At 35.6% G+C, this 72089-nt stretch overlaps 4 protein-coding genes across 4 annotated transcripts; 1 reads left to right on the top strand and 3 right to left on the bottom strand.

The window, feature by feature from the left end:
* The first annotated feature begins 33088 nt into the window (after window positions 1-33088).
* Window positions 33089-37561, top strand: LOC141689331 (uncharacterized). The gene is made up of 4 exons (XM_074493594.1): window positions 33089-33764; window positions 34754-34909; window positions 35061-35744; window positions 36227-37561. The coding sequence occupies exons 1-4, from the start codon at window positions 33420-33422 to the stop codon at window positions 37394-37396; spliced, it is 2355 nt and encodes a 784-aa protein (XP_074349695.1). The 5' UTR covers window positions 33089-33419; the 3' UTR covers window positions 37397-37561.
* Window positions 37562-38839: 1278 nt separating this feature from the next.
* Window positions 38840-40242, bottom strand: LOC141689233 (uncharacterized). The gene has a single exon (XM_074493458.1). It carries the CDS (start codon window positions 40023-40025, stop codon window positions 39003-39005), a length of 1023 nt encoding a protein of 340 aa, XP_074349559.1. The 5' UTR covers window positions 40026-40242; the 3' UTR covers window positions 38840-39002.
* Window positions 40243-44677: 4435 nt separating this feature from the next.
* LOC141692850 (RING-H2 finger protein ATL70-like) lies at window positions 44678-45891 on the bottom strand. Its single transcript, XM_074497798.1, has one exon. It carries the CDS (start codon window positions 45500-45502, stop codon window positions 44990-44992), a length of 513 nt encoding a protein of 170 aa, XP_074353899.1. The 5' UTR covers window positions 45503-45891; the 3' UTR covers window positions 44678-44989.
* A 1322-nt stretch (window positions 45892-47213) lies between these two features.
* LOC141692190 (uncharacterized) lies at window positions 47214-50423 on the bottom strand. Its single transcript, XM_074496924.1, has 3 exons — window positions 50012-50423; window positions 47834-47941; window positions 47214-47751 (listed from the first exon to the last, which is right to left on the bottom strand). The coding sequence occupies exons 1-3, from the start codon at window positions 50315-50317 to the stop codon at window positions 47434-47436; spliced, it is 732 nt and encodes a 243-aa protein (XP_074353025.1). The 5' UTR covers window positions 50318-50423; the 3' UTR covers window positions 47214-47433.
* Window positions 50424-72089: the final 21666 nt, after the last annotated feature.

The following is a 72089-nucleotide window of genomic DNA, read 5'->3' as shown; positions in this document are numbered from 1 at the left end:
CACAAATAAAGCAAAAATCACCCAATTTTTCATACTTACAAGTCACCATAAACTCGGACTTATCCTTCTTACAGATCTTCTTTTTCCTCTTCAATGGCACCCTCACATCCACCTTGATTTTAAGTCGCATATATTCACGCCAGATGCTTGCATTATTGTTCAAATCATAAGCAACAAACGAACCAAAGAAGTTGCCCAATTGTTTTCCTACAGACTCCGCCATATATCCACTAGGTAAATCAAATATTTGGATCCACATTTCAATCTCCGTGAGTGCTAAATTAGTAGGATCTCCTCCAACCGGGATTACATTGGTAACCCGCATTGCACCATCAAATGACCAGGGACCATTGTTAATCATCCAGTTCATATCATCCTTGTGGTAAAATTGAAATAAAAATAAGCCTGGTGTTAGCGACTTAATAGTAATACCCATGCTGGCTTCCAAATATCAGCCATTTTGGACTTCATTGCACGAACATTCAAACTTTTCTCCGTCAAAAGCCGCCCCACCAGACAGAGTTCAAACCTATTCCCAACTTCCTCGCATTCAACATCCAGGACCAGTTCTTCATTTTCTTAGTTTGTTATGTCAAGATCCGCCATCAGAATATCAATATTGCTGGACGATGCCATTCCACCAATAACTCTCACACTTCGTTTTGAATGGAGAGAAAAATACAGAGACTCTCACACAAACATGGAGAGAAAAAAAAGTATATATCATTGTTTGGTATCCAAGTTGGTACCTTCAACACTGCTCTTATTATTACACTTTAAAATTTTAGATGAGATATTTACTTAACATGATATCAAGACTTAGATTGCCACGAAAATTGAGATTCGGCTCCTTACTGCCCCGTGGTCTACCCTTTGAGCATAAATGAGGGGCAAAACTATGCCCCGAAAATGGACGTTCATGATCTACTCTTCGACTATAAATGGGCTTTCGTGTGAGGTGGAGAGTTAAAATTAAACATGACACAACACTAAAATATAGCATTTGAGTTGACATTTATAGTATATGGCACGAAAGTAAACGAAAACAAAAATAAGCGATCAAGATTATAATGTCGATTTTATGTTTGCCCTTCAAGTACACGACATGAAATATATGACATAATTAAATATTACTCTTTTATAATAAAAATATATGTATATTTATAACAAATATATGCATATTTATTTTTAAAATAATTTTTGATTTTATAACATCTTGGATAAATGTGATCTAAATATATTTTTTTAATGTATTTTGTAAAAAAGTTATGTAAAATCTTATTTTATTTATATATTTTAATTAAAGTTACTATTGAATTTTACACAAAAACACGATATGAATCCATACGAAACGAAAATACACGAACCATAAGCGTGCCAATTTAGTTTTGGCATTCAAATACACGTAATCCAAAAATATACGACAAAAACGATTGTCGGGTCTAGTTAGAACACAAATATAAGATTTTATTTTATAAAGTGTCTTTTTCTAATACATGACTAATTTCCTGATAAGAAAAGGTTTTTTAAAATAAAGAGGAGTGTTAAACATATATGATCGTACCAGGGTTTTACTCTTCACTAGGAGCTAGCTAGTTACTCAAAAATATCTATCTAAAAAGGTTCTCATTTTCATTAAAGATAATAAATGATCATGTAATGTAAAATGATGATTTTCGATTTAGCTAGCTTTTAGATTTCAACAGTCCATCACCACTTCCGTCTGTAACTCATTTCTTATACTTTTCAAGTATTTTTATACTTCCATTTAGTCAGAAGTTTGCAATATAGAGTAGTTTGCTTTGGAGTCTCCTTGGAAGAAAGAAAATACCTAGGCTATAACTAAGGAATTGTCAAAAAGAAAAACATATGGTGGTGAAAGACGCATAGCCTAGTTGCATTTCGTGTAATTATAACAGGAACTGACTATGTCCAAATAAAGTTTGCGATATGAACCATATATAGTTGCATTGCAGGATATTCACGCTCGTGATCGTGAGTAGATGCATGCATGCACGCATAGCCTACAACTTGGGGATCCTAGAGGATGAAAAAAACTCCACAGATATCAAAATCATCAACCTGTAAAGCAATCAACCAAGGCCACAAGCTCGTAATTTGTTGAATTCTAAACATTCATCATCTCGTCTCCCTTCTACGTATAAAACCCATAACTTTTGCTAAGATGCGGCATCTCCTCTCCTTCTGTAAGTTAAAGGGCAAGGGCAAATTGACCATTTTAATAAGAAGATTCGAACCCAACCTTCCGTTGTCAAAGTGCATATCACTATCATTATGTTACATGCCTCACTGAGTCTTTTTTTAAAAAAAATTATTAGATAAACCACATCATTGTTTCGATCATAATCTTTTTTCATTATTTTAACTTTAGAGTAAATAAATTCTTGCTTTATATTATTTATTTAACTCGGTTTTTTTAATTTTCATATTTTAACTTATAATTATATCTCATTATATATATTAAAAGAGGATTATGGATAAATTGAGACATTTAATGGAGGTAAAATTACAATTTTGCCCTTTTACGTTGGAAAATTATAAAAATATCATTTCTCACACAATTTTTATTAAAAATACGTATATTGTCTACTAAACCCTAAACCTCCTACTCAAAAATTTCATGTCACTACCATTGTGCTACATGTATTCTTGAGTTTACATTAAAATTCTTATTAGATGAGCTACATCCTTTTTTTAACAAATTCTTTTTATTACTTTTATTTTTTGAGAATAAAATATTACTCCCTCAGTCCCTTCCAATTGTTTACATTTTTGAGAAAGTGTCCGGCACGCATTTTAAGGTGTATATTAATTAGGATCATGTCTATAAATAAACTTCAAATATTTTTGTTACATGATATAATTTAAATTTTTTAATTAATTAGGATCATGTAGCTTACAATAAATATCTAGTCTCAAAATTTGAGGGATAAGTTAAAATCGAACTCTACAATAAAAAATACACTCGAACCACTTAAGTTATCTAATACCACTCTAATAGTATGTATGAAAAGAAAAGGAAGTAAGACAATTCAATGAAAAGTTAAAATAATCATTTATCGTATTCAAAAATTATTTTTGTATTATGCAAATTCGTTCGAGATAATATTTCAATATATATACAGGTATGTGCCTCGCACGGGCTATTACGCTAGTTAGCATATATACCGTGACTAAGTTATAATTTTTAAAAAGTCTAATTTATTTCTATATTTTACAGTAAATCTCTATACAGTAATAATAATATTGTGGTACCTACAAAAAATATTATTATAGAGATGCTATTCTTTAATTGAGGTTGACATATAAATTTTGAATTTCAAAAATTAATAAAAAAATATGAGAAAACTGGGCTTGAGGTTGACCTCAGATAACTAACCTGATGTTATATTACTTTTCCATATAAATACTGAAAGACATTTTGTTAGGACAAAAACACGCGCTAATATTCACACAAGTATACGCGATCGCAAGTAATATAGAATTAATTCTAGTTCGTTCCCACAGAGACTAGTTTAGGTTAATTTCAATTAATGTACTTATGTAACGATGGTATGGTTATTATTCAATGCTAAGATGATAACAAGTTCAGATTGTTTATAACTACGAGATTATACTAAGTAATATTAACTAAGAGAATTAAGGTTGAATAACTTATATAACAGAAACATGGGATTCAAACTTCATTAAATATTTCATTCAAGAGTCTTTTTGTTCTTAACCTTAGTATGCAATGGTGATGACACTAAGGGGGGTGTATTCAATTGGGATTTTGAAGGATTTTTATGGATTTCAGAAATCCTAGGGTATTCAATTTGGATTTTAAATAATCCTTTAAAATCTGAATGTATTCAACAAGGATTGGAAAAAGTCTTTTAAAATCTGAGTGTATTCAATTTAGATTTTATAAAGTCAATCAAAATTTGGTGGTATTCAATTTGGATTTTAAAAAATTCATCAAAATCTGATGGTATTCAAAAGTTCATAGATTTTCTTTTATTTAAAAAAGTTTTGGATTTTGATGGATTTGTTAGTACATTTTTAATATCTTGAAATCTCTTCAAAATACATGAGATTTTGATGGATTTCTAAAAAACTCCACAAAATCTGTAAGACTCTACAAGATTTTGGATCAACTCCATCAAAATCCATGAAGAATTAAAATCAACGAAAATCTTTTAAAATTCATAGATTATTAACAATCCTTTAAAATCTGAAATGAATACACCCCCCTAAGATAACACGAAACTAGTAAACGCCAACTTTCGTTGTACGAATACCCTACTACCAGACATCCACAAAAGAGATGGAAGCTGAATAGACACCAATTATATTGAGACCCTATATATCTATAGAATTTGACAACATAACGGTTTAATGCACAAGTTATCTATCATGATTACATAGGGCAAATAAGATGGTTTAAATTACCTACGAATCATGCATATCAAATACATGAACTTATGCTAGCATGGCAAGTTCTAAACCCCTATATTCACTTTCGCTTCAATAGAGATTAACTCGCTATCTTATAAGTTCGCGACGCTCATAAGACGAATAAGTACAACCAATACTAGGATATCATACAATCACCACACACTAAGGTATTGAAATAAATTAACTACTGAAATCCATAAGTAAATCCGTTAGAAGCCCACGATAACGATTAGCCCATAACCGAACTCATCATCACCGTGGGTTCCGATGAAAGCATGGTATAATAAACTAGGTCTTTATAAAACTGAATAATAAACAAAGTACGCAATCAAGAGTATTAGGTTCAACAAAATAAGAAAACTAGCATCCAAGATTACAACTTAAAACTAAGAATCACAAGAATAAACTAGATCCTCTTCGCCTTGGTTGTATTTGTGCTCTTCGATCTTCTTGATGTCTTCTCCTTAAGCTCTGTTATTGAAAACGTCTTTAAGTTATCTTTAAATAACATACCAATTAATCTAGAAGCCCAGAAAATAGTATTATAATTAAAACAAGATTCTGAAATCTCGACATGGCGCGGGCGCGCGCTTCACCAGCATGGGCGCGCTGTCAATCTGCTTCTCTGGCGCGGGCGTGCGCTAGCAAAGCGCGGGCGCGCCGGCCTTCTGGAAAAAATTTCTTCTGTTTGTTTTATTCAGCTGGTTCTTGACAGCTTTGCACGAACAATCTTCACAACATCTTCCTAACACCATTTTAGCATCAAAGCAATGCTAAATCACCTCGATCCTCCAACTATGCCTGAAATGCAAAAATACTACAAAACACATCAAAAACACAAATAACTTGAGTACAAAATATCAATTCAATCCTTTATAGGACGTTCTAAGTGGACATAAATACCACTTAACCCATTTTTGTAATAATTGAAACCTGCCCCCTGTATTTACAAAAATAGACCCCCTACTTGTATTATATTTATTTTAACCTCGAGGTTGTTGCCTGATAATGACCTCAGGGCCAGCAAGGGTAAGGCTGTGTACGGTATACCCTCCCTAGACACTGTCGTAGGCGGTATTATTGGGTATGATTGATTGATTAATTGATAGTATTCTTATACAAAGCTTCCCCTGTATGAAGTTGAATTGATAGTTTCTTGTAAGAATTTGTGGTTTGTTTTCCATAGATTATATTCATTTCACTTATGTTCATAATCTCTTATTTCGTGTTCTCATTTCCCAACAAGATAAACTATACGTTCGATTTGTTTATTTTGATTTTTGAGATTATCATTGATTATTTGATTTACATGTTAATTAATCCCTTTTTTATACTCCCTCCATTTTATATTATATGTCCTATTTTGACTATTATATAGTCAAATTGACTATATTTTGACCGATAATTAAGATAATTTATATATTATCTTAAAAAATTGAAAACTACATTTTGAAGATGATTACATATATTTTCTTATTTTTTTATCGTAGTGAACCCGCGGCCGCTACCCTTTGGGTGCGCACTGGGTAAACCCCACGGGCTCACGCAATAGCCTGCAAACCATGTGAACCAAGGTAAACCGTATTTAAGTGACAAACTCCGGCTCATGAGGCATAATCATAAATTTTTCTCCCGTGGGATTCGAACCTGTGAACAAGAGGATAGTTTTCCATTCTTTAACCAACTGAGCCAATCCTTGCGGGCGGATTACATATATTTTCTAATGATACAAGTTTTGAATCTTTTTAATTATAGATTAAATATAATTTATGGTTAAAATATAATAAAGTTGACTACATACTAGTCAAAATAAGATACATAATATGAGATGAAGGGAGTATTTTTCTTTTTTTCTTTTTACAAAGAATTTTGCTACTCAATTAATGAATTTTGAGTTTTGTCTCTCTTTTTACGGAAATAAATTTGTTATCTTCTAATATCCAAAAATTATAATTATGATGAATTTTTCGAATACATTTCGATAAACAAATTTACGTTTATTAAATAAATCACATATACATGTTATGCATGACTAACATAAATTACTTCAAAAAGATTATTTATTCCGACATTAACCTGAGGGATGCTCAACAATAAACAAATTAATTAATATTCATAATTTGATAAAATAAAATCAATTTTATAATATATTTCTTAAATTACAGTTATTTTGTATATATTGTGTAATATTTTTGTTAGAATCTAACAATTTTATATTACATAATTCTCACAAATAGAGTCAAGGACCGTAATCATCATATTTACTCATCGAGATTAAACTGAAAGCGGAAGCGTACCTAAATCCATAAGTCGATGATTGTGACGGTATATGAATCACGAATATGTTCTTTATCATTGTCTTCCTTAACCAAGTACTCATTTGGGTTTCTCAATTGGTAGAAGATAAGCCATGTAACGTACTTGATATATTGGGGACTATAATCTGTTAGATATTATATGCAAAGAAATGTGACAGCCTCAACCCCGGGGTCAGGAGTTGACGTCACTAACAATATCAAACTACAATTATAATACAACCAACTCAATTTATTTCAATATAAACAACCCATTTACAAGATCTTTTCCAGGTTCAAGTGTAATTTAGGTTACACACTTATTACAAACCACACCCGGTCTGACAAAACACACTCAGAGGAGCTCAACACAAGAGGAACTGGAAACTGGCCCTTCCTATAACAGCAGAATCTCCTAGGCCTCTGCAATATGAGAATATGCAAAATATTTTGCAAGAATGAGCGATCAATCGCTCAGCAGTACCACTATATGAATAATAATCAAAAATAGTTTATGATAAACAATTATAGGAACATAAATCATAACTCGTTTATGGAAAATAAGTAAAACAGGTATAAACTAGATATCAATAATTAGCATGCTCTATAAAAATCTCATTAGTTATGCGTTGTATAAATATCAGAGTTCAATTTTTAGCATGCTACTTTCATTTCCAAATCTTCCATTTCATTACAGGAACCATGAAACCATTTATCCCGTTACGGGGACCCAAAACATTTGTTCCGTTACGGTAACCACAAAATCATCTCGCTCAGATATGTATGCATTGGATGATCCCTGGTGAGACAGCTGATTAGGATATCTCCATAGTACGGCTCCATCTAACATTCCATGAAACTTGTTCCGGAACTCAGAGACTAGCTAGGTCCCTGGCACGCTGGACTAAGTGGTTTAAATAGGGTGCGCAACCACTTCGCCTCTTACGCTATCTTCATGGCCGTTACGGGCCCTTGCGCACGCTCATCCAATTATATGATCTACTTTATCCAGTTCTCAAACCATTTACCTATCTCTTTTAAACAGTTTTATCACAACACACCTTCCAAAACATTTTCATTTTATTCAAAATTTAGAGATAGGTATTTTCAGAAGTTACTTTTCCCCCAAAACATCAGTTAACAAAATAATTGAATCACAGGGGATACGTAACTTAAAACATTCTGTTCCAGTACGTAATTTAAATCAACAGTTATTCATATATTACTGAACCATAAAGATATGGTCAGGGGTACTTGCCTTGATACGCTTTAACAACTATTACTGGCTAGCTTTGCACCGACCGGAATGCTCGGGATTTCGATTGGAACCTACAGAACCGAAATACCCTAAATTAGACGTTCGAACATGTTTGACATATCCTCAATAACAATCTACCCGTACGTTAACAAAACCCGACTCGTAACATACGTATTATTGTAATACACGTATCAGTTAGGGTTCATTTTCTCAAAAATCGATTCGGTGTTTGTTTTCAGAAAATATGTATACTCGTCATTTTACGAAATTAGGGTTATTGGTTTTGAGAAAATATTTCACCATGACATATAAACATATTTTATATAGAATATATATATATACTCGCTCGACGTTATGATAATTACTGGGTATGCTCCCGTATTTCCGTAATTTGATTTCCCGGAAATTGGGCAACATTTCCTTTATTTATCGGACTAACCCGTCGAAGCAATTCGACACCAAATCAACAATAACAAACACCACAATCCAATTTCACAAATCCCAACCACCGATTCAAACCAATTATTAATTAGTATTATCTGTATTTATATGTTTTTATTCGTAGGACTCAGATTATATCATCACCGTCCACCGTCAGCTCACGAGGCTCATCGCCGATGGCGGTAAAATTCGCGGGTACCCGATTAATTTGGGTTCCGACACGAACTTCACCGATTAATAATATAATCTCACACGAATTTATTTATATCACTAAACGGTAATCAAATAAACCCTGCAGAGAATAAAATGAATCAATAAATAAAATCAGTCCAAAGTAACCAAGCGAACAACATCACATATTTGAGTACAACACAAATGCAACGCGTAGGAACCAACCGTCGCTTCACCTCGCCGGAATCCGGGAGGCAGCAACAGAAACAAGAAACCCCGACACGCACGCAACACAACATACACACATGCTATACACACGGACACAACACAGTACAAGACTGAAGCAATTAACGGAAAACGGAAATGAAAACAGCCGTCGGAATAACTCACCAAACCGGAGAGAATCGGGGAGGGGAAAAAGGGGAAACATAGAGGGATGGAGACATGAAAAAGGAGAGATTGAGAGATTAGTTGAGAGAGAGAAATCGAGATGAAAGTGAGAGAGGCTGCAGAGAGAGACGCGAGATAGATAGGGTGAGAAATCGAGAAGAGAGAGAGCTATACAGGGGATAAGATGAAAGAAAGTAGTAGTTATCTGATTAATTGCTCCGAAAAAAAATTTTGTATTCGCACTGACATGTACCAATTTAACGAATAATTTACGGGTAGAAATAACCCGAAAATTTACCAGAACAACAAAAAAAATTCTCGGAATAAATAGGATTTAATAAAATAGAATTTCCAAAATTTTTAAATCATTTTTATAACGTACATCGGGCCCGCATTTTGCAAATTAACGAACAAACGTGCGGGTAAATAAAAGCCGAAAAACTTTCCAAATAATTTTAAAATTATCGAAATATTCCAAACTTAATAAAATATAAATTTCATAATTTTTGAAACTTTTCTGTATTAAATACTAATTTTATAATTAAATGCAATCGGAAAATTATTTAAAGATAAATAATCAATAAAATATTGATATCCAAATTTTATAAACTCCTTAAAATAATAAATAAAATTATGAAGTAATAAAATGATTTTAGAGATAATCCAAGTATTGATGAAAATAAATCTGGAATAAAATCACCTTTAAATACAAAAACAAAACAACATAGCTTCACAACTAATTACACAAATGATCCTCGAACACCAATAATCACTTATAACTAATAACAAAAATAATATCCATATGACAAAACCCATACACATATTTTATATTGTTGGATATATTTGAGATGTCATGTCTAATATGTTTCATGTTTAGTTTTTCAGATCTTAACAAATAGGAAATATCAGTTCTTACTGGAATCAGTATTTACTGGAAGTCAGGACTTAATGTCATATCATGACTTAAAGTCATGTCAGAACTTAAGTACGGAAGGACTTACAGTTAAGGAAGGAAGGTGATTAACAGTAGAAGATCGAGACTAATACAGAAGAAGATATGCTAGGAAAGAGTTAGAGAACAAGAAGAATTATATAAGATATCTGATTGATATATTTTAGGAGACAAAATTATATTCCATATTAATTAGAAGTTATCTTGTAACTGTGTAATATATAAACACAGACATAGGTTTACACTATATGTGTTATCATTATCGAGAAGATCATACATTGTAACCTAGCTGCTCTCGTGATATTTGTTCATCACTGAGAGAGAACAGTTCCATTGTAACAAAGTTTATTATATCGAATACATCTGTTTTCTGTTACTTGTGTTCTAAATCGATTTGATTATATTCTACACTGTATTCAACCCCCTTCTACAGTGTTGTGTGACCTAACATATTTATTTAATTATTCATTAGATATGTATTTAAATAAAAAAAAATATATGAGTCGTTATAAGAAAAGTAATACATAGTGGGGTGAATGTGTTTCTTGGATTTTACTTGGCTATCAAAACTGTTTGGATTATGGTTGAACAAAGCAGTTAAGAATTATAGAGATATAATGTTTAACAGTAATCACACAAAACACAATATATCAAAAACTCACTTAATTGTATTAATTAAGTTTGTCTTGCTACAAATCTGTATTCTTAGAATTAAGAACCCAACTACTATCTTATGAGAATACAAGATATTTCTATATCTGTTTGTTATCATTAAACTAGGGACCCGTGCATGTTTTATAGACTAGCAACACGGGTTTAAAAAACTTGCACTAAAATGTACTAAACCAATTTCTAAAGCAATCTTGTCTATTTTCTTTTCCGGTGTTAACAAATATGTGCAGAATCTTGCAGGTCCGTGACCATCCTTTATCCAGTGAATCTTGACTCTTGATCTTGTATTCTTCAATCTACTTTTGTAGTCTTTCCAATTTAGTGAATGAATTATTTGTTGACTGATAATCTTGAATCTTGAACTTGTCTGTATTCTAAATTTGAGATAGTATGTCGAGATCTCTTTTTGTTCTGCAGAGAAGTGATATATCGATAAGTATAATGACTTATCGATATCTTGAGTTCTCTACGGGTATATTTGACTTGTCGAGGTTTCTAGTTCTCTATATGCAGAATGACTTATCGACATCTCCGGTTCTCTACATGGGCTTTTGACTTGTCAACATCTTGAGTTCTCTACATGAAGAATTTGACTTGTCGATATCTCTGAGATCTCTACATATAAAAATAACTTATCGATATCTCTAAGATCTCTACATACATATTTTGAATTATCGATATCTCTGAGATCTCTATATGAGGAATTGACTTGTCGATATCTCTGAGATTTCTACATAAAAATTTTGACTTGTCAATATCTCTGAGATCTCTATATGCAAAAATGACTTATCGATATCTCTTGGGAATTCTCTACAAGTTATTTTGGACTTTTCGACTGACTTCTCTATATTCCTTGATCTGTGACTTGTCGATATCTTGACTTAGAACAATTTTCCTAGAACAACTGTAAGTCATATGTCATAGCCTATTTGTATATTCGAGGATTCAACTCAACTCAAATAAGAATGTAATAAGTAAATAGTGGATCGACCGTCAGAGAGATCTCGCAAAGTAATATCTGTCAAAGGATTCAGAAACAAGGTTCATCTACAGACTTGAGGAATTAATTCACTGGAAGAAGTTCAAGAAGTTGATCATGCCTCAGTGATATAAATCAAGATCGTGGATTTAATCAAGTGACAGAGATCTCGTCAGAGTATCAATTAATTACAAGGATTTAATCTGAAGAAAATCAAAGTGTCAGAGTCAAGACATGAAGAAACGTCACGGAAGTTAGTCACTCATGAACCAGACAGTACATCGAGTGTCAACGTTGAAGTGGTGGAATTGATTCATAATTTTCAGTGATTTTCAGAAGATTTGCAGAAGAATGGTTGCTGCTCAAGACTAGAATTAATTCTCTATTAATTAATTAATTCATCTAATTTAATTAAGAAAATAAATTATATCTGCGAAGAATAATTTATTTATTAATTGAATTAATTGATTAATTAATTCTGAATTAATTTTAGGAATTTTCAGAAGTTTAATTGGATTAAATTCAAATCTTAAATCAGCAAGACAAATGGAAATGAACTAGCATGACAATCTGGATTGTCATACCGATTGTCATGCTAGGCCATTTTCCATTGTCATACCGAAAGTTACTCTAGGAGGATAATTGTCTTGCTAGTTCATTCTGATTGTCATGCTAGTTCATTCAGATTGTCTTGCTAGTTCATTCAATTGTCCTACCGAAAGTCTTGCCAGCTATAGGATTGTCATGCCAATTCAATTCTATTGGTTTGTTGATTAAAAAGAAGCAGAAGACCTTCTTTCAATCATCTATCATTCAAACAGAAGAACAAAGAACAAGAAAAGCAGCCGCCTTGAAATATTACATTTTTCATCTGTTTAATCCAAGATTAAATTTCTAGATTGTAAAGTTAAATCCAATCAACTAGAAATCTTTATCTTGTTCTTGTGTAACAATCTAGCGGATCAAAATCCCTAGAACTTAATCTCAAATCGCGTTTAGCATTTGATTCTAATTATTGCAAAAATAGAAAAAGTTCATGTCGAATTTATTCTAGATTTGTGGTAATTGATTTGAGATTAAGTTCTAGGGATTTTGATCCGCTAGATTGTTACACAAGAACAAGATAAAGATTTCTAGTTGATTGGATTTAACTTTACAATCTAGAAATTATCTGGGGGATATGGCTGTTTGCAAGCTGAGAATGTTATCATTGTAATTTTGTATATTGTGCTAGGCTATTATCAGGAAGCAGTATCCAACATATAGCACCAGTGACGAGACTTGAGAATATTACGACATATCAAGCACCTGCTGCACATTACACTTGGAATTGTACTCTAGTAAGATGTGTACAAGTGTACTCCTGGTTGGTGAGTCAAAAGAGGAAGTCAGTGCACCACAGTTCATGAACTTTGCAGTTGCAGATCTATTGGACTATGCAATCTCTTCTTCACAATCTCACTTCAGGTTGGTATGAACTAGTATACTGCTCAAGCAATCGTCAAGGACATGGTATGGCACTCTAACTGCAGTTACAATTTTATATGAACTAGTAGAGTCGTCATATTTATAACTCTCTTATCACTAAGCACAATTATATTATTTTAGGTGTGCAGTGGTATATTGGTTATGCAACATAACAATTAGTATCTAAAGTACTTGACAAGTATCGGTCAATGATATGTTGTTAACATTATGTTGCAGATATTTGTAAGCTTTTGACATGAATGAGAATTACTTAGACTTTACCCTAAGTGATCAATGTTTTATCAAAAACTCATTCATTTTGAAAAACAAAAATTAAACTTCTTTCTACATTAGTGATTTCTTATTTCATGTAAAATCTTTTGAAATCACTATTGTAAATCATTTTCTCTCTATTACCATATGTTCTATGATACAGGTTCAGTCTCCAATGACTTTCTTTCATTGACAGTCATGAGGTTGAAAACCCACAACGTCTATCCCAGACTGTAAAGACAAACACAAAAACAGAACCAACCAACACTCTCTTACCACTAAATGTAGTATGAATGAGCGTGAGGGAGATAGTGCCTTAGTGCACCACATAAGGAAGGTTCTGTAGTCAACCCAGTAGCTATGTCTCCTACATAGATGAGTAGTATTTAAACCGAGACAACTGCTAGCCCCCATACATCTTCTCAAAAAGATGTAATGGCTGAAAAGGCTCAAAAACAGTTACTAGATTCATTCTCTCAACAGGGTGAGTCTATTGAATTTTGCCTGTCGGCCAAGGTATCCGATGTAGTGTCACCACTTCAAACATAATCAATTCTTGATGCACAAGGAGAGGTTACACACACAAAGGATGAGTTGACGGAAACAAGAGTTTCGACCATTTTAAGGTCAGATTCGATTGTTCAAGGTTCGTTAGTGGACCAATTGCCTTTACAGGTGTTAGGAGAGGATACTGATCCAAAAGCCATATGTCAGTGGTCAGTGTCTACCTCCCCAGGCTTAAATCCCCTGGATGCATCTGCGGATAGTGGATCTGACATAGGTGCAGATCGGCAACTTGTTGACAATGATTCAGATATTACCTGATAAGTCACAAGGAAATGTCTTCACAGACATTAGAAGGGAACTTTGATCTTTATGCTAAATTCTTTGGATCATTGTTTACCTTCCCAGAATTCAAATCTGGAACCCTAAAAGGGAAACTAGCAACTTGTAAATTATGACTCAGATTCATCTGACGAGTTTAACAAGGATGGGGATTTGTGAACTCCCATTGCACCACCTGTGACCTCCTTAAGGATGGCTAAGGTGATTTTCCTTGCAGGTACAGCTGGATTATGGAGCTATGAGAGAAGAGTGATACACTCGTGAGAATGAGTGTAAACACGAGTGGAGAGAAGAGTGAAACACATGTGAGGTACACTAAAACAGGATCACACACTCACAGTGAGGAAGAAAGAGAAACTACTTGTTATTTCTTTTCCAACCAAGTGAAATATGAGAACTCCTTCAGACGACGGCATACATTCCTTCTTTAAGGGGGAGATAGAAGCTTAAGTAATAGTTTGGAGGATTCCTCAACTAAGGGGGAGAAATAGCAGGGAGTAAGAAAAAGATCCTACTTGTACACTACACCACACCACACCATTGTTGTTTGTAACTACGGATCCTATTGTACGGGAGAGGTGGTAAACACAAGGTGATTTCCTAGTAAGGGAAGAAGCTGTTAGGGGAGTACCATTGGTTTTTATCTGCGGATCCTATTGTACGGGAGAGGTGGTAAAACGAAGGTGATCTTCTTTAATCAGTTGATTCTCATAGGGGGAGAAGCAAGAGAGATATGTGCTTCTCAACAGGAAATGTGGTTGTACAAAAGAAGATGAAACTACTTGAAGATATGTTCAGTCTAGAGGAACATCTACTTGGAATCTGGAAAATGTTAAATCTAGTCCAGAACTTTTCTACTATTTACTTTGCATGTATATTTATATCTTTTTCTTATTTGTTAGTTGAGTTATCCTCTAGGTATTTGTGTGTTATTGTCTAACAAACAAATAGGGGGAGATTGTAAGTCATATGTCATAGCCTATTTGTATATTCGAGGATTCAACTCAACTCAAATAAGAATGTAATAAGTAAATAGTGGATCGACCGTCAGAGAGATCTCGCAAAGTAATATCTGTCAAAGGATTCAGAAACAAGGTTCATCTACAGACTTGAGGAATTAATTCACTGGAAGAAGTTCAAGAAGTTGATCATGCCTCAGTGATATAAATCAAGATCGTGGATTTAATCAAGTGACAGAGATCTCGTCAGAGTATCAATTAATTACAAGGATTTAATCTGAAGAAAATCAAAGTGTCAGAGTCAAGACATGAAGAAACGTCACGGAAGTTAGTCACTCATGAACCAGACAGTACATCGAGTGTCAACGTTGAAGTGGTGGAATTGATTCATAATTTTCAGTGATTTTCAGAAGATTTGCAGAAGAATGGTTGCTGCTCAAGACTAGAATTAATTCTCTATTAATTAATTAATTCATCTAATTTAATTAAGAAAATAAATTATATCTGCGAAGAATAATTTATTTATTAATTGAATTAATTGATTAATTAATTCTGAATTAATTTTAGGAATTTTCAGAAGTTTAATTGGATTAAATTCAAATCTTAAATCAGCAAGACAAATGGAAATGAACTAGCATGACAATCTGGATTGTCATACCGATTGTCATGCTAGGCCATTTTCCATTGTCATACCGAAAGTTACTCTAGGAGGATAATTGTCTTGCTAGTTCATTCTGATTGTCATGCTAGTTCATTCAGATTGTCTTGCTAGTTCATTCAATTGTCCTACCGAAAGTCTTGCCAGCTATAGGATTGTCATGCCAATTCAATTCTATTGGTTTGTTGATTAAAAAGAAGCAGAAGACCTTCTTTCAATCATCTATCATTCAAACAGAAGAACAAAGAACAAGAAAAGCAGCCGCCTTGAAATATTACATTTTTCATCTGTTTAATCCAAGATTAAATTTCTAGATTGTAAAGTTAAATCCAATCAACTAGAAATCTTTATCTTGTTCTTGTGTAACAATCTAGCGGATCAAAATCCATAGAACTTAATCTCAAATCGCGTTTAGCATTTGATTCTAATTATTGCAAAAATAGAAAAAGTTCATGTCGAATTTATTCTAGATTTGTGGTAATTGATTTGAGATTAATACCTTGTAATCGATACAGTTGTTGTAACACCTTTCAAGTTTAATAATATTTTTATTTAACTTGAATTTTGTTTCACATTTTTTATTCCGCATTTAATTCGATTATTCGGTACTGTTTGTATTCAACCCCCCCTTCTACAAACACATTGGGACCCAACAACAACATTATTGAACTCCAAGATGCCACACTTTTCTCTGAGGCATGGTCAAGAATTGATCTACTTCCAAAGTTTATTCCTTAGCTTGAAAACTTTCACAGAAACATTCTCCAGTCTAATCTACTAAACATTTTTACAGACTCGAGAAATAAAATTACAAAATACAAATATTGATTATCATACAACTTAATCTTAGGGTTGTCAATATGACTTAGTCTTGTTATATACAGGCATGTCTTGCACAACACTCTCCCCCAATTTGTGAGAAGATTGCTTATCACAAATTCACACCTGATAACAAGACTAACCTTAAGTTAAAATCAATTATAATATGATTGACAAATTGACAAATACACTTTTTATACATTTATCAGTTACACTAGTTCACAGTTATAAAATTAGGTAAATTTCTCATAACCAGGTTCTTTTCTAATGAGGTCCTTGATTTTGACTAGCGCTTCAAGTTTTTTAATAATTTCAGTCCATCTTAGAGCTTCCACTAGTTTGAGCCATTCTTCTAATGAGTAATTATTGAGAAGATGAATCCTGAATCTTGAAAATATGCCAACCTTGATATTCAGAAAGTGTCAATCTTTTGAAACCCTGCTCAACCCCCTTTCCTTGAGTTCATTAGATTTTTGTTCAAACATCTCAATCTCCTTGGGATACTCTCTCTCTCTCTCCCTCTCTCTCTCTCTCTCTCCCTCCTCTCTCAGCCTTTTTCCTAACATGTCTTATGTTACTTTCTCTCAATCTTTCAGCTAATACAACCTTCTTTATTCTTGTACTTGAATCCTTAACCTTCATCAAACTGGTCACCCTCTTCAATTTTGCAGTTGAAAATGTTTCTATTACTTCTCTCTTCAGCAAAATGAATGAGCCATCCTTGTAGTAGATTATGGCTTCTCCTATAGAAATAACCTAAACTTTGACTATCTCCTCAGCTAGTTGTTGGTGATAATCATCATCTTTCATGCTCGTTGAAACTGTTAGAAAGTCATCCTGATTGAAACAGTTCCAGATAGCACCAATCTCGGCATGAATTTCTTCGGTTTTTCTTCCTACAGTTTTGAAGTGAGTTTTGGTTGGAGGTTTAAATGAAGGTGGTTTTGATATTTTCTTGAGAAGTTTGGCTGGCTTTGATAGGTATCATAAGTAGGGAATTTGCAGTTGGCTTGTAAATGTACTTGGGTTTTGAGGTCAGGATAGGTTGAGTGTTTGTTTGGCTAGGTTTAGGGGTTTGAGTTTGTGAGATTTGAATTTCTTGTACATTTTGTTACTTTATTCCTCCTTCTACATCCTTTCTTTTTTTCTTTCCATCATCTTTACTTTTCTTGTCCTCTTTCCCCTTCTTCTTCCCCCCACCTTGCTTCCATATACTTTGCTAGACTGACCTGGATTTGAGCCAGAAGGTTTACGTTCATCTTTCTTCTGCTCATCATCATCCAAGTCATCTTTTGTGTTGATTTGAGCTCTTGGCAACATAGATTCAGCATTCTTCAAATATTTAGCAATTATTTTCAAAGCTTCCACATCCTCAACTGTCTTCTTTTTCTTTGACTTCAAATTTGTCTCTATTATCATCAACAATTTCTTATTCCCCGTGACACAGTGCTTAGGAATCTGAAAATATTTGCACTGTCTTGATACTCACAATATCCCATACTAAAGTCAACACCAATCATCTCTATTAATACCATCTTTGACATTTAACAACAAAGTAAGTATCAGCATAAATCAGAAACTGAATCAAAACTGCATTTCACCTTTTATCCAAAATCAAAATACTTGATAAATCATTTATTATATGATTATCAAAAATGATATAATAATTTAGATTGGAATTTTTCTTCGACGGACGTACTATCACATGTTGATCAGCCCGTGTGATATCACTGGGTCATGATTTGTAGAAACATGTCCCAAAACACGAGTACTCAAATAAAAAGGCAATATATATGCATGTGGCATAGTTTGTATTATAAATATTTCATATAATACATGGCCCTCCGCTGGACCGTCTGCCCTGATCGCTTACGCATTCATCTAATCTTAAAACCTTTTATTGAAAGGGGTCATAATAATCGACACCCGAAATAATTTTATTCCCTTATTCACTTGGGCAGGAATACTCACAGCCAAATCATTTTTCTCAAAATCTAAAACAATTATAAATCCATTAATTTGATAAGTAAAAATACTTAACTATTCTAAACATAGAATAGCAAAAGAGTACTTGCATGATAAACATTTAATTCAGTGATAGGTAAAATATTTATTTATTCTGAACTAAGAATAGAATAGAAACACTTGCATAATCATAAGCAGTTGAATATGTAAAATATCGAACTATTCTGAAATTAGAATAGCGTAGGAAACTTGCATAATAGGATTCAAAATAAATATCACTTGAACAATAAGTGATGATAGGGATACTTGCCTTTGGTGTTTAGCAGTTAGTCACACTCGCAGAAACACAATTATCTCAGTCCGGCATCTCACGACATCGCCGTCTTTCTATTTTGACAACTCACTGATATGATGCTCAGGCAGTGCTGCAACCCAATATTCCATACTATTCAAGTCTACTCTTCATCCATTTTTCTGGTCCTGGTCGTCTTGAAAGACTCGTACCTATAATTATAAAATAACACTTTAATCATCTAAAAGATAATTACTCGACGAACTGCACGTTAAAACCCTATCGTCTACCCATACGATAGCCCGCACATAATTAAAACAACCAAACACAAGACTTATAACCCAGGTATGCACGTAATTCAAATAGCATGTAAACACATAACTCACGTATCACATAATTCATATCACATATGCCTCAGTTCGTCTTTTTGGTAAATACGCGACTCAGAATTAACTTGCAAAACAAGCGACCTTTCGAAATAAAAAGGATTTGGGTGTCGAAAGTATTTTTAATGAAAGTGGGATATTTTTCTGAGTCTATACGCGTTCGTTTCGTATTAGACGGACGAACGGTTTATTTATTATGAATAAAATAAGAATAAAATGGGAACAAATCAATTAATAATAATATTAATTGATTTTTAAATACCAAAATATAATTCTTTTAAAGTTTAAAAGTGATTTTTTAGGAATTATTTGAATTAATTATAAATAATTTACATTTTATTTAACTATTTATAAATAAAATTAATTGATTAAGTAATTTAATCAATTAATTAAACTCATAAATAATTAACTAAAATAAATTATAAATAATTAAACGAAATTGAATTTTCAAAAATAATAAAAGAAAATAATCTTTGGAATTTAAAATAATTCTAAATAATTTTTGAAATTAAAATAATTGATTTTTAGAATTTAAGAAATGAATTTTGAAATGAAATTAAAAAAGAAATTAGTAAAAACGGATTTTGGATTTGAGTTTTGGAGACTAAAGATCAACCGGCGGCTCTTCTGGGGAAAAAGGAAGGAAATCGGTCGGTAGCCGGCCGGAATCTGGGTTCGTCCCAGAAACCGGCGACACCGCCGTTTCTCGGCGAAATCGCGACGAAGCCGTATCCTCCTTTCACCCCGGTTTCGATTCAAAATAACTTCCAAACCTTTCAGGAACACGATTAAAGCAAAATCAATCGAAATCAACGACTATATCGTTGATTCCGTTCAAAAGCCGGCGACCTTCTTGAATTTTCCGGCCCGTAATTCGACTACCATCAATCCTCTACCAAAATAAGCAATCCATATACGAAATTAAAGCTCTAGATCAGTACAATCTAAACCCACTAACCACATCAACAACCAATTGATCATGAACTCAGAAAATCGATTATAAAAACTAAAAAAAAACAATTTGGATTAATCATTCATGAACTAAAACAATATGATTTTATACACAAATCAACTCTACAACTCATTCTAAAGCTAATTATTATCTCAAAAATTATCAACAATCATCAATAATCAAAATCGAAATTCAAGAACAAGAACCAAAGAATCGATTTTATAAAATACTTGATTTGTAAAATTAGTACCACTAGAACGGACTTGAAACAAGGATCAATTTGGTTATTAGAACGTTCAATTTGATTTCCTAGATCAATCAAAATCAATGATCAAAGTTTTGTTCAAGAATCTCACCCCCAAAACTATGTTCTTCAATTTGTTTTTAATGAAAATCCAAATAAGATAAAAGGATTCATAAGCTTTTTATATTAATCATAAATTATAACCCCAAAATTAATTAAGGGTGTTTTTATCTCTTAATTAAAATAATTAAGTCCAAAAATAATAATTATGGAGAATAATTTTAAAAGTAATAAAATACAAAATTTATATCAAAATTTCCCAAAAAATGTGAATAATTCAAAAATACAAAAATACTAAATATTTGAAATACGAATGATTCTATAAAAATAAAAACACGAATTTTGTGGGCTTTGACTTCCCGGTGGGGTCCCGGTCCGTTTATTTTTGAAAAACAGAAACGATTCATAAATTAACGAAAAACCCCGAAAACACATAAAATGAGATAAAACGAGATAAAACGATTACCTCGGTAAAGGCGCAAATAAATACGAGTCCCGATTGCAGATTAATTCATATAAATGCATTTTAAACACGTAACGAGTATCCAAAAAATACTCTGGTCCTTGGGACCACACACAACTCTATCGCATGCTAACTCATGGCGAGACACACTTTTAAATAATTCATTTAACACGTAACCAATTAGCTGTAAAATATTATTTTAACTGTTTTTAAACGTCACTCTTTTACCCGGGTGAACATGGGTAGAATACCAAATAATATTTCTAACACGGATCAACTATTGAGGCGATAAAATATCCACTCGATCCTCAAGACGGGAAAATACACTCAGATCTACCGATATCGATTAAACGATCGACTTTCAGATAAAATTTTAAAATAGTACAAGTGTCTAAATACTTTCACAATACAAAAAGGGATTGACACTAGCTATCAATTAGCACATTAGTCCAATTAAAGACACGAACCCACGAAATATGTATAAAATATCCACCACTTTATTCATTCTAAAACAGAAAAATCACATAAAATATTAAAATATTATTAATAATAATTCTGAAAAATACAGGATATTACACATTATTTTAAGTTATCTGCTTCTGGATCACTTCATGCAAGTCTAAGAGAGATTCTCTCAACTTGGACACATTTTCTTCAACTGGTGAGAGAGAGAGCTTGAAGTTTATCTGAAAACTTGTTGAACTTTGATTTGATATCAATGAATGTAGGCATCAATTCATCAATCCTATCATTTATTAATTTCTCGACTGTAGCTTGATGTTTGTCCAATGTGTTCTCCATAGCTCTTCCAATATGATGAAAGGCCTTCAATTGAGTTTTGTACACTTTGGTCACAGTATCATAAACCTCTTGAGGAGTGAGGACCTTGACATTACTTCCCAAAATGGTGACATATTCCTCTCTAAATTTAGCCAAGGCCTCCTCCATGGTTGTTGTGAAGTCATTTAATAACCATGCATCCACATTACCATCTGCTTCATCTGCAATCTTCTCATGTTGCTCCTCAACATCCTTCTTGTATGAAAGCAGTATGGCCTGATAGTCTTGGTTGGACAGTTCAGTCGTAAAGAGTTGTTGGGTTATGTTTGCTAGGCCTGATATCAACCAAAAGATCATTGATTGTGGTTGGTTGGGCTTGAACATCTTGCAGCCATTGGGAAATTAAGTGTTTAGGATAGTGTGTAGTGGTTGATGTTGATGTTTCGTTTGAGGCGTTTGAAGTGGATATGATAGAAGGGGTAACTGTTCCTATGACAGGGGTCACAGTTTGACTCACATCATGAGATGTGGTTGTAATAGTGGGTTGTTCACTAGTAGAGTGAACCTCCATTTGAATTGGAGGGTATTTGACAAGGTTACTATCATGTACCGTGACCTCAAACCCCGGTCCCTCTTGCAAGGAACTGACACCTGAATGTGCTAAACTTGCCTCCTCAATGACTGAATCATTTACAATCGGACTCCCAGCTTCAATTGATAAAACAATTTCAGCCAGGGTTGTGAGTGGGGCTGTTCCTTCTTGAGAAACCTCCAATGGAATTGGAGAGGATTTGAGTAGCTCCCCCCCAAGAGTACTACCCTCAAACCTAGTAGTTTGTGAAGACTGTGGTGCACATGAAGGTGCTATTGGAACCTGCACAAGGTCTTTAATAAAAACTAATGAAACCCCTGTATTTTTTATGGTGTCATCAAGGTCTACCTTAACATGTAGTCTCTCACCATCTAATGATTGTTTCTGAGTGGTGACCACAGTTTCTTGAACTGTGTCACTTGATTTCGGCAAGGCTTGAGATGGTGATTCAAGTATTTCATTATCGGAAGAAGAAATTTGGGAAATAAGAGTAGATATTTCAGAATTAATTTTTGGCAACTCCCTCTGAATGGATGAGGGTGTTTCAATTGATGGGCAATCATTGTGTGTTTCATCCAAACATTTTCTTTCAACCTCTTGCGAGTGCTCAAGAGGTGGTGCAGACTCTATACAAGATGCACTGGGGAGAATGATTTATTCAATAGTGACACCTTGTTGAGAAGGTGCCCCTAGGGTCTGTTCATGCCTTTTTGTTACAACTACATCTTTTTGAGAAGATGCAGAGGTGGCTATTTGAGTGGTCAACTCAACCTTACTTGACTTCTTTGGCTTTCTGAACATGATGGACTTAATATTTATTTGTTTCTCATCACTCTCAGCAACAACTACCATGGGTGTTTGTTTTCTTTTCTTTTTACTGACTTCACCCTGTTGATAGGAAGAAGTAGTTGGTTCCCTAAATTCTATTGGTTGAGAAGGAATGGTTACAGCTGTAGAAGGCCCCTATGTGCTATCCTGTTTGTGTGCTTCTACAGGTGCAAGGGCCATAGCTGCATTAGATATTGCACCAGACCTCATGTTAGGCATATAATAAAGGTAGGTTATAAACCTCTCCAACATAAAGTTAGTGATATTAAGAGCTACCTTTACCTGATTCTTTGTAATAAGTGACCCAAATAAAATTTTGGACACCTGTTTACAATTGCCTATTTGATATCTATCTACTCCTTCAAGCAAGTGAATGTCTGCAACTTTATAGTTTAAAGTAGAAATTATGAACCTAATGAAGAAAATTTCCTTACCTCTACTTACCAAGGGCATTGTTAGCCTGGTGCTTAGCTCTTCCAGGATCAATAAACCAACATAGATGTGCTTGTTGTATGCTATGAAATGCACCAACTTTTACACCACACTGGAGATGTTGTCGTATCCAGTTTTCCTGCATGTGAAAGCTCTAATAATTTAGTCAAAGATGAATGACTATTCTCTCCTTAGACTCTTTTTGTTCAGCTTTGCCATGTTGATCCTCTCACTATAGTTTATAAAATCCATAAACTCAGCTAATTCTTGGGTCGTTGGTGTCTCCACAAAACTATCTGTAGGAATGCCCAAAGCCTTGTTGACATCATTAGCATCAAACTTCACAGGCTTGCCTTGAATTGAGCAGTGAACCGCCAAAGACACAGCCTGATCTTCATGCACCACTGTGTTGACAATGGCTGAATTCCAGAATTCATTGAGTTCATCAAGATACAACACATGGTTTGCAGTCAAAGCCCCTGAATGATAAGATTCAGATAAAAACTTGACAAAGCACTTGAAACGGTCAGGAGCTTGGTTTGTATCAACAAATTCCAGGTAATTGGTACCATCCTTGGGAATGCCAACTCTAATATTGTTGGCAACCACTGAAAGTGTTTGAGTTTAATGGGTAAGAAATTTGAGAACGAAAGAGTTTGAAATGAGAGAGCGCGGTGAAGATTTGCAGAAGTTAGGTCAGTTGAGATCTCGAAAGCGTAAAGAGGGGTTATGTCGATATGTATGGGTATTTATAGGCTATAAATATGATTTGTCAATAAGTAGGAATAAACAGTTGATATTTTCTTATCGAGAAGTCACGTGAATTAGAAAACTCATGTTTAGATGTCACTATCATGACTCTTATCGAGAACTAGATATTAACTTATCGAGATGTAGAATAAATACCAAGTTTATCTTAAGTGGACTGAATTATTCCAACTTATATTGAATAAATCAACATAGTATTAGAATTGATTTTATATCAAAAGTATTTTATATAAACAATTTATTGAATTAAATAATTCCAGTTCTGAGTTCCTGATAAATCTAAAATTTATACTTGTAGAGAACTCCATATTAAAATATATGTCGAGATCTCTATAGTACTTATTGAGAAGTCATAAAGAGGCTTGTCGAGAAGTCCATCGAGAAGTCATGAAAAAGACTTATCGAGAACTTTGTCGAGAAGTCTCAAAGTGACTTGTGTAGAAGTCGTTTAGACTTATCGAGAACTCACTTCTCTATATACTTTTATTCTTTTTAATTTCTTTCTTATATTAATTTCACATATATTAAAAATGTGAATTAACAATTAGATACTTTTTCTCAGAAATGGAAAAATTTCAAGTTGAAAGTTAAATTTTGAAAAATAAATATACAAAGAATTCTGAAATATTTATAAATAATATTCCGGTTAGTTTTTAACTAGATCAAATTAATTTTGATTTATCATAAATTAATCTGCTGCAACAAATTAGCTGAATTCTTGCCTTTAGGATAAATAATTTAGCATGTCAATTTCACCTACAAGTCTAGTGAAAGTTGCTTCATCCAAATGTTTAGTGAAAATATCAGCTAATTGTTTTTCCGTTGGAACAAAAATAAGCTCAATAGTATCATTTACAATATGTTCTCTAATAAAATGGTAACTTACATCAATGTGCTTAGTTCTAAAATGATTAATAGATATGGCACTAGTATTGTCACACCACACTAGACCATAGTCCATTAATTAATTTATAATCCAAAGAACTTGAGCACAACAACTTCTAGCAGCTATATATTCAGCCTCAACTGTGAAATTTGACAAATATTTCTCTTTCTCACTATACCAAGATACAAGTCTTTGACCAAGAAATTGATAACTTCCACTTGTATTCTTTCCGTCTACCCTGCATCCAACAAAATCCGCATCTGTGTATCCAACAACTTCAAAACCAGTTCCATTAGGATACCATAATCCCAAGTTTGTTGTTCTCTTCAAATATCTGAAAATCCTCTTGGCATCCATCAAACGTGATTCTTTAGGATTTTCTTGAAATCTAGCACACGGACATGTTGCAAACATGATGTCTGGCCTACTAGCAGTCAAGTATAACAAAGATCCCATCGTTCCTCTATAACCTGAAATGTCTACACTTTTTCATTTCTTATATTCATCCAACTTGGTAGCTGTAGACATTGGTGTTGATGCAGGTGAGCAGTCAACCATTCCAAATTTCTTCAACAGATCTTTGACATACTTAAATTGACTGATAAAGATTTCATCACTTCTTTGGCTAACTTGAAGGCCAAGGAAATAATTTAATTCTCCAATCATACTCATCTCATGTTCACTCTGCATGAGTCTTGAAAATCTTTGATATAACTTTTCATTTGTAGAACCAAAAATGATATCATCCACATAAATTTGAACTACGATAATGTCATCACCATGCTGCTTGTAGAATAGAGTCTTATCAATTTCCTTCTAGTGAGTCCATGTTTGAATAGAAATTCTGATAGTGTGTCATACCAAACTCTAGGTGCTTGCTTCAATTCATAGAGAGCCTTCAATAGTTTATAAACAAAGTTGAGAAATTCTGGATCTTCAAAGCCGGGTGGTTGTTGTATATAGACTTCTTCTTCCAATCCACCATTAAGGAATGTACTCTTCACATCCATTTGATACACCTTAAAATTTGAGTGTGCAGCAAATGCAAGAAAATTTTTGATTGCTTGAAGTCTTGCAAATGGAGCAAAAGTTTCATCATAATTAATTTCTTCTTCTTGTGAATAGCCTTTGGCAACCAGTCTTACTTTATTTCTTGTCACAATTCCATTTTCATTCATTTTGTTCCTGTACACCCACTTTATTCCAATGATGCTTCTGTTATTTGATACATGAACCAGTTACCAAACTTTATTTCTCTCAAATTGATTTAGCTCTTCTTACATGGCAGATGTCCATCCAGGATCAAGTAGAGCTTCCTCAGTTTTCTTAGGCTCAATTTGTAAAAGAAAGCATGCATGCAAGAATTCATTTGCAGTTGCACTCCTAGTCCTTACTCCAACATTTGGATCACCAATTATAGCATCTCTTGTGTGACTCACATCCCATTTTTTGGTGTGATCTTTTTTACTAGAGTTTTCGGTATTTTCTTCATTGTTGGCATGATTTACAGGACTATCATCTCTTCCCCCACCTGAGTTTTGTGCCATCAATTCAGGTGAGCTTCTACTTTGAGATGAATTATCATCTTTACATTTCACTAGCATATTTCATTCTTCATCCATCATGTTGTTTGTGTTGATCTCAACATCATTTTCAGAATCACTATCAATGTTCAAATTTTCAAATTTAAGAGCTTCATTTTCATCTAGGCATTCCAAGCCTGGACACTTGTCATCATCGAATGTCACATCTATGATTTCCATAATTTTCTTTTGCTCAAACACATAAACTCTGTAGGCAGTTCTTTCCCATGAATATCCCAAAAAAATAGCTTCAAATACCTAAGAGTCAAATTTTCTGACATATTCAGAGTTATCTTTGAGCACAAAGCATTTTGCTTCCAAACACATGAAAATGCTTTACAATAGGCTTTCTTTTTGATAAAATTGAGTAGGGTGACTTGCCAAGGTTTTTGTTGATCAAATATTTATTTTGAGTATAGCATGCAGTATTAACAGCTTTTTCCCAAAAACTTGTTGGCAAATTGGCATCTTGCAGCATTGTTCTTGCAGCTTCAACTAGAGTTATATTTTTCCTCTCAACCACACCATTTTGATGGGGTGTTCTTGCCAGCTGAGAACTTTTAAACGATGCCATTGTCTTTGCTGAATTCAGTTAAGTTGCATTCCTAAATTTTGTGCCATTATAACTCTTCAATCTTTTAACACAATTTTGGTTCTCAACCTGCTTCTCAACTTTCTTTATGTGTTCAATGATGATGTGTGGAGTTTCATCTTTTGAATGCATAAATTCCACCAAAGTGTATCTTGAGCAGTCATCCACCATCACCAATGCATATTTCTTTCTAGAAATAGAAAAGAAATTAACTGATCCAAACAGGTCCATGCAAATAAGCTGCAATTGAGCACTTATAGAATTTACAGTTTTGCTCTTGTGACTGGACCTCTTTATTTTGCCTTTTTGACATGCCTCACAAACTTCATCTTGAACAAATTCCAGATTTGGCATGTCTCTCACTAATTCATTTTTCACCAAGATATTGATTGCTTTGTAATTCAGATGTGAGAGTTTTTCACTAATTCATTTTTCACCAAGATATTGATTGCTTTGTAATTCAGATGTGAGAGTTTTTTGTGTCACAAGTATATTAAAAAGTCTCATTGAAAAGACTCATATACCCCTATTTTTAATATTTATATAAAATATGTGGTTTGTGGAAATCGAACTCAATATACTTCATTCACCTATACAACCTCGTACCATTACACCATATTGTCACATGTGCTTTTTATCATACACATAATATGTAAGTGTGTTAAATTAATATTTTATTTAACTTTAAAGGTAGTTACTTGAATTCCGCAAAAAAAAGTTAGTTACTTGAATATTTGAACATTTAATTTTAAACAACTTAATTCCATATATAAATTAGGCATAGTATATAAATGAATTATAATCTTATTTATTAATCATTTTTTAGTTTAAAAATATATCTTATATATTTTAAACATATTTTTTATTATAAAAAGTAATTAATATATATATATAATTGTATTTAAAAATATTGAAATAGAATCGCTTATATATAAATAATCTATATTGGTATTATATATTTAGATAAGTTTGAAGTATACTGAGTCAATGCATTTTAGTTTATTTCGAATTTGAAATCAAAACTTGGCCTATAGTTAAAAAAATACTCAAAATTTGACTACACGACCAGCCGAAAAATATCGTCACATTCTACGTTTAATAAATTTAAATTACATGCTCGGCGAGAATATCTTACCAATAATGTGAAATATTTTAATATCTTATGTTTATATAAATTAATGTATTTGAGGTATTTATAGAATCAAGTCAATTGATTATTTGTATTAAAATTACTAACTTCACTGATAGCGTATTATTATTTTTGGGAGTTGTCCCGGTTTTAAAATATCAAAATTTGATATAAGATCTCACGAGATTTGTTAAAACTACGATGATATATTAAATCTATTTATTATTTATTTTTCACTTGAAAAGGACTAGCCTTTTAAAAAGAATTATTTTTGATAAGCAATATTCATTGATCAAGAAAATATTGAACAAATATTTTTAATTATTTTAATATTTTTAAATTTTCAAATAAAATTTATATTTATACTATATTATAGCATTTGATTCAATGCATTTTATACTATTTAAAGGAAAAAAAATATTGTTCAATAATTTGAAGGAATTAACCTGTTCAACTGATATTTATAAAACTTTATTGTATTAAAAAATATTTAATTTTAGAAGAATAATATACAATGTTATCAAATTATTATATGAAGAAATATTAGAATCGTAATAAAAGAAACTTAAAAACAGTTTAAATAACGATATAATTATAATTTTTTCCTCGAATTCTTGAAAAAAATCATGAATATCAATAATAAGTCTTTACAATTTATAATTTAATTTTATGTTACAACCATGATTGGTGCTTGATTGCGTAAAAAATAGTTATAAATTTTTTGTCAGTGATAATGTGAATACCATCTATAAATTATTACAATTTATTTATTACATAATTTTAATTTTTAAATAATTATAAATACATGTTATTTAAGTAATTAATTGTCTCACTAGATGTTAATAATGAATATACATGCACATAAATCACATATTTAGCATATAAATAATTGAAACCACCGTAATTTACTAAGAAATGTAACATACGATAATTTACATGCTGATATACATATAACTTAATCTTACTTTGTTAAGAGTAATGTAAATAAAAACTAACATTTTTTCATACATGCATACGTTGAATTTCAAAAAGTAACATTTTTCATTAAAATCAACTTTTATTTTAACGGTATGTAAATTTTACATTATTGTATATTATAATTGCAAGTCATTCTGACTTCAGTTATGCATTTTTTATCTTTTTAAATTGCGTAAGTTAATTGTAACTTAGTCGTGAACTCAGTAATAATACAGAGTAGTACATATAGTTTATTTAAATAAAATTCAAAATTTTAGGTCAACTCTATATTGAACATATATGTTAATTTTTAAGTTTTTCATTGTAAACATATTAACGACATTCTACAGATTAAGTTTAATCGTTTCATTTTAAATGTACACTGATTATCCTGTTTATATTTATTCATTAAATACAAATTACATAACACAAACAAAAATATATATATTTTGCTTAATGAACTGTATTAGAAACGTTATGTAATTTGGTAATATTTTGTATAAAAATAATACATGTTGATAAACAATTAACTTTTATTTAATATACGTTAGATATTATTGTACAATATTTACAAATAAGAAAACAACTCATTATAATTGCATGATTATGCTAGTTGTTTTTATACAATGACAAACTGAAACTAGTTTGTTCGAAAAATCAATTTACAATCAACATAGTAATTTATTAACCAAAACAGCACCCCTAGTTAGTAGCGTACATGTAGATGTGTTTCATCTATCATGTAATCGTCTGCATCATGATCTCTCCATCTCTTCTCTGCCCACTCCCCTTTACTTTCTAAGCAAAACCATGTGGTGCACATTCAAGTCAACATTTGTGGATCCTCTCCTTTTCATTTTCAATTACCCATGTTCTTCATAGTTGACTTTCAAACTGTTGACAATTTAATTTTAACATATTTAAAATATTTAAAAAACAATAATTATGGGCATATCAAAAGTAAAGTACAATAATAATTCCATTCCATGTCAAATTTGCGCATGCATGGGCGATGGGCATGACAGCTAAATCATATGAGTTCACACTTATTTACCGGGTAGTCGGTTACCAGTTATATTATTAATTACTATTATATATATATATATATATATATATATTATTAACTCCTAAGGATGAAAGATGAATAGTGATGAGACTTGACGTATAACTTCTCATGTTTTGTTAGGTTGTTTGATTTCACACTTTCGTTCTGTTCACTCTCGCGAATAACCCGAATTCTGGTTCGAGGAGCCTGTCATCTGTACTATCTATCTACGTTGTCTCTCTATACTAATTTATATTTTAATGGGTATATTTTGATATACTTTTATTTATTGATTTGGCTGTCGGATTTTCAATTATACTATTTAAATTTGTAGCTTCAAATCCGCCCAATTAGGGGTAGCAAAATCAGACACGACCCGAAATCCGATCTGAACCCAACCCGCAAAAGTACGAATTAAGGTTGAGGATTTTGACTTTCGGGTCGGGTTCGGGTTGGGTAAAAATTTACCCGAAAAAATCGGGTCATTTTCAGGTTGACCCGAAATATCCGAACCCGACCTGTTTATTTAAATAATTAATATATATTATATATGTATATACATGGTAGGTTATTTGTATAAATCATTTGTAATATTGTGTTTTATTATATTTCTATTTTTTATATTAATTTGGCATAAAATTTTAATTTTGTAATGATGTAAATTATTTTCTTTAATTTTAATTTTATTAATTTTTTTCTAAATTTTGGGTTATTTCGGGTCAAACATGTCAATTTCGGGTTACTCGGGTACCTACCATGTCGGGTTCGTGTCACAATTTTTGAACATGTTTCGGGTCGGGTCGGGTTCGGGCCAGACAAAAAAAAACAGGTACATCCAACCCGACACGAACCCGACCCAAAACCCGAAATTGCCACCCCTACACCCAACAATAAAATTTATATTATTATTTTACATTACTCAACTTCCAGGTTCAAATCCCACCAACAACAAATATTTCTATTATTATTTATTTGTTATCCAAATTTCATGTTCGAATCTCTCCAACAACAAATATTATTATTATTATTATTATTATTATTATTATTATTATTATTATTATTATTATTATTATTTATAAGCATACTAATAAGGTTAATGGTTTAAATCTCATTAATTATATACTATTTAATATTAACTAAATTTTTTTATTATGATTTTAAATAATATAAAAATATTAAGGAAGACTCGTTAAAGCTAGTGCGAGTAATACGAGTAATGCTAGATAATCCAAAATTTGTATCAAATATTTAAAAAATGACGTGACATCATACGTGTCAAAATTTAATTTGTGGATACATACCATATTAATACAAAGAAAGTTACCATTTATAAATTATTCAAGACAAAATTTTGTATAAGTATTCGGGATCTCTAGCATTTTTATTAAAATATTGGAAGGTTGAACAATAAAAATGTTAATCGATTGAAATTGTCACTCCTCCGTTCAGGAGTTTATTAATTTTATTTTAGCATGCAAATATTTTTAAAATATTGAGTTATTAAAAATATTTTAGTTATGTAAAAATTTGATTAATCAAGTTATTAATATACATAACTCAGCAAGATAAGAAATTGAAATAATTATTAATAAACATATTTTAATACTATTCAGTAATAAGATATTGATCACGATTGTTAAAATAGTTTAATTAATAAAAGAAGTGTACATCTCTAAGCAATTGCAGCAATGCAATTAATATTTAACGAACAAGAAATTTATATGATCTTAGAAATGTTAATCAAAATTTATGAACAAATAAATTTATTTATTTTATTAAATAACTAAGTGTCTAAATAATTTAAGAAGTTTTTTTTTCATAAATACCTATGTTTAATTAACTTATTTTTTTGCTAGAATATTATTATTTTTTGAATATATTTGTAAAAATACGTTCTTTACTTTGCCACCATTCTTACGACTCAAAATTTTCAAAAAATAATTGAATTTTTTTTCTACAATTTTGGAATCATATATGATAGTTGTACCTAACCTAAAATGCAAAACTGATTTTTTCAAATATTTTCAAAAAAAATAATATATTTAAAAAATTAATAATATTAGAAATATAATTTTACAAAAAATAGTATTTTCAATAAATTATCATAATTTAATCAATAAAAACATCATATAAAAAACAAAAGAAATGTCACGTTATACAATCAGCATACTTATTTAATGTTAAAAAAAATATAACCTAAAACCAATACCAGAATGTACATATAAATTTAATCGCAACTAACCTAATCCCCTATTCCGAACACATTACCCCAAATAAGTCTATCCCTCCTCTTGTCATTCTCCGACCCCATGCACTTCCCAGCTGGATTCAGCTTGCCTTTATTATCCCCCCGACGACGCCGTTTCATCACCCACATCCTCTTATTTTTACCCCCCAAATCTTACTGTGCCAGTAAATAAAAACTCCTATATTTATCTATAATTACCCACTCTCTCAAACATATTTATGATTTATCCAACACAAAACAGCTATACAATCAAAAGAAGCCCATGGAAGACAAGACATCCTAATTCAACACTCTTATATTACATGTGTATATAGTTTAGTTGTGTTCTATTATATACAGAAGCAACCAAGAAATAACGGCATATTCTCTCTCTCTCTCACACACACACATTTATCCAGCTTTTCTCGTGACGGACTCTCCAATTCAAAAACAAATACTACATCAAATATATATCTATATTATATCCAAATCTCTCTTTATCATCTCTATATTTCTAACACCCCCTCTAAATTAAATCCCAATTTTTACCTAACATCTCCCAATTTCCCTAACTTTTTTACACACACAAACACACACCAAAATGGTGGTGAAGATGATGAAGTGGCGGCCATGGCCGCCGCTTCAATCCAAGAAACTGGAGGTGAAACTGGTGGTGAAGAAGCTCGATGGACTGTTGTTGGGCTGTGATCTAGTGGGCCCAGATGAAAAAGACAGGCAAAACATGAGTGTTGAGATCAGATGGAAAGGGCCCAAGATTGGTTTGGGTTCTTTTAGAAGGAGTGTTAAAAAGAATGTTACTAAAGAAGTTGGTGTGGATCAAAACGGTGTCGTTGAATGGGATGAAGAGTTTTTTAGTGTTTGTGGTTTGTCTGGTTATAAAGATGATGTTTTTCATCCTTGGGAGATCTCTTTTACTGTCTTCAATGTCAGTCTTTTTAAACCCCCTTTTATTTATTTGATTATTTAATTTTAATGTGGTTAATTGATTGAATTGTTATGATAATTAGTAAGTCTGTACATTTGTTATGAAGTGGATGATTTGTTGGTCTGAGAATTTGTGTTGGTATTTTGAAACTATGATCTGTTAATGTGTTTAGGGTTTGTAATTGTGTAGATGGAATATGTTGTTTTGTATGCATCCTTTTGTGATTATTTTTTCGGGGTTTCTATGTCTACATAATTGTGTGATATATGGATTATTTTATGTTTTACTTTGTGATTGTCTTGGTATCCTGATCGCTACAGATTGTTTTTCATATTTATGATTGTTGATGGTCTTCTGATTACGTATTGTTTTTTTCTTTTATTTAATCTTTTTGCCCTTTTTGGTGTAGGTAAATTTGTTGTCTTGATGTTTGGGGTTTGTTGGGTTAAAAGACTGAATCTTTATGTTTTGGGGTTCTGTCGGGTTGCTGATCAAATCTCTGTTTTGAGTATGTCAAAATGTTTAATTTTTGTCGTTTTCGAGATTGTTCGTGTTAATGGATTGTCTTCCAAAAACGGTTTTTCCCGTATTTTGGAATGTTCTTGCCTACTTCGTTTGAAAATTCTGTTGTCTGGATACACAAGGTTCTGTCGGATTGCAGACCTAACAGCTTGTGTTGAATATGTGAATTGACGCAAGAAAGTTTTGTTGTTTGAATAATAAAGTCGATTGTTGTAATAACTTATTGGACACGTTTTGTTGTTACCTTTATTCATGTCATTTATTACCGATGAAGCGTTTCAACATTGTAGTTATACATATCTATGACAATGTGCTTATCATCCTTAATAACTACTACAGGCCTCTTGCTTAATGTGTATATTTCATAACCTAGATGAGATCTGTATTTATTCTTCCTGAAACTTGAATAATGGCAAATTTTTAGTTAGATATGTATTAATAGTATTTAAACGACTCTTTTTATCCAGGGTTTGAATCAAAGACTAAAGAACAAGGTCCCTACCATTGGAACAGCATCTTTGAACCTTGCTGAATTTGCCTCGAGAGCTGAAGGAAAAGAATTTGAAATAAGTATCCCATTGACAGTCCCAGGAACTGCAGCTGAACCTCGTCCTTCACTTTTTGTGAGCACCTATAAAACTACTTCCTTATTTTGATTTCTTTTTGTTTTTTCTATGCCTTTTTTCTTCCTTTGTGTAATCTATAAACGACTTTTTATCTGATTTTTTTAGCTCTCAGTAAATTTGACAATTGACAAAAAAAATTATTTTGCAGATATCTCTTGGCATTTTGGAACTTAGAGATGCTCAAGAAATATCAGATTCTGTTCAGAGGCCTATAGTGCCGAGTCCTTCCCCTCAGCGATCAAGAGGGAATTTTTCATCAGAAAAAGATGAACTTTCTGCACTTAAAGCCGGTCTTAGAAAGGTAAAGATCTTTACTGAGTTTGTCTCAACAAGAAAAGCTAAGAAAGCTTGTCGCGAGGAAGATGGCAGTGAAGGTAGGTGCTCAGCCAGGAGTGACGAGGGTGATTATACATACCCCTTTGATTCAGATTCACTTGATGAATTTGAGGAAGGAGAATCGGATGAGATTAAGGAGGATTCTACTATTAGAAAGTCATTTAGTTATGGCACATTGGCTTATGCAAATTGTGCAGGACAAACTATTAACTCGAGCTCAAGGAGCAACTTAGAGGATGAGGGTTGGGTTTACTACAGCAACCGCAAATCAGATGTGGCATGCTCAAATATAGAGGATTCGTCTGCATCCATCTCCGAGACTGTTATTCACAATTCAAAGCGAAGCCTACTTCCTTGGAGGAAGAGAAAGCTCAGTTTTAGATCTCCCAAAGTCAAAGGTGAACCACTCTTGAAGAAGGATTATGGTGAAGAAGGTGGAGATGACATTGATTTTGATCGCCGGCAACTCAGTTCTGATGAATCTCTCTCTCACGGGGTGAGAATTTTGGAACTCTTGAACATCATATATATCATTTATTATCTTGAGTTAACTTATACGTGGTAGAGGAGTTCTTTAACCTAATTGACGTGCCAGATTTTAGGGAATAGAATGTATGTCCTTTCAACCTGTTTGGCTTAATTGATATTAAAATTATACTAGTATTTTTAAGAATTGGAGTTGGAGAGTTTGCTGATTTTTAACTTAGTTATGTTATTAAACTTAGATGAATAATCATTTACATCATAACAATCTGTTTAAAGCCATTGCTCGGTCACCAGGTTTGGTTTTATATAGAAGAAAATATCCTTTTGGGTCCGGAAACTATCACTAATTTTTTAAATTAATTTTTCCAATTATGATGCAAAATGGATTATCATTTATGAATCTTTTGTTAGTTTAATGAGATTCGGCATGTTCATTTGTTTCCGTGAGTTGAATGTTTCAACTCTAATTGTTGGAGTTATCATCTATGACAGAGCAAGACTGATGAAGACTCAAGTGCTCACCGATCATCGGTATCAGAGTTTGGGGAAGACAATTTTGCTATTGGTAGTTGGGAACAGAAGGAAGTAACTAGCCGAGATGGGCACATGAAACTCCAAACACAGGTATTCTTTGCTTCAATTGATCAGAGAAGTGAGCGGGCGGCAGGTGAGAGTGCATGCACATCTCTCGTTGCTGTGATAGCTGATTGGTTCCAGAACAACCAGAACCAAATGCCCATCAAGTCACAGTTTGATGCCCTGATTAGAGAAGGCTCTCTAGAGTGGAGGAACCTCTGTGAGGATGAGTCGTACAGGGAGAAGTTTCCTGACAAACACTTTGACCTGGAAACTGTTTTTCAAGCGAAAATAAGATCTCTGTTGGTTGTTCCCGAAAAGTCCTTCATTGGTTTTTTCCATCCTGATGAAATGGAAGAAGGAAGACTTGACTTTTTACATGGTGCCATGTCTTTTGATAACATGTGGGATGAGATCAGCCGTGCAGGATCAGAATGTTCAACTCAAGGCGAATCACTAATTTATATCATTAGTTGGAATGACCATTTTTTTGTGCTCAAGGTTGAGCCGGAAGCTTACTATATCATAGATACATTAGGGGAGAGGCTCTATGAGGGATGCGATCAGGCTTACATTTTGAAATTTGACAGGAACACGACTATAAAAAAGCTGCCAACTGATGCTGCAAAATCGCTCGAAGAAAAGCCAACCGATAATCAGACCAATAAGCAGATGGTTGTTACGGAAGGGGAATTTAGGAATCAGCAGGTTAACCAGATGGAGAATTCTGTAGATGGGGCAGTAGGTGAGCCTGAGATATTAGTGAAGAGTGACAGTGAAGAGGTGGTTTGTCAAGGAAAGGAATCTTGTAAGGAGTACATTAAGAGCTTTTTAGCTGCAATCCCTATAAGGGAATTACAGGAAGACATTAAGAAAGGTTTATTGGCATCAACTCCCATTCATCAGCGCCTACAGATTGAAATCCACTATACGCAATTACAAGTACCTGCACTCAAAAGCTCGGATGTTGAACTAGCCATGACTACAACCACAACCACAACCACTGGTAGTAGTTCACCGGTATCTGTAATCACTAGTAGTTCACCCATATCTGAAGTTGCAATAGAAGAGGTTGCCGCTTATTGACCCGCTGTATAGGGGTAAATGTGATTAGTCTAACTTGTTTTTTCTTTCTATGTAAGTGGGTTCAAATTTGCCCATAATAGTTTTTCGAAGTTTTTTGTAATGGAGTCTTGTTCTTAATTTTCTAATGTTGAGCTGCAACTCAATAAAATGGCAACTTTTAAAGTATCTTCAGTTCAAGTAAAGGTGTCTTTTTGCCTTTTTTTGTATCAATTGTGTTGGAAGGTATAGTTTGTATATCACCATTACTGTGTTACCTCACAACTTGGTTGAACATATTGTTAACCTCTCTTATACACTATGCAATTCTCAACAGGTTTATGTACATGATTGATGTAAATGCAAGGTGTATATGATTGTGTTTGTGCGAGTGCATTCATGTTGTCCATGTTTTTTTATAGTAGAAACACTAACGCACCCACCTTGTTTTTGAAACTCGAAATCTTGTAGAGAGAGATACCGTTATACCAAGATGTCATTGTCTGAAAAACAAATATAAAGTGTTCGTACTCAAGTTACCGGTACTTGACAAACAAATAATGACTGTTATTTGAAGTATGGTTACTTTCGAATAGCTGTTTAGCTAGTTTACTCTATTATAATATATATGTAAATTTAAATTACTATTGTAACAGAGCATTGCTTGTTTTGAAGGATGTGGAGAATATTTATCATGTTTACATATTCCAAGACAATTCCATGTAACTGTTACAACTTGATTCTTTCTGCTTTTCAAAGCCAGCATCCACTAAATCTGTGCAATAACAACATACAGACACACACACACACACACACTTCAATTATGCATTGGAATGTATTGCATGCAAGGTTTTCTGGACATACATAACTAAAGCACAGGACACGCTGAGTATATTCCCAATTCTGTGTTGCATAGAAGAGCGGCTGTCAGTTATTCCTGTAAATATGTTCTGTGACAGGCAAATATTCTCAATCTAACTTCTCATTGCCTCCCCCACACACAACACACACGCACAAACATACCACCTTGTAAGGTTCTTACAAATGCATTTGTATTCAACAAAGGATGTTATAGACTCCCAGCATGAAATAAAACTAGATCAAAAATGAAACCAATCATATTCGACGATGTTTACTCTAACTTGCAAGTTGAAACAAGTTTATTGATGAAGCATGTGCAAGCAAGAAGCTTTGTTCATCTACCAAATGCAGGACAAGTTATCAAGGGGCTTGATATGCTATAGTCATCATATTAAGGAGTGTTTGAGTTGTGGGGAGGGGGATGAGGCCACCTTTGGTCACGGATGTGTGTAATACCCTGAACATGGATGGCATGTCAAGAACTTTTTCATGTTTTGGTGATAACAACAATCATAACAACTCTATTTTATGCTTATTCTGAAGTACTTTAAACAACATTATCAGATGCACACCTGCATATTAACTAAAATCAGTGGCTCTTAAAAGTTATTTATAATCAAGTGTTACCACATATAAATATGATTTCCGTATCACCTTAATTACTTGATATATACAACAATTTTTATAGCTACTGCAATCACCTTACAAGTAAATAATGACTCCTATATTCTGAACATTATTTGTAGTGCTTCAAGTAAGCCAATATCTTTCAGCTACAAATGGGGCATTGGACTAATCCATTTTCGTTGCAATCCTGGCATCTAACTGGTTTTTCATAACTGTGGTCGTCAGAACTTATCTTTCGACTACCATTACAGCTGACACACACAATAAAATGTACCCCTGCACAACCATGGCAGGGGCAGTTATATGCAGTTTCTGGTATCCCTTCCAATAGCTTCCTTAGCTTCCCTTGCTCGTGCAATCGAACAACCTCGTCTGCTCCTCCGATGAGTCTTCCTCTGATGAAAAGCCATGGAGGAACTACTTTGCCCTTCATGATCCTCCAAAGCTCCTCCCTGAATTCCATGTGCATTGAAACATCCCTCTCGAGGTATGAAATTCTAAAACTTTCCAAAAGAAACTTTATCGTGCTACATTCCTCGAAAGTCTTTCTTATACCTCTCAAGCTTGTTGTGTACAGAATTACTGAATTGCTTCCTCCCGGTGGACAATTTTCTTCAAAATCATACAGTGATGAATGTTGTTCAGCATCATCCCTTACATCATCAACAGTAATGCTGGTTTCGAAGACTCTTGGCTCTGAACTAGCTATTGATTTAGAGCTTAAAAGTCCTTGAGACTTCACCTTCACTAAATTAAAAGATGACAAGTCATTATCTGTCAAAGTTTGAAGCTGAAAGTTACAGGCTTGCGGTTGTTCTGACAAAGATTGTACCTCTTCTTGTATTGAGAGAATAGGCAGATTTCCGCTGGTAAACTCTGGAGTTAAGACCATTTCTTTGTCATCCAGGACTGGCATTATGGCCTGTCCATATGATTGGCTTTCAGTAACATGGAAACCCTGATCAATGTCTTCATCTTCGACACTGTTTATGAGTTCTGATAAGCTGATCTTGTAAGGGACTATGTCATGTAGGCTGTCGTTCACATGCTCTAGTTCTTTACATTGATTGACAGCATTTACCTGAAAAACCAGGCCTTGTTTCAAATTGGTTATGGTGGATATGGATTTCAGTTTTCTTGCAAGCCTTTCCTTCATTCCCTTCATTTCTTGTAGTCTGTCAAGTGTCAACTGAAAGAATTGTGCATGAGCTGATCATGTGCTTCTAAATGGGCTCTAGACAACAAGTACTACTGTCTTTGACTTGAGAAAAATACATTGGCAAGAATGACAAAAGACTTGTTTAAATCCAAAGAAGTGGATATTTAAGGCATTGTTTCTGCCACTTTAGTTAAGTATAGGGATGTGAACGTCCAACACGGCCCACGGACACGACCTGAACCCGATTTGATTATCCAAACAAATTACAAAGATAAACCTTAAACTAAAACAAGATTCTCAATTTAACCTGAATATGACTCAAACTAGTAGTAACTTGTATATTAAAATTTTATTCATCTAGTTTATATATTCATTTCTTGTTAGAAAATTAGGATTTTAGAACTTAATTTAATTATGTTCTTGATGTTAATCCTAAAATCTAATGATTGGAAATTGTTCAATGATATTTGAACTTAAATTTTCATGTATGGTTTTAAGAATTTTCTTAATGAAATCCATATTAAATGAGAGTTGAAAGTAGCTTGGAAAAGCTTGGAAAATTTGAGAATATTTGTCCCACATTGAAATAAATAAAGGGGGTTGTGTGCTTTATATGGTATTACCCACATGAGTAGTATACAACTACTAAGGTGTGTGATGGTCCATTGTGTTGTTGTGTGCTTCACGCGCGCCCCGCACCGGGTTGGGTCGGGTCGAAGGGCGATTTGTACAGATGAATGTTAATGTGAAAAACCTCAGCAGACTTCATTTTTCTTGGCATTTTGTATCTGTGAACCTTTATTTCAGTCACTGTTAAAAGCTATGGTTTCGGGTACATCTTTCTTTCTCTCCTCGTTATTTCAGTTACTGATTTTGTTTACCTGCATGCTTTGTTTTGTTAACTGTGATCTTGGCCTAAACTTACTAAATTCTTTATACACTTGCTTTTATGTTGCTATATTTGTTAGTGAGATTTACAACATTTCTATCATATTGAATTAAATTTTAGAATGACAGAACATTAACCTCTGTAAACAAACACGAACACAACCCAAAACCCGAGATCGTTCCCTCCCAGGCTTGATTTTTAAATGATTGAAATGCTTAGAGTTAAATGTTTAGTGCTGCGTCTTCAATCCAAAAGGCACGGTGAACAATCCCCATGATGCAGATCAACGCTTGCAGAGAAGTGATCGAAAGGAGATTAAGTGGCTAATATGATCCGAGGCGTGGACGTGGCAGAACATCAAAGGAGATTCACCATAGCATAGATGATGGTATTTGTATCAGAATTATCCTCCAGGAGACAATGTGTGCCAAACATTATGATTGAGGCACGAGAGAGCAAAGAAAAATTCTCTTTTCTGGTTATCAACTAATGGCTTTGTGGATATAAAGGTGCTATAGTGCCTTAAATCTTTATACAGTATGGGCCTAGCACTTGTCAACCATTAGTCCCCTACCACAATAAAGTAAAGCTTTCTGATACAATGATTCTCAAAGAAAACCTGTTTTACCTAAACACCAGAAATTATTCTTAACATTTTCCCTCGGTGTTGGTTTAAGATTTAATGGTAGCCAGCTACTTTGACCCAAGCACCATACATAGAACATGTTAGCATAGTACATTGTTGGCTGGTCTGTTTAGCATCTTCTAATCCCAACTCTTAAGAGGATTTTCCTATAACATCATATCTATTAAACAGATACATGCATACTATATGTACATCTATCTGTGCTCTTGTCGTTCATTCTTTTAGTAGAAGAGCAAGATTAAGGTGATAGCGCGAAAAGCAGGTTTAAGTGATGCATAGGCCTACATATGAGCAGTTCGGTGTTCGGTTCAATTTAAGAAAACTTAAATTTATTTGTTTCGTTTGTAAGGTTTATAAAAATTCTATTTCATATATATTTTTTATTTCAAAAAAGAAATAAGAAAAAGTCATGCAATAATTCAGGAAACGTAAGATCGAGTTTGTAAACTAAGTTGTTTGCAGTCAAAAATTCGTGAACTGTTCGTTTAATCATAATTCTTGAGTTGTTAGTTGAATTATAATTCGTGAGTTGTTCGTAAATATGTCGCGAATAATCTTTTACTTAATGAGTCCATATAAGTTTGGTCTTACTTCACCGAGGAGAAACGAAATAAGACTTCCATCTCCAAGTTTCACTCAGACGTAGCTCCCTTTTATTTGGGCGTGAAGCAGCGTCAAACCAAAAACAACCATTAGCTCTCCCTGAAAAGGAGGTGATCCAGCCGCACCTTCCGGTACGGCTACCTCGTTACGACTTCACTCCAGTCAGTAACCCTGCCTTCGATATCCCCTTCCTTGCCGTTAATGTTTCGAGTTCGAGTTCAATATATTTTTAACAAGCTCATACATGAACAACTGAGAGTTGGATTTGGTTCGGCTCATTTAAAGCCCTAATGCATTAGTCGTAGATAATTGTTTGCATCTTATTTTGTTGTGAGAAAACATAATCCCTATGTCTCAATATACATGTCTCTTTTCAAAAAACAAATGTGTCTCAAATTACTTATTAATATTTTGTTTCAATTTAAATTTAAGGGTAAATTTTCAAAATTAATCCCAATATTTGATTGTTCGCAGGATTTGAATTTTTAAAACTTGATTTTTTTTTTCTCAATTTTTAATATATAAAAATAAGGGTATTTTACGAAATTATCAAACTATTTTTTTTATTAATAGGCATAATTTTTTTTAAAAAGGCCAAGTAATATGGGACAGAAGAAGTATTAAATTTGCAAATACCAATGTCAGTAATGAGCTGCGGGGATTCTAGTTTTTCCAAAAAAAATAGAAAATGCAAGGTAAATATATATAAGAATGAGAGGAAATGTTTTGAAAAAAAAAGATGACAGGGTAACAAAAGAAGTGAAAAATAAAGTGATTACAGCCCCTAAGAGAGACTTAAAAGCTAAGAGTGATTAGGAGAAAAATGGAGTGTTAATGAGTAACATGAAAGTTAAAAATAGAGGCGAATTCCAAGGTAATGATGAGAAGTGATGTTAGTTAGTTAGGAGGTTACTAGGAATTATTGTGATGGAGAAAAATGGATAGACGTTATGAAAAGAATGCATGGAATCGTTTATGTATATGGTGTCCCAAAGGAGATGATCTTCATGTCTCTCCATTACAAAAAGGCATAACAAAGACTGCCAGGAATCCACAAATAATGCTGTTGCTTCCACTTTTTTATGCTACGACAGCAAGAGGATCCTCAACATTTATCTCTTTCAATGGGTGATCCATAACGAGCAGCGCAATGGTAGGTTCCAAATTAATTTACGAAATAATTGTTAATTATTGTTCACGTTTAGAAAGCAGGACAGCTCCATGACAACAAATTCAAATTTCTGAATTTTCTTTTTGTCAAGAAATTATGGATTTGAATTTTTATTTTAAATATGAAAATCTTTAAATTTGAGTTTGAATTTCAATTGTCCTAAATGGAAGTCCTATTTAAAATTCGAAACTGATCCATACTGAAAATTATTTAAAAATAATATTTTAGATTTAAGACGTACTAATTTCTTATAGTACATTAAATTTATTTTGTATTTATATATTTATATAATACACTTATTTTAGCGTTCACCATCTCATTTAGTTTTTGTCGTTAATACCAGAGTTCAACTTTAATTTCTCAAAAACTCCGTGTTAGTCAAAGAAAACCTCAGATAAATTCAGCGGGACTATAAAATAGTGAGAAAGTCAAATAGGTAACTTAATGAACATGTGATTTACGAATATGGCCCAATCTAGCAGCCCATTAAATCAGCCCAAATTTGTTTCCCAAGTAAAATCCCCGGTCCTAATCCAGTGGTCTTTAACCAATTATAGCATCTGTAGTAAATTCCTTGGAATTGTAGGTGGTTAAATTCGTATTGTAATGTGGTCGGATTGGGACGTGCAATACAGTTGAGATTCACCTCCAGTTGGATTTACTCCTTGCAACCTCTAAAATGGTGTATACATTAATAAGTCAAAAATTATATTTCATCCGTTCCACGATAGTAATCATCAATTAACTTCAACCGTTCAAGATCTATATAAGTTACAACATATTTAGAACTTCTTTCATTATTATATTAAATAAGCAAGCCAATAAAATATGTGAAAGATTGTATTTGAGGTTTTAATTCAAATTTTGTTAACTCAGACTCCACTCATCAAAAATAATCTCGATTCTGCTTGAATTTGAGTCGATTTGAGTTTTAATGACACGACTCGAACTCAAATTAATTTTTTAATGTAATATAATATAATTGTTGATATCGATTTGGGTAACTACTAGTAGATCGAACTATGTTATTACAAGTTTTTTCTTTTGGTTTCATATTATATAAGACACTTGAATACTCGATACTTATTTTTTGTCAATCCTTTGACTGAAATGAAAATATTTTGATCAATTTGAAGATGAAATATGAGTGAAATTTTCGACATATGAGTCAAATTTAAGATCAAATAAATACTTTGACACTTGCATATGTTTGCTTCCGACATTTTGTATCAGAGTTAGAGTAATATGTCTCCACTCAAGTTCAATATATATGTATATTTTGTCCAAATGTAGATGCGTCTTTTACTGAAAAAGCGTGCAAGAAATTATCAGGGGAGATTTATTAGAAAGTTACATTTCTTAAGAACTTGTGAGTTCTGCATATGTATCTCACATTTGAAACAAAAGATTTAATATCTTCAAATACAACTAATCAGACAAAGTTTGGCATGGTTGCGACTTGTTAATTTGTACATTCACACAGGCGACACTAATACTACACTATTGGCAATGCAAACTGAACATTTAGTACAGATTTAAAAGGAAAATTGAAGGAGACGTAATTTCAATTAAGAATAGATCTATCTGCCTAATTGAACGAGCAAAGTCATCTGTAAAAAGGCTAACACCTACAGTATACAGAAAAATACAGAAGAGTATACTTATCCGATATCCCTTCTTGTTGCCAATGGAACGACCTCAGCCAGAGGAGTCGAAAGTGGCGTTGGCAGCGGAGACGTTCTACAAACCGGACATGTAGGATGGGATCGCAGCCAAGGGTCAACGCATTTAAGATGAAACAGATGTCCACAATCTGGAAGTAACCTCAGCATGTCACTCCCTTTGTAGTCCCCTAAACATATAGAGCAACATGTTGCCGTGGAGTCCTTTTTATTGAGCTTTGCCTCCGAGTAACGCAGCTTCGGATAACTCTTCAGTGTTTCCTCGTCAAGCCCTACCTCAATAGCAATGTGCTGCAGGTGGGGCGGTGGTTCTGATATGATCATCCTGCCAGGGCCTGATCCCGGTGGAGTTGTTTGAACCCTGGTGCAAAAATATGAAGCTAGTGTAATTGTTGTTATAAGTAGAAGAATTCCCACCGACACACCAATGCCATAACCGAAACCACCTATATTTTCAGAGCCCAAGAATCCCCCGGAGCTCGTATTGTTCATCTTCCTGAGATGCTTATACTAAAAAGAGAGAGATTTGAGGTCTGTCTGATCAGCCATACCATAGAAATGGTTATTTGAGGATTCAAACACCTTGAAAGTCAATGGTAATTAGATGAGAGAGACAGGGATAGATTGATGAAGTATTAACCAAGGGAAGATGTATATAAATTCAAGAAGCAGAAAACAACAGGTGAATATACAATTGTGTAGTGAAAATTATGTGTATACAAGATTATAAAATACTACATTTTGTAGAATAAATGAGTTCGTGGCTGGATAATTTTTAAATGTCAACGTTTCGATCACAGGCTTTACATATATACTCTTGTTTCATGTGACAGTCCTCATTCTTGCAACTGATTTCTTCAATTGCATTTATTATTTAATCTCTTTCTCCGTTGCACGTTACATGCACATCTATTTAAGTTGGCATCCAGTTTTTATTTTATATATTTATTATACGAGAAACTTTGGATAAATAATTATTCAACTCAAAGATTTCGGATTACTGTCCTTCTCACAATCTTTTTCCTCGTCTCTTACTACATATTTAAAATATATGTATATATCAATCAAGTAGGTGGAATTCATAGATCAGCAATGACTAAGAAATAGGTATTGCCGGTTGGGGATGGTTGGTTTTATATATATTTATATAACTTAATAACTTAGTAATAATCTGCAATCTAATTATTGAAGAAGACAGAACATGTTGAGCTGCTAATGATATACGAAAAAAAAATCATGCATTTTCTGATCGTCTTAAACTGAGATTTTAAATCAAGTTTACGAATCAAACTGGCTAGTTGGTTGGGAAAGTATGCAAGTGTCCGTTTCTTTTGTTGTGGGTGGTTGTGTATTTGTTGTAGTGACTGGTTAGGAGGCTGGAATGCAGTTGGGCCAACTTTCTGCCTGCATATACTCTACTATATAAATAAATCCCCCTTGGTCTTAATTTTCCGGACCCTAATAGCAATTGCCCCTATATATTCTCCTTCAAATTGGAGAACGTTACCTAAGGCAATCCAATGTAAATTTTTAATCTAATTCCAATGGTTAAACTTTTTTCCCTGCCTTCAACTTGGAGCTTTTATCATGCACCCACCTGGTTCTTTCCAGACACCCTGAACAGGTTCTGTTGGCCAGAGCAATAGGCCTATATGATGGCCTCTAAGATTTAGGATTTAGTTCTACGGTAGCAATTTACAAAAAGCAAATTTGACTGTAAAACTTCTGCTCTCGCGTGATGTGAGTATTGTAATCACTTCTGAATCAGATTCGAGATTACAACATCTGTCTTCACTATGTTTTTATTGTTTGTGTCGAGAGTAGATGAAGCCATCTACAGAAATGATAAAGAGGCGGTTTCCCCAATCAGTAATGGCACTCTCTAAGACCAAGTGACATCCACTTTCAAAGAGATTTACACAAAACCATTCCTAGGTCTAGAACCCTCTGGCTGGTTATAGAGTAGCAAATCTTATATATGGGCATGTCCAGGGTTCTTGAAACCAAGGGTTCGCCACATCTCCTATGATAATAAGTTTATTCATCACAATTCAGCTTTCAGATATACTGGTTGCCTGCAAGGGATGTATAATTATATGCGGTCAAGGTATGGGTACAGACCAAAATGAAGCTACAAATGATTTTTATATTGCACTAAATCATGATAAAATAACCGAAAAATATTGTGGAGTTCCAAGATAAATTCAATTCAAACATGTATTTAACATATAATCAATATAAATAATTGAAAAATCAGCTCACCATTAGCTACAAGAAGGTTCGAAGTTAAAAATATGCATGATTCAAAGTACTTCGAGGAAATTTAAAGACATGGATGCTGGGAAAAGTAACTGGAGAGAACAAGACATTACACAGGAGAACTTACAACAGATTTATATGATAAAGTATGTAACACAATGAAATCAGAAGAACTTGTTATATTGGCTAGTGAGAGAATCCTTGAGGTTGGAATATAGGCCATATAGAGAGTATTGTCGAAGATTCTTCACCTCATACCATGAGTTGAGAACTGACATGTGCTTATCTGTGCCAGAAAATGCCATTTGTATTCCGAGGCTGCAGTCCACAGAACCTCCCCGCCCTTGCTTCAGACAGCTATTGGTTTTGATAGCACAATCCTGATTGTTAAGACAAACAAAGTTGGAGTCCCCTGAGCATTTTGAGCAGCCATCTCTCTTCCAGAATAAGTTTTGCAGCCTACCCTTCTTAAATTCGAGAGCCTGCACACCGAATCAAATTTTGGTATTTACATAAACAGGTGATTTTCAGGCAGTTACAATTAAGATATGGATTAATCCTTACCAGAGTAAAGCTGGTTACGGTAAATGTACTATTGGCCACAAATGCCGGAAGTGATCTCGCCGCATATTTTCGGCCTGCAAATGCCACCATATATCCACCAAAATCATCCTGGAAAACCAAAAAGTATATCGGAAACTAATGATTGTATTTTTATAACCAAAAGAAATCTGCATATACAGGTGTACATAACTATATACATATAACAATGTAGGATGTGCTTTTTTGCAAATAAATTTAGTTAAGCAAACTGAATCACATCCTATAATAAGAGTGACAGCATGATAACTAAATAATCTAGGGAGATATAATTATTGTGGTGTATATTTAACATGTAAAACATTCAACATATCACCAACTCCTAGCACCCTCTCCTCCCCCAAGCAGGTCTTCTCTTCCATACATTAGATGGGAACATATATGTGTGCTCCTAGCACTATTTGCATGCATCAGTGATTATCAAACTGTATTCACTTGCTGCATGACAGCATTGATGCATAGAAAAGTGCCTACTCCCCAAGTTGTACCTTTTTTTTTGCTAAATGAAAACTTTATTGTACTTTCGAAAAAAATTTGTTCATGTCCGCGATGACTTGACAAAGTGATTCCCAGATTTACAGATAAACAAGAACCCTTTTTTAAGAGAAAAAAACCAAGGATTTGTTGATGCAGTACACTTAATGAAGTCTAAAAAAGTTTACACAAGAAGAAAATATAATCCAACAAATTCTAATAGAAAAAAAAGTGATAATTGAATTCTAAGCATGCAAACGCCAAATTAAATATTGCTGGACTGGTAAGCAGATTGATTGATAAGTGATAATTCACACCAACAACTATTGTAGTATTATATAATTTCTATTACTTCTCTAACTAATCTATGGTATATATTTTCAATTTGTTTAGTACTACCGACTTGAAAAGGTCTGCCAGGTGATATGTTCTAATCAGAAGGTGGTGTAAATGCAAAGGACAAATTGATAATTGGTGAACATGTGAAATGAAGCTTCAAGACTACCACTAGTCCACTATCAGATTATTGTGCAATTAATACTGCTTCTCTAGCTAATCTAAGTTGAAATTTCAAAATTTATATCGTACTGATCACTTTCAAAATGTCCAATTTGGCCAAATTAGAGGCACTAATATGACACGAGATAAAACAAATCATATATATGAGGTAAAAAAATCATATATACGAGGTAAAAAAAATCATATCAACAAGAACCCTATTCTAAATTAACAATTGGCCAGCCAGATAAACTAAAGCTTCAAACTGTTAAATTATATATATTATTGATATTGCTTCTCTAGCTGAACTAAATTAAAATGTCTGACAAGCTACATGTCCTAATCACAAAGTAATGTATGCAGGCGACCAATTAATGACAGGTAAGTAGATAAAGTGAAGCTTCAAATAAACAAGTACTGCAGTACAATACTGTAAATAAAGCTACTCTATCACTTCAAAAATGACTACCCAAACTAAAGGCTCTAATGACAATGTAACCTACGAAGACTACATATTAATGATCAATAAGCAGATAACCTGATGAAACTTCAAACCCACAACTATCCCACCATCTATACTACTTCTTTCAACCCCAATGCCGGGGCATTCCAGTCACCCGCAATTTGCAGCTAGTTGAATCAGTGGCTTCTATTTTCCTTTTTTTTACCTTTTGCAATGAATTGGCTAATTTAATTCCACTTTCCAATTAGCATTATCTATACATTTTTATAAACTATTTCACATCTCCGGATTATAAATTAGCTGCTGAAACATCAAAACTACGGCCATAACACCAACTATACCGCTTCTCTAATTAATATAAACTATACATTCTAAATTACTTCACATTAATCACTTAAAAGATGTGTACTATCTCCAATTTATACATTATCAGCTGAAACATTAAAGAACAACCATAACACAAACCATACCGTTTCTCTACTTAAAATAAACTATATATTCTAAATTATTTAACATTTACGCCTAAAACGCGTTTCTAACTTCTCGCAATTATAAGCCAATTCACTATAAACTAAAACCGAACAATAAATAAAATTAGAAACCCTAACTTAAACTAGTGGAAAAATCGAAACAAAAGCACAACAAATCCAACTACATCACCAACAAAAAACACAATCACATAACAAAAAGAAAAAGAGAATGAATACCGGGGAGAATCCACTAGTGTTGATAGTGAGAAGGGAGATCTGATCAACTTTAGGTCTAAAAACAGCTATTCGGGAGTTGGAGAGCGAGAGACGCTTATCGCAGGGAGATAATTGAACACGAGAGCTGTTATTATCGGGATAAAATGAGTTTTTGGCGGAAAAAGCGATGCCGAAAGTGAAGCCATCGGAGCGTTGTATTTTGGCGTCAGAGCAAGGGGAGAAGACGTGGTTGGTGTCGCTTCGTGACTCTGAGAGAATGGAGATGATGTATATGAAGATTATTGTGGCGATTTGTTTAATCGCCATTGTTGAGGAGAGATTGGAGGGGGTTAAGTTGAGGGATAATAATCTCCCTTTTTGAGCACGGTGGTGGTGAGGTGAGTGCTGGATGTTTGTCGTTTCACGCTGTATTTGGTGAGTTGTCTTTGTGCAATTCAAATTTTGATGTTATTTTGGGTTTTTTTTTAAAAAAAAATACTATATTTTTTAAAAAATATTTCAAAAATACTATCGTTTTAAAATTTATTTTAAAAAATATAATATTTTAAGTTTAATTTTTAAAAATTATGATTTTTAATTTCTGCAACTTGTTAAATTTAATTATTTTTTTGCCGATATATAATATAGTTATATATAGTAGGATATCTAGAGTAAAATTCTATGGAGTCCACCTTTAATTGGAGTCCTCGGAGTCCATATATGTTCTGCAAGTAAAATATAGCTTAAAATATTGCAAAACATATTATTTTTCGACAAACATCACTATTCTATCAAAAATCTTGTAGATTGCATACATTTTACAAGCAGAATATTGCAAAAATTTATATTCTACAAAACATGTTTAGTTTGCAGAACATAAATGTTCATGTTGCAGAACATATTGCAGAACATACATATTGTACCGTAAATATATGAGATTTGCATGATTTTGTATCATTATATTATATTATATTATATTATATAATTATATTATATTTATAGTATATCATTATATTATATTTATAGTATATCATTATATTATATTTTGGTATTTGAATAATAGTATAATAACATAATCTTTTTATATTCATGATTAGTTGAACTTTTAATCATATTCGATGTAGATATGCATTAGATTGGTTTCTTTATTTAATTAGTCTCCTAATAGATTCTTATTCTAGTAAAATAAAATTTTGATAATATATTTTTAAAAATATCATATCAAAATTTGAGATTATTTTGACGGTATATTATCAAAATTATGAATAAAAAATCTCTTATACTTATTATGTACAAGCTTTACAACCCGTGCGATGCACGAGCCTTCATTATTATTTTTAAATTTTAAATTTAATATTATTTATAATTATAATAAAAATTTATTTTAATTAAGATTAAATAGTATATGGTTGATGAGATTTGAACCATTAATCTTATTAGTAAGTATATAAATAATAATATAAATATTTGCCGTTGACAGAGTTCGAACCTAAGAACTTGAATGGTATATAAATATTAAATAATAATATAAATATTTGCTGTTGGCGGAGTTCGAACATGAAAGTCTGAGTAGTGTGTAAATAATAATATAAATATTTGTTATTGACGGGATTTGAACCTACGAACTTGAATAGTACATGTTTGTTTAGTATTTGGATCTAATGATCCTGATCATTTAGTTAAGATGATCTGACGGTCATAATCGAGGATAACCAAATCAACCAAAAAAAGATATACTAAATTATTCCTTATTCCTCTCATCTATCTATTATATATATAATAAAGCAAATAGGAGGTTGGTTGAGATAATTTATTCAATTAAAATTACTCAATTACCTATCATAAATATATATTAATAAATATCAAATTTAATACTATATATTAATTATGTGCAACTCGTTAATTATTCATAATTATATATAGGGAGTTGCCCAAATGAAAACCCTAATTAAAATGAGATATGAGATCTAATCTCAACCATACATTTTTATCCCTAAATCTAATTACAACCATACATTTTAATTTTACACTTCATCTCTTTCATCCACCTCTCTGCCCACTACACCCACCACCCACCCACCATCACTACTCATCACCACCACGTACCAGTCGCTGCTCCGGCCGCCGTCATTCCGCCCCCGCATCTCAGATTCTCCCCTCTCTCTCCCCAACTGCATCGTCATCATTCATCGCTTTTCCGGCCAAACATTCGTGCATCTCCATACCGACCGGAGTGTCGTCATTTTTTCGATGATTTAGTCAGATTTTGTTCCTTCGTCATTTGAATTGTTTTGAATCAATATCATGTAGCATGTTATTGATTTTTGTTCAATTTCCAGTGACTTTGTTTGAAATTGGCGATTTTTATGAAATGAAGGGTTTGTTGTTGGTGGTGGTGATATGGTGTTGGTGATATGGCGTTGGTGATTGATTATGATCTGGTGGTGATTTATATTGGTACAGTGGTCGAAGTTGGTGACCGTGGCCGGATCTGATGGGAATAAAGTGGATGAATATGGTGATTTTTAGTTTCCAGCAGTGATTTATCATTTTCTGGTGCTGATTTTTCATTATTCGGTGGTGATTTTTGATTTGACAGTGGTGATTTTATGTTTGACGGTGGTGATTTTATATTTGACGGTGGTGATTTTTTGGTAGTCACCGGAGGTGGTGGTGGTCGGAAATGGTTATCACCGGAGGTGGTGGTGGTTGATGGGTGGTTGAATTTGATAGAAGATGGAAGAATATTAAAATTTATAAATATTAAATCAACGGTGAGAGATGAATATGTTGTATTCGAATGAGTGGATAAGATTAGATCTCATATCTCACAATACTAGAGTTCTCATTGGAGTAAGACCCTATATATATTGTTGACGGAGGAATCTGGTAACAACAAAGTTTAAGGTTTCTCGCCGGAATTAAGATCTATGAATGTGGTTCTTTGCGGGAAAATCAAGCGGTGTGTGGTGGTTTGTGATTGTTTTAGGCTGAGATTGATTAGATTAAGTGGTGGCTCCCTTATCAGCTCTCAACTTCTTACCCCTCCCAATGTGCCTACGTACCCTTTATATAGGGATCCAACCTGACGTAGTTCTTGGGGAACAAGAAATCTAATGGACTTAGACTTCTTATTCCTAGGCCCAGTAGAAACCCATCCAGAATTCATCTTCCGCTAGCTTTAGGAATGTCCAACTATGAGGCCTAACCGCAAAGGCCCAAGGCTCGCCCGCAATCGTAGGACTTAACAGATAATGCATCTCCTTGTGCAAGGATAACACTCCGCTACATCTATCTCCCTTGATTTACGAACGCAGGTATAACCACGGTTCACCCCAAATGTCGGACGCGTCCCTGTCCCCCGAATGAGGATAACCCACCAGATAACAGGACATGTGATCCCAAGCTCTTGGGTGCAAAGTGCAGGATGACTCCAAAGTTCTCCAACGAGGACACCCGTTGAATACCAGAACAGAGTTTCCAAAGTACACACCAAAGTTAACCCCGCATCCCCAACGAGGACACTCATTGAATACAGAAGGAGGCCTTCAATCATCAGGCATACCCCTGGAGGCCTTCTAGCTTTTCATGAACATCCCCCTCCTTGATCGTCTCAAGAAGGGAATTATTCAAAGAGTACCTGCAACAAATACGATAGTAGAAATAACCCTCCATTGCCCCTTTTCATGCATGCTTTGTCCTGAGCTCACCCTTGAGAATGCATTTACCACACATAGGACGCGTCCTGACCTTCATAAAGCCTGTATTGTTTTTTCAACAACTACCTCTCATAACATTCCATAGAGATAGGACGCGTCCTAAACCTCTAGGCGCGTGCCCCAACCTTCAATGCTAAAGGACCACAATTGCTAGATACCTCCACCATGGTGGACGCGTCCTCCATCCCTGGACGTGTTCTACACCAGGTAGGTACTTCCAAACCTCCTTACCACAGAATCATCCTTAATAAACATTCCCACAAAAAGTGGGTGCGTCTTAAGATCAGGACGCGTCCCCTCTTTTGCAATGCAACACCGAATTTGACTGTAATTTGCCCGCGTTTGACCCGCATTAATCCAATACCAAATTTTGAGTATAACAACTACCCCCAAATTCCATTTGCAGTTGAAAACAAAATTGGAATTTTTATCCTTAAGACTATGGAACAAAATTTGGCTCAAAACTTAGGACGCGTCTTGGAATGAGGACGCGTCTTCCGTTCACTCTATAGTCATTGCGCTACAGCTGTTGCATACGTCAGCATATCATTTCCTCTATAAATACTCTTAACAGGTAACCACCCATTTATTCCTTTTCTCTCTCCTCAGAACGCCATCTCCGCCGCTACAAGAAGCTTTGTTCAAAAATCCAGCGATTCAACCGACCATTTCACGAGTTTTTACAGTTAATCAACCCCCCAAGTTTCAAGGTACATAAATCTTCTTCCATTTCTTCATTTCGTCGAGCCAATCGACTATAATAGATGAAAAATCGTTCATGTACTTCGTTCTCCCATGAACTGTTCTTCATTTTTATTGCATGTATATGTGTATGCATCTGTAAAGTACCATCTCTTGCTTTTTTTGATTCTTAGTTTAATGTTTTTAGGGTTCATGGAATTTTCCCCAAACCGATTAGAATTTCACTGTACTTTAACCATTTTGGACGCGTCTACCATTGTGGGCGCGTCCTGTTTTTCGTTGTAAGCTAATGTTTTTTTAACACAAATAGAGTAGACGCGCTGTCATGCCAGGATGCGTCATTTACTATTTTGTCTTAATTAACTCCTTGCGGTAGATCCTGTAGGACGCGTCTTCTCATAATATCTCACATGTTTTCCCATACATATATATTTCTTTGCATTTCCAATCCTTTCTTTTTCTTTAAGCCTGGACACGTCCTCAAGATCTTTTTCCTTCTTATTTCAGCTGGAGGACGCGTCTTCTTCCTCACATTTCCATCCATTTAAAGGTCTCAACACACGCATAGGGGTCTACTCTCCTCCTCCACTTTCTTTCGATCCCCAGCCATCTGATTTTCATAGGACCACTTCATTTCTCGAAGCGGAATCCCAAGTTTTCAAGGAGCTTAAATCAAAAAATTCCATTATGTCAAGCTCAAGTGACGAATCCATGGATCACGTTCCTTTAATTACAAGGAGTAAAAGGTTAAAACACAAGAGGACTTCTCCAATCAAGACTAGCTTGGCCATGAAGGACTGGACCGACGATGAAGTTATTCCCACTTCTACTCATTTACCTTCTCGTGTGATTGTCTTGAAGAAGATGCTTCCACATCACAGGACGCGTCACCCGTTCAGGACGCATCACCCATCTTGGACGCGTCACCACTTAGCGTGAGCGAGTTTGAAAAGAGGATTCCCGACCTCGAGAAGTACCCAGTATCTCCCCAAAAGTCTGATCCTCCTCAAGAACACTGAGAGCCTACCGATGTTGAAATGGACTTTGACTGGAAAGAATTTGAAGATCTTCCAGAGGCAGAAAAGAATATCTGGAAAAAGAGGGAGAACAAGCTAGCTTGCGTTGCTCTTGACTCTACTGTGACTGACTTGGAGATTCAATGGTGCATAAAGTATTATGACATGGAGGGCATTTGGGCGCGCCCTCTTCGAACAATGAGACCACACATTTTTAATGTTGGAAACCAAAGGATTCCTAGGATGGTCCTTACACCAAAACTGATTTCCCTGGGTGTGGGCGCGCCCTTACACCCATTCATCAAGAAGATTATGAGATGGTATGATGTAGCCCCTATACAACTATCACCTAACTCCTACAAGCTAGCTTGGGCTCTGTACATGATGTACCATAATCTTCGATTGGGCGCGCCCTCCATGAAGGAATTCAACTTCTTCTTTAGTATTAGAAGATCCATCACAGGCTATCATTTCCTTGTGGTCAACAAATCGTTGAATAATAAAGGATTCAATAAGGGAAAGCTTAGCCACAAACGAGACTGGAAGGAGCCGTTCTTCTATATTTTTGATGTAAAAAAAGTCTGTGTCCGCTTTAACCTTGAGCCACGTTCGTCTGGACGCATCCTCTTTATTTTTCCATATATCGTCGTGTTACTTAATTTTCTTTTTTCTCCTCTAGACAAAAGAACTCAAAGAGAACTAACAGGAAAAAAGAAGAAAATAGCAGAATTTTTTTAAAGTATGTTGAAGATCATTTTAATCTCAAGGATATGATCACAGAGGACAACCTCAAACTAGTGGGCACGTTTTCCGCCCCGGTTGGTTCTGTCTGCAAATTCCGCGAGTTTCACAATGGCAAACCTGTTCTCACAGCCTCGGAGAAAGCCAGGGGCCTCAGTGCCGCATAAGTGATTGAGATTGATACTAGTAAGCAATTTGACTTAGAACGAGGTAAGTATATATGAGAGAGGACGCGTCATTTATCTTTGGACGCGTCCAAAGCTACAAAATTAGCTTTTCATTTTAAAAGTACTAACTCACCATAATGTTTAGGACACGTCATGGCCTTGCTACTGCTTGTCCTGTCTAAATTTATACTTATCTTTTCCTTAACCTTTGGGCACGTCCTCAACTTTGGACGCGCCTTCGACCTCAGTATCCTCATCAATATGTCATGCTTTATGTATCAAAGTTTCATAATGTTTAGCTATTGCCCCCAGTTTATTTTCTCCTATATATTTACGTACTTGTCATGTTACTACTACTTGCTTGTATGGAGGACGCGTCTTCCTTTCTTGGCGCGTCTTGGACTGATGTTTTACATGTTTATCTTACAAATATGACTTCCCTTCCTAAAGGGTTCGTTATTGGAGCCTCTAAGAAATTGAGAGCCAGGAAGCAGGCTTCTGTTAAGCCAGATCCAAAAATCAAAGATCCTTCACCTGCTGTAACTCCTACAGCTCCCCCAAAGTTCATCGATACTACCGTGATGAACATCTCTAACAAAGAGGACGCACCTCCTAAACATTAAAAGACAATTCCAGATGACCAATCCTTTGTTCACAGATATCTGGGCACGTCCTCATCTGGGACTTTTATGGAGGAGGAGGTAAGGGGCTGGACTTTTAGAATCGAACAACATACTGAGGAAGCTATGGTGAAGGCAGCAGCTCAGCTTCACCTGCATGCGAGGTAAAATGCCAATATGGCTTCCAGACTTAGGGCGCGCCTTGCTGTCACAGATACTGCAAAAAGTGAAGCTGAAGAAAAAATCAAAACTCTGGAAAAGAGCATCACTTTGCTCACAAAAGAGAAAGATGCTGAGATCCTTCAGCTAAAGCAAGACAAGGCACATCTTGAGGGTGAGAAGGCACAGCTTGAAGGCAATGTCACCTCTGTGGAGAAGGCTGTGGAGAGCGTAGTCACCCTAAACTCCACCATGCAATTGGAACTGGATATTCTGAATGATGACAGGTTGCATGGATGGAAGGAGGAGAAGAAGCTGGTATACCAGAACGGTTTTGCAGCTGGGTTTGAGGAATGGTGTTCTGGGTTTATAGCAAATTATCCAGAGTATTCTTTCTCCAAATTTGATTAAAATACCCATAAATGGGTAAATAACTTCAAAGTCAGAGCTGCGGATTCCATCAAGAGCAAGAGGATCATCCTTGGTTTAGAAGAGGATGACGCGTCTCCTGCCCCTTCTCCACACCAAGCTCCCCCTGCCTAGGACGCGTCTGCTCTATATTTATGAACTTTCTCATTTGAACTATCTCAAAGGTGCAGGCCCTTTTAAGCTTTGCAAGTTGTAAACTTATGAATCGTTATTTCTGAATTATTTTTACTTGTACTTTCATAAGGTTTTTTCCTTTTAATAATCTCCATGCGTATTTTTACTTTCTTGATCATCTTGTTCAGTCATACATATGGGCGCGTCCTAAGCTGAGGACGCATCGCCTTTTGCTTAAAATCGCCTATACGCCTGGTTATTCCTTAGATATTCAAATCTTGTTGTTATCCCCTTTATCATTGCCTATACGCGTCCTCGTTTTAGGATGCGTCTTCCTTATATATTAATTCGATTCCAGCACCATAGACCGTAGGGCGTGTCTAGGTATTTGGACGCATCTAGATATTGTATATTAGTCCATTTACTTTGGTTGTTTTAAATTTCCTGTTTGATATATTTTTCCCCAACATGATAACATGTTATACTCTTTTCTATCTCTGCTGTGCCATACACAATATATGGGCGCGTCCTCATGTTTGAACGCGTCAACCCTTAACTTCGAATGTTAAAATTAAAGGTTTAACAAAGAGGACGCGTCCTACCAGAAGGAGCATCAAGTTATATGAGGACACATCCTTAGCTCAGGAGGCGTCCTAATTTCAGTTTCACTTGAGTTTCCCTTAGCTTCTTTTTCTTTTTCTTTTTTTTTCAAGTCGTATTCCTGCCATCCCTTAATCATGTAAATAAAGAAGTATACTGTTAGGGCGCGTCATAGATTGATACGCGTCATCGTAGTTCATTACATAGCTTTGTTCACAGGACGCGTCAATTTATTAGGGCGCGTCACAAAACCGAGTAAACAAACAAGCAATCAGCTTTTTGTAATTTTTTCAAAGTCTTTGTTAATACTGCGCTCTAGTGTTAAAAGTGCACAAGTCCCACGGCTACTATGCTCTATGGGAAATTTATTCGAAAATACGATCCTTCAATTAGTTCTAAGGTAAGCAGTACATGCACTACCCCCCTAGGGTAGGAGGAATTTTATTGTTTCTAGTCTCAAATTTGGGCACAGCCCCAAGTATATAACAAAAAATATAAACATGATATGTAAGGGCAAAGTCGCGCCTTACTGATAATACTTTCGGAGGTGCTCCGCATTCTACGCGCGCAGAACCAACTTCCCTTCCAAGTCTTCAAGGTGATAAGTCCTCGTCCACAAGATTGCTTTTATCTTGTATGGTCCTTCCCAATTAGCTCCAAATACTCCATGATGGGGATTCTTTGTGTTTGGCATCACCTTCCTGAGCACCAGATCTCCTACCTTCAGCAGCTATCCCTTTACCTTCTTATTGTAATACCTTGCAACACGCTGTTGATATGCCGCAAGCCTCAGCTGGGAATTTTCCCTTGCTTCTTCTAAGAGATCCAAATGAAGCCTTTGGTTGACTTCTACATTTTCCTCCGTGTAACAATCTCTGCGAAGCGACCCTGAGCCAACCTCCACAGGGACCATAGCTTCATACCCGTAAGTCAACATAAACGGAGTTTCCCTCTAAGTAGATCTTGGAGTAGTGTTGTAGGACCATATCACTTTTGGGAGTTCTTCGGGCCAATTTCCTTTGCACTCCTGCGGTTTTGTCTTAAGGGTATGTTTTATTATTTTATGCACGGCCTCTGTTTTCCCATTGCTTTGAGGATGATAGACCGCTGCAAATTCCTTCTTAATTTTCAGATCCTCATACAATTATCGCAACTCCTTGATATCGAACTGCTTTCCGTTGTCGAAGACAAGTTTGTAAGGAATTCCAAATCTGCACACGATAGAATTGTAGACAAAGTCTTTAATCTTCTTCGCGGTGATACTCGCCAGTGGCATAGCCTCTGCCTATTTAGTAAAGTAATCAACCACAACCACTGCATACTTGACATCTCCTTTAGCCTTAGGTAACTCCCCAGTAAGATCAATCCCCCACATGGTAAATGGCCAGGGGCTCACCATAGGCGTTAAGAGCGTCGCTGGCATAGATGAGTAATTCACAAAATTTTGGCAACGATCGCAGGCTCTAACGAAATTTACCACATCCTCCTTCATAGTGGGCCAATAATAACCTTGGCGTAAAACTTTCATCGCCAACGAGGTACCCCCCGAGTGATTACCACAGATTCCCTCATGTACTTCCCTTAAGATGTAATTTCCCCCTTCTTCATCGACACATCTGAGTTGCGGTTGATTGAAGCCCCTTTTATACAAAACTTCATCATATACCACATACCATGCGGCCTGGTAGCGGAGTCATCTAGCCTTGAACTTATCCTCAGGAAGTGCTCTCTTGTGAATATAAGCAAGAATGAGCGTCATCCATGTTTCCTTGAGAGCCTCATCTACTTGCATCACTTCAACCTCTGGGATACTAGAAATATCCTGAATTTCTAGGGGTATAGATCCCCCAACAACACAACCTCCTTATGGGATCCCATTTTTGCCAGGGCATTCGCATTGCTGTTCTTTTCCCGCGGTACACATTCCATCCTAACCTCTTTGAGCTTTCCAATCAGGCGCTCCGTGCACGTCAAGTACAATTCTGTCTGTGGTCCTCGAGCTTGAAACCCCCCATTCACCTGGTTTACCACCAACTCCGAGTCGCTTTTTGCAATTAGGTTTCACACTCCCATTTCCAAAGCGATCTTCAGGCCATTGATCAATGCTTCATATTCCGCATCATTATTCGTTGCATAAAATTTGAAGTGAATTGCACTCATCAAATGATGGCCTTCCAGAGACACGAGTACTATTCCCGCGCCTACTCCTCCATTTTTAACCGCCCCCATTCACATGCAAGATCTACCAGGGATGTGGAAACTCCTCTAAAAACCCCTCAGTATGAGGGGGATGTATCACTACCAAAGCCTTATCATCAACTGCAAAATCAAATTCCAATAAAAAATCGGCTAAGGCATGCCCTTTAATCGTTGTATGGGGCATGTATTCCAAGTCAAACTATCCCAACTCCACAGCCCATTTCAACATTCTCCCCGATGATTCTGGCTTGTGAAAGACTTTCCGCAGAGGATATGCTATACGGACTTCAATTTTATGGGCCTGGAAGTATGGGCGTAGCTTCCTTGACACAAGGATCAAGGCATAAACCAGCTTCTCCATACTTGTATAGCAAGTTTCAGCATCATGCAATCGTTTACTCACATAATACACTGGTGACTGTTGTGCATCCTCTTCTCTTACTAGCACAACGCTGATTGAATACTTAGAAATGGCAAGATATAGGATTAAGGATTCTTTATCTAATGGTTTTGATAACATGGATGGATTCCCCAGTTGTTCCTTGATCCTCCTAAAAGCCTCTTCACATTCTAGTGTCCATACAAAGTCTTTCCCTGCCACTTTAATTGCCTTAAAGAATTATTTGCACCTGTCAGATGATTTAGAGACAAATCGGTTCAACGCGGTGATCCTTCCAGTTAGGCTTTGCACTTGCTTTACACTGGTGGGAGATTTCATGTCTAGCAGTGCTTTGATCTTTGCAGGGTTAGCTCCAATTCCTCTATGATTGACGATGAACCCAACAAACTTGCCTGACTCCACACCGAACACGCACTCTGTGGATTCAACTTCATGTGATACCTCCTTAGAATGTTAAACATTTCCATCAAGTGTTCGACATGATCGTTTACCTCTTTGGACTTTACCAACATATCGTCCACGTATACCTCCATGGTTCTCCCAATCTGATTCTTGAACATCATGTTCTCCAACCGTTGGTAGGTCGCGCTAGCGTTGATCAATCCAAATGGCATTCCTATGTAACAATATAATCCTCTATCAGTGATGAAGGATGTATGCTCCTGATCGGGGTTGTACATGGGAATTTGATTGTAACCAGAGTATGCATCCATAAAACTTAGCAAGACATGCCCTGCCGTCGCGTCAACCAACTGATCAATTCGTCGAAGCGGAAAATTATCCTTTGGGCAAGCTTTGTTGAGATCTATAAAATCTACACACGTCCTCCATTTCCCATTTGGTTTTTTCACAAGCACCGGATTCGCAAGCCATTCGGGGTAAAAAGATTCTTTTATCAAACCAACTTCCAATAATCGATCTACCTCTTCCTTTAATGTTATTGCCATTTCCCCGCTCACCGGGCAACGCTTTTGTCGTATGCCCGTGCAATTAGGGAAAATGTTCAACCGATGACACATTACCCCTAAATCGATCCCCACCATGTCTGAATGACTCCATGCAAAGACATCGAGATTTTAATCAGAAAACGGGTAAGCTTTTCCCTCATTTCATAACTTAGTTGAGATCCCACCTTCAAAACCTTGCTTGGGTCATCCTTATCGACCGGAACAGATACTGTGTCTTCGACCAGCCCTGTTTTCTCGGAAGGCATAGGGATCCTGGGATCCAGATCAAAATCAAAGTCCCCGGGGTCCTCGACTTCCATTCCCGCATTCGAGGGCGCATCCCTATACGCGGGAGCATCCACCTCATGACAAGACATGGCTTTACGTAATGCAGGTGTGGAGGGCGCGTCCATATTTTGAGGAGCATCAGCCTCAATTTCATTTTTACTTTCCAAGGGCGCGCCCTGCCTTTGAGGAGCATCCACCTTGAGTTTACTTTCTAGGCTTCGTAAAATCTCACTTCTTCCTTCCAACTTTTCTCCATTAACCTCCTTCCGCATAATCCCTTCTATATGATTTACCACGATTTTCTCCACACTACGGATCCTCGAAACATTCCCCAACGTCGCATAGGGGGTCTCGGTGACATGAGTTTCTTCTTCTTTTGGATCTTCCACAAAATAATGGGCATGAACCTCTCCACTTGGTTTTGCCTGAATGTCCGCCGCATCTTCAAATAGAAAGACCTTTTCCCTCATACCTTCTTCTGCGAAATTCTTTGACAGCCTTGTGATAGGAATCGCGTGATTCGTATTGCGACCCTCTCAGACTTCCCATTATGTTAGGTGTTGGGAACTTTATCATCAAATAATGTATCGAGGTTATCACCCTGAACGCTCGCAACCAAGGTCTGCCCACCAACACGTTGTGTGCGGAGTCCTGATCCAGCACTTTGAAGTCTATCATTTGAGTAATAGACAGAGCTCCTTCCCCAAGCATGACAAGAAGCCTAACCGAACCCATAACCCTTACTGCCTCTCCAATAAAACCGTAGACGTGTGCATCTTCAAAATTCATGTCACTGTCCGGGAAACCCAAATTCTTGTACGTGCGGTAATACAGGATGTTCGCAGAGCTCCCGTTGTCCCAGAAGACTCGATGCACGTTCATTGCCCCAATAAGCATAGTTATTACCAGCACATCGTTATGAGGATGATGTACACACCTTGACTCTCTCTCCCTGAACGTAATATTAATAGATTCCCCTTTGAATATTTTTGGAGGTCTATCTTCCAAGATATGAATATTGGTGAGTGGTGGGTGTCATGCCTCTCTTGCATTCCTTTCCAATACCCGATTGCTGTCACCAATAAATGGATGTCCTCCAAAGATTGCCCCAATACTTTCGGCCCTTTGGAACTTAACCTCCGCTATCTTTTCGACATCCTCTGCCTGTGTGGGATGCCTTTCATCTTTCCCCTTGTCATCGCTTCCTCTGCGTTGTTTCACCTTATCAATCCACTCTCCCAAATATCCAGCCTTGATCAATTCTTCAATTTCATCTTTTAGGTGACGACACTCGTGGGTGTCGTGGCCGGTAGACTCATGGTAATCACAATATTTTTTCTTGTCTCTACTCTACCACGAAGTCAGACGGCCTGGTTTCTTGAAAATTCCTCTGTCCTTATTTACCTCAAAGATGTGATCAATGGATACTGCCATCGGAGTATAATTGCTTACCCTCTTTTCATAGTTTGACGGTGGACTCCACTCTCTCTGCACGTTCACGACGTTCACCATATTAGGGCTTCGGGCATTCCGCCGATAATCTGGACTCACGGACTTGTCTCTCCTCTTAGCTCGCCCCTTGGAGTTGTGGTTATTATCATTTTTCTTTTTATCGACAAGCGATTGCTCAATCGCTTTGAAGGATTCCACCTGCGCAAGTACATTAGCTAACGATACAGGGTCCTTTCCTTGCAGGTGTTTTCAAAAATCTGTTCCCACGCACAGACCAGTTATAAGAAGTATTTCTAATGTCTCATCAGTCGCGCTTCTCACCAAGGTAAACTCTGCATTGAACCTTTTGAAGTATGAGGTCAAGCTTTCCCCTTCCTTCCGTTTCACATTGGCCAGTGTGGTAACAGGTGGCGTATACTTCACCGCATCCTGGAACTAAGTTAGAAACAAAGTTTTCATCTATTCCCAAGATGTGATAACCCATGGACCAAGTTTTTGGAACCATTATTGAGCACCTTCTCTAAAGGTGGCCCCCAGAAGATGGCACCGTGCCAAGTCCGGTACCTGATATACATCCATCTCAATGTTAAAACGCCCCAAGAATTCCACGGGGTCGGAGTTTCCTGAAAACGCAAGTCATTAGTTGTGTTCCTGTATCCCGCAGGCAGCTGCACTTCCCTCACAACAGCAGAAAAAGGGGATGGACCTTGCGCAGTTGCTGTTACCCTACCTCCTTCAAGATGGTTGAGCAACCTCTTAAGATCATTCATATTAAACGTCCCTACTCCAGGAATGGTTTAAACGTTGAGTTGTTGGGGTTGCTCCACAACTTGTCGTTGTCCCTCTTGGTTACCCCCCCCAGTGTACCGGTGGATCTCATCGCCCCTCGCCCTGAGGTTGCGGCTGTGGTATGTTGCCATCTTGATTTTGAACATTCCCTTGCGCATGAGGTTCCTCCTGACCACGTCTCGTTATCTCATCATTATTTTGTAACCTTTCTTGAATTTGCGCGTCGTCTCGTTCATGAGGATATGTCCTAGATCCATTGCCCGTAGCACTGTGGGAAGCTACGGGAACAATGGCAGGGGCTTCTTCAGTGGAGGGCGCGCCATCTCTTCTTCCATTATATGGTGCCCTTCCATGCTGGTATCTCATCCTTCCTCGTCCATTCCTTTGATAGCCTCGGCCATAATTTCCGAACCTTCCAAGTGGAGGGGCATGCTCGTGTTCGTGGTGCCGCAACCAATCATCTCTTGGATATGTATGGGGCACACGCGTTGTATCACAGGGCCTCGCTTCTCCACTGTTTCCCCCTTTTTGCCATTTTGGCAACAACATCCTCAAATCATCATCTTCCAACCTTATGCCAAGTCTCCTCTTTAGGGTTGAAAAGTCTCTTTTTTCCTCATCTTGATTCTGAATATTTTCCGCATGATGACGCTCTTCCATCGTACGCCCAGACCTATGTGGGTGTGGTACTACCTGATTACCAAGACGAGGCCTTTCCCTACCGTCATTGTCCTCATCGACAAGCTCCACAATAGGCTCTACATCATCAGAATATTCCAAGTGCCGCAAAGTGATTCATGGGTTTTCTCCGCTGGCCTGGGCATCTCCCTCGACTATGGGTGTTTTCCCCACGGCGTGGCCACGACGGGGAAAACGATGACCCCTCCTCGTCTTGCGACGCTCCACCGTACTCAGCCTTGAGTGAAAGTTGTTCAGAGTATCCCCCATGCAGTACAAATGCTCCAAGATATCAACGTTGTTGATGAGAATGGGAGGTGTTCCTCCCACATCCGGAGCTCTCGGAGGATCTACCATGTTTCTGGGCACGTAGGGTTCATGGCGAGTGTAGCCTCCCTTGCCCTCTCCTTCAGATCTGCTATCACTTCAATCATAAGAACTACCATCATGATTGTAAGATATCTTTTCCTCCCAAGATTATAATCCTAATCATCACCCCTCCTTCTAGCGCCAATTTGTTGACGGAGGAATCTGGTAACAACAAATTTAGAGGTTTCTCGCCGGAATTAAGATCTATGATGGTGGTTCTTTGCCCCGTAAATCAAAGGGTGTGTGGTGGTTTGTGGTTATTTTAGGCTGAGATTGATTAGAGTAAGTGGTGGCTCCCTTATCAGCTCTCAACTTCTTACCCCTCTCAATGTGCCTATGTACCCTTTATATAGGGATCAAGCCTGACGTAGTTCTTGGGGAACAAGAAATCTAATGGACTTAGACTTCTTATTCCTAGGACCAGTAGAAGCTCATCCAGAATCCATCTTCCGCTAGTTTTTGGAATGTCCAACTATGAGGCCCAACCGCAAAGGCCTAGGGCTCGCCTGTAATCGTAGGACTTCACGGATAATGCATCTCCCTGCGCAAGGATAACACTCCACTACAACTATCTCCCTTGATTTACGGACGCATGTATAGCCACAGTTTACCCCAAATGCCGGATGCATCCATTTCCCCCGAATAAGGAAAACCCACCAGAAAGCAGGACAGGTGATCCCAAGCTCTTGGGTGCAAAGTGCAGGATGACTCCAAAGTTCTACAATGAGGACACCCGTTTAATACAAGAACATAGTTCCCAAAGCACACACCAAAGTTAACCCCACATCCCCAACGAGGACACCCGTTAAATACATGAGGAGGCCTTCAATCATCAGGCATACCCCTGGAGGCCTTCTGAGTTTTCACGAACATCCCCCTCCCTGACCGTCTCAATGAGGGAATTCTTCAAAGAGTACCTGCAATAAATATATTAGTAGAAATAACCCTCCATTGCTCATTTCCATGCATGTTGTGTCCTGAGTTCACCCTTGAGAATGCATTTACCACACATAGGACGTGTCCTAAGACATTGGGCGCGTCCTGACCTTCATGAAGTCTGTAATATTTTTTTCAGCAACTACCTCTCATAACATTCCATAGAGATAGGACGCTTCCTAAACCTCTAGGCGCGTGCCCCAACCTTCATTGCTAAAGGACCATAATTGCTAGATACCTCCACCATGGTGGACGCGTCCTCCGTCCTTGGACGCATTCTACACCAGGTAAGTGCTTCCAAACCTCCTTACCACAGAATCATCCTTAATAAACATTCCCACAAAAAGTGGGCGCGTCTTAAGATCAGGACGCGTCCCTTCTTTTGCAATGCAACACCGAATTTGACTATAATTTGCCCACGTTTGACCCGTATTGATCCAATACCAAATTTTGGGTATAACATATATATATATATTACTCCTTTATTATTGACTGTTAAGAACTTAAATTATTAATGACTTCAAAACATATACTTAACACATAGAATTTAAGAGACACTTGATGATAACAAAACACCTTCAAAATACAAATTTTAAAAGACAGTAGATAATACTAAAAAGTGCTTCAATTAACAAAGTGTACAAAGTTTTGCTCACAGTCATTTTCAAGATGCTCCTCTGGCCTGAGCAGATTTATCTAGTTCCTTGAAGGTCTGGATCTCTTTCCAAGCTTTCTGTTGTTTTCTTCAATCTGATTTTGGAGCTGCCTGTGGAATTCCAGTTCATCAGATTCTGAGAGATTTAACTTTCCTTGCATTTCCAAAAGAGTCTCATTGTTGGTGATGCTCAATTGGTCTTCTAATCTGAAAAATCTTCTCACTCCTTTGTCATCCATGAACTCCATCAGCTAGTAGGGCCTTAGATGCACTCTTCTCCCTGTGTAGGGGATAATTAGAGTCTTTGGGAGTGCATCTTTAGCTCTAACACTCCTTAGTTCTTCAATCTTCTTCAGTACCAATCTTCTTGCAGTAATATAGAACCCAAAGTTCTTCTTGAAGGATGAATAAACTTTAATCAGTACAGCTTGGCTTTCTTGAAGGATCCTGTGAAGTGGCCACTGAATCTCCTTTCCTCCTTTGTACTTGAACACTAACCTTTAAGGTAGGTTTCTGTATGCATCAATTCCTCTCACTTCATCTAGTTCAGCTAAATAGAGGTTTAGATCAGAAAATTCTTTGATGTCACACAAGTACATGTAATCTCCCTTATTGGCTTTAGATTGAGCTTTAACTAGATATTTGGATTTGAGAGGTGACAACTTCACTTTCTTGACTACTCTTGACTTTGTTCTCTTTGGCTTGTTAAGGATTGGAAAATAGAAGTCAGGAATTGGTATGTTCCCCCATTCTACTGGTTCATCCTTAGGCACTACTGGTTCACCATGGATGTTCCTGTAAGGATCCACCACTTTGATATCTTCAAATACCACAGAGGGTTTTGATGTTTGAGTTGTAGTTGGAGTGGATTCCTTGGGAAACTGATTCTCCAATTCCTTATCAACCATGTCCAGTTTCCTTTTAGTTCTTTTAGCCAATTCCTTGATTCTTGGAGATTTCTTCTGTTGTTCAACTTGCTTCTTTGATTCAATAACTTCAGATAGCTGAGAAGGAATTTGTTGTGATGAATTTACAGCATGTAGCTTGGCCAAGATAGCAATTTGCTCTTTCTTTTATTTAGTCTTTTTAACATCCAGAGCAACTTGCTTCTTTTCCTGCTTCAATCTAGCCTTTTCTTCTCTCTTTTCTTGAGCAAATTGAGGATGTCCAGCCACCACACAAATTTCTTTCCCATTCCTGAAAATTTTAGCAATTCTTCTTTTAGAAGCTGAATCAGCTGGATCTTTGTAGAAAGCAATTGACCTTGACATAAGCTTCTTTTCATCAGGCTTAGGTGTCTCATACACAATATCCAAAGGGTTCTTCAATGCTGATTTTGAGTAGTTTACCCTTGGTTTCAGAATTGTTTCAGCCTTTGGAGATTTGATGCAGGATGGATGTCCTCTTTTCAGATAGTTCATGCTCATCTCATTCACACTAATTTGCTTGACTTGAGAGTGATGGATGGCTGACTTAACTGGCTCCTTGACAAGTTCAAACTTCTTCTGTATTTCCTCATCAATCTTCTCCCAGTTGACTAAACTCAACTTCTCCTTATCAGCTGCTCTTATGTTGGCTGCTGCTGCATTGATCAGATCAATACTGTCTGTAACTGGTGGCTTTGAGATAGTAATTGAAGGCACAATTACTTTACTGATTTGAATCTGAAGCCTTTCCCCCTCACTTGGTCATTTCTCCCCCTTTTTGTTATCATCAAGTTGAGTAGATGAGGAAGTTTGAGCAGCCACCAATTTTTGAAGTAGATCTGTCTGTTGGGCTTGATGAAGATGAATGGCTGTTAAAGATGCTTCCATGACTGACATTCTTGTGTCCAAGGCATCTATCTTATTTGCAAGATCAGATTTTTTCCTTAATTGCCTCTTGATTTCAAGCATTGTAGCTTCTTGAAGTTTAGAATCTATCTTGTCTGAAATGGCCTTCTTCATCTCCTTAATATCACCCTTCATGGTGTTTACATCCCTAGCATGTTGGAAGCCCTGGATTTTTTGAAGTTGCAGGGAGGCTAGATGTTCCTGAATGAGCTTCTTAATACTGGCATTAGTAGTGGTTTGAAGAGCAGTATTTTTCTGATTGATTAGTTGGATCAGGGTGGTCTTGAAGTAGTGCTCATCACAGTGCTTTGAGAATGCCCATGATGGCATACCTGATCTTGAACTTGAGCCTACTTCTCCCCCTATGTACATTGCCTTATCTTCACTATCCCCACTCCCATCACCAAAGAAATCAGCTGAACCACCAGTCTCATAGTCCACATCACCAGCTGTAAAAGGCAAAGTTGTGATGGCATCCTTAGCTCTCATCATAGACTGTGTAATATGCACCAAATTCAACATCCTTTCTGTATTGTCATTGCCCTGTTCAGCTAGAAGTTGATAAGCTGGAACAGGGTGAGTAAATGCCTCAACATCAAGGGAAGTGGAATCTATAACAACTTTAGGATGCTGAGATAGTCCTTCCCTGTCTGCATCCTGGACATTCATTGACTCACTAGCAATGACATCCATCCTTATAGCTCCAGTACTGCATTTCTCTCGTTTTCTCTCTTTTGTTGCATCAGGGTCTCACCCTGGCTCCCCACCCTCACACCCTCACCTTCACCTACTAAGGTGGGACTCCTCTCACTTTCTTTTGCCAATCCTGAAGAAATGGATTGCATAGTTTCACTCATTTCCTCTCCTTTTTCCTGGGAGCAACCCAGACTCTCACTCAAAATACTCTTCTCTCTCAATCCTAAGAGTGACTGTACAACTACTAAATCTTCTGCACTTGAAATAAATGAAGTTTGAAGTTGTGCAGAGATACTCGATGGATGAGTGATATCCATTGAGTGAGTGGTTTTGCTATCCGACGGATAACTACTGTTAAGCTTATCCGTCGGGATACAATCACTACTCGACGGATGAGCAATATCCATCGAGAGAGTAGAAATGAATGAACTGGGAAAAGAAACTATTGTTGACTCTGTGCTGATTGAAAATATTTTAGGCACAGATTATACAACAGTTCCTGAAAGAATTGGCAAGTGAGCCAACAAATCATCTAAAAGATAATGCTCACTTGCACTAGATTTTGGCTTCCCCAACAGAGTTAAAGAAGGGGAATCAGGGATTGATGTGTTTATCATATCCACATCCAGAGAATTTGTTGGTGAGTTTGGTGTTTGAGGTGCTTCTATAACTAGAGATTTTGGCTGTGACTCCACATTTATTGGAGCCACATCAAACTGAATTTGTGAAGGTTCAGTGACTGTGTCTTTTGCACCAGCTTGCACAGTGTGTGTACCCTGTGCATTCCCAAAGGTTTTAGACTTCTTCTTTCTGGCATAAATTTGGGGTGAGCTTGTGTCCCTAACCCTCTTGGCCTGTGCTCTTGGTTGAGATCTTTTTTCAATAACTACATCCTTTTGGGAGGATGTAGCTAGAAATGAGCTTTTATCCTTTTTAAGCACTGCAGTTTGTTGGGAAACTGCAGTGTGGCTAGGCTGGGATCCACTCAACTCTTCATCCTTATCCTTAGGGTTTCTTTTATGTTTACCCATTCCCTCACCTATCTTGCCCTCCTTCACACTCCCCTCTTTGGTTTTAGTGGATTTTGCAACTGGCATCTTTTGAGAGATACCAGAGGGGGCTTTCTTTAATTTGGGTTTGAAAATTTTTGCAGTTTTGGTAGCTTGGGTAGGCAACTGTTGGGTCATTGACACAGTTGCCATAGCCATACTGGAACTCAAAGAAATTGTTGAGGTTGGAATAGTGGTAGGGATATATGAATTTACCTCACTTACCTGAGGTGCTAGCATTACAGGAAAATAGAATAATGGCACATCCTTGTGATGATTGGCCCTGTTCAAATATGCAATGAGCCTTCTCTCGTGAACCCAATAATCTAGTTTGTTGTTAGGGTTCTCAAGCACAATCTCTTCACAGAGGTGGTTAGCTAACATCATAAAGAATCTAGCATAATACACATTTTTACCTCTTTTATTTAACTCTCCTAATTTAAAGCCTAACTCAAACAAGACAAGGTCACTGAAATTATAGAATTTATCTGTAACTAGCATGTAGAGCATGTTAAGCATTGAGATATTGACTGAATCAAAATTACTGACTTTACCTGAAAAGACCTTTGTCACAACATCACACATAAAACTCCATTATTTCCTAAGACCCATTCTCCTAATGTCACTTAACTTAGAAGTAGAAAGAGCATAGTTCATGGAATTGAGCATATTGATTATATCAGTGTCAGTGTGTGGTGAGGTCACAGTGTTATCAGGAATCTTGAAACATGCTTTTATAACATCACTATTGATACAGAACTCTTTACCTTTAATGGTGAGTGTGATTGTCTTATCTGTTGAGTTGTAGGTAGCAGTTGTCCACATCTCTTCAACAACTTCACATAAGATTGTGGGTGATTCCAGCATGGCATAGCTGAGCTTGCAATTCTTCACAAAGTCCATCATCTTATGATAGTCACCAGATTGCTGAATACCCTTGTTAACCAGTGCAGTGAAATTATTCTTCTCATAAATGAACCCAGTTTGAGACATAATCTTTGCAACATGTGCCATTCTTAGAGAATAAGAGCTTGAAGAGAAAGAGAGTAAGTGCTTTGAGAGAGGATGAAATTAGAGCAGTTGAATTGAGAATGATAAAAGAAAAGCGATTGAAATGAAATAAGCTTTTATACTATCTCAAAAATAACTGTTAAAAATAATAAAGTAAAATAAAGTAACCAATAGAAATTGCCTAAAATAGCCGTTTAAAAATAAACTGTAAAAATTTCACCCATTACCCGTCATGTTATGCTTACAAACTGTAAGTATACTCGATGGATAATGTATAGGGAATTAACGGCTGAGATTAAAACAATTCGACGGATGAGGATAGAATGTTATCCGTCGAGTTATAAAATATTCCAGAAAGATAATTGATTTTTATTAACAAATAGTATACCGACGGATGATTAAATTTGATGGATAAATATCATCCTTCGAGATGTAAATTTTGACTTAGCCAAAATTTCATCCCAGACTGAAAAATCAATTAAATTTCTGGTTGCATTTCAACTTGCAAATTAACTCATATAGATTTAGGAA

The sequence above is a fragment of the Apium graveolens genome, chromosome 10 (assembly GCF_009905375.1).
Source record: "Apium graveolens cultivar Ventura chromosome 10, ASM990537v1, whole genome shotgun sequence".
Taxonomy (NCBI): domain Eukaryota; kingdom Viridiplantae; phylum Streptophyta; class Magnoliopsida; order Apiales; family Apiaceae; genus Apium; species Apium graveolens.
The sequence above is the reverse complement of the archived record's forward strand: the minus strand, read 5'-3'. Positions and strand labels throughout refer to the sequence as shown.

Coding starts and splice junctions, on each gene's coding strand:
- LOC141689331 (XM_074493594.1), top strand. CDS start 33,420: ATGGTGGTGAAGATGATGAAGTGGCGGCCATGGCCGCCGCTTCAATCC. Junction 33,765..34,753: donor TCTCTTTTACTGTCTTCAAT/GTCAGTCTTTTT, acceptor CTTTTTATCCAG/GGTTTGAATCAAAGACTAAA. Junction 35,745..36,226: donor ATGAATCTCTCTCTCACGGG/GTGAGAATTTTG, acceptor CATCTATGACAG/AGCAAGACTGATGAAGACTC.
- LOC141689233 (XM_074493458.1), bottom strand. CDS start 40,025: ATGAAGGGAATGAAGGAAAGGCTTGCAAGAAAACTGAAATCCATATCC.
- LOC141692850 (XM_074497798.1), bottom strand. CDS start 45,502: ATGAACAATACGAGCTCCGGGGGATTCTTGGGCTCTGAAAATATAGGT.
- LOC141692190 (XM_074496924.1), bottom strand. CDS start 50,317: ATGGCGATTAAACAAATCGCCACAATAATCTTCATATACATCATCTCC. Junction 47,942..50,011: donor ACACTAGTGGATTCTCCCCG/GTATTCATTCTC, acceptor TTGGTTTTCCAG/GATGATTTTGGTGGATATAT. Junction 47,752..47,833: donor CCGTAACCAGCTTTACTCTG/GTAAGGATTAAT, acceptor TTCGGTGTGCAG/GCTCTCGAATTTAAGAAGGG.